Source organism: Glycine max, chromosome 9, assembly GCF_000004515.6.
Source record: "Glycine max cultivar Williams 82 chromosome 9, Glycine_max_v4.0, whole genome shotgun sequence".
NCBI lineage: Eukaryota > Viridiplantae > Streptophyta > Magnoliopsida > Fabales > Fabaceae > Glycine > Glycine max.
Window position 1 is genome coordinate 41,157,155 of NC_038245.2, and position 59,679 is coordinate 41,216,833.

Consider the following 59,679-nt stretch of genomic DNA (forward strand, 5'->3'; position numbering starts at 1 on the left):
CATCCATTCAAAATGTTGACGATGCAGTTTCCCAATTCAATCGCATGTTGTGTATGCGTCATACCCCACCAATCATCGAATTTAACAAGATTTTAGATTCCTTTGCAAAGATGAAGCAGTATCCCCTTTCTCACCGATTGGAACTCAAGGGAATTGTTCCAAGCCTCGTTACTTTGATCATTCTCATTAATTGTTTCTGTCATATGGGTCAAATCACTTTCGACTTCTTTGTATGGCCAAGATTCTCAAGAGTGGTTACCAGCCAGACACCATAACGTTCACAACACTCGTCATAGGTCTCTGTCTTAAGGACAAGTCAACAAAGCACTGCACTTTCATGACAGGCTATTAGGACAAAGATTCAGCTTAATCAAGTTAGTTACAAGACTTTGATCAATGGAGTATGTAAGATAGGAGACACAAGAGCTGCCATCCAGTTGTTGAGAAAGATTTATGGACGATTGACTAAGCCTAACGAGCTAATGTTCAACGATATTATTGATGCCATGTGCAAAGATCAACTTGTAAATGAGGCTTATGGTTTATTTTCTGAAATGGCTGTCAAGGGTGCTACTGTTGTCACTTATAATTCTCTAACATAGGGCTTCTGCATTGTGGGTAAGTTGAAAGAAGCAACTGGTTTGTTAAATGAAATGGTATCGAAAACCATCAACCCAAATGTTTATACACTGGTTGATGCATGATGTAAAAGAAAAAGAAGGAAAGGTGAAAGAAGCAAAAAATGTGTAAGCTGTGATGCTGAAAGCATGCGTGGGAACTGATGTTATTTACTTTAATGGATGAGTATGTCTTAGTTTATGAAGTGAAGAAGGCAAAATATGTATTCAATGCTATGTCCCTAGTGGGAGTGACTCCTAATGTTCAAAGTTCACAGTCACAATATCATGATTAACGGATTTTGCAAGATTAAAAGGGTGGATGAGGTATTGAATCTCTTTAAGGAAATGCATCAGAAAAATATGGTTCCTTGACATAGTAACTTGCAATTCTCTCGTTGATGGTTTGTGCAAATCAGAATCTCTTATGTTTGGGATCTTATTGATGAGATGCATGATAGAGGTCAATTGGCAAATGTAATCACCTACATTTCCTTAGTAGATGCATTATTCAACAAAATGAAAGATTAGGGAATTCGACCGAATGTGTAAACATTCATTATACTTCTTGATGGACTGTGCAAAGGAAAAAAGACTTAAGAATGCACAAGAGGTTTTTCAAAATCTTTTGGTTCATGGCTATCATCTAAATGTGTACACATATAATATTATGATCAATGGGCATTGTAAACAGGGCTTGCTCGAGGAAGCATTGACCATGCGATAAAAAATTGATGACAATGGTTGCATCCCTATTGCTATAACTTTTGAAACAGTTGATTTGTGCTTTCTTTGAAGAAGATGAGAATGATAAGAGAAACATCTCCGTGGCATATTGTAAGAATAAACCAAGTGAAAGGGTTTCCAGTTTTACATTAGATTATTTTTGAATTTTGATGACAACAAGCAAATATTTTAAACTTTTGATTGCATCAGAAAGAAGATGGACCGTGTTATGGGCTCACTGCCACTTAATTTTCGTTAACAGTGGTATTGTTGTTAGTTTCATTTTGATATTGTTAAGATTAGTGTTGGATTGTTTTCAGGCTTGAGAATATAACTGTTCTTTTTCTTACCATTGTACTGTCGATCTACTTCTTCTACTTTGTATGATTTTAAGTTGTTGTTCATTGTTTGTGTTTCACTTTGCAGACCATGCTGAAACTAACATAATTATTTTGAAGTCCTAAAATCTTATAGTTGATTCCATTAACCTTAAGTACTATGGTCTGCGTTTGTTGAAACTAACATAATTATTTGTTTTTGCTGATATTTTTATGGAGATCATTGTTGAGGCATAATTAATTGAAGCTTTTTCAAAGACTATGGTTTATTTTGGTGGTAATTTTTAAGGAACGAGTGTTCTAATGAAAAAAAAGAGATATAAGGAATGAGATTCTTTAGAAGGCTCACATTTTATTTTATAGTTAATATTTGCGGTACTGGTTAGCTTTCTGGAGTTGTAGAGCTTATCAGTTTTGTATATAAAGCTGTCTAAATTTTTTTATAGAAACAGATGAAGGTTTTTAAATTATGTTAGATTGATTTGACTAATTTCTTTCCCTTTATTTTTAAATTGGAAGGAACCAATTTAACCTCTTGTTGACGGCATCACCTTTTTCACTAACCTATATTTCTAAGGTATTCTCAAATCTATTTTGGGGTTCACTTGTTGCTATCATAGCTTGTGGTGGCACTTTTTGTATATTCACATGATATATTTTTCCCTTGTAAACTCTTGACCATGTAGTGGCACTTTTTCAATGGTGTATAAAGGCAATCATGAGGAGTTTTTAGTTAGTCTCCGGATTGAAAGTTGACTTTTTCAAGAGTTTCTTGGGAGGGATTGGTGTGAAAGAGTCCAATATACATATGTATGCTCATATTTTGAACTATAATGTGATGCACTTACCTTTTGTCTATCTTGGTATCCCAATTGGGACAATTGGGGCTAATCCAATGAAGGAGGGGGTCAATTTTGGAAAAGTGTAAAAAAAAATTTGTAAATGGAGGGAAAAAACACTCTCATTTGGTGGAAGGGTAATGTTGATCAACTTTGTTATCTCTTCTCTCCCTTTTTTCTATTTATCTTTTTCCAAGATTCTGGTGGGGGTAGCAAGGAAGACAACGAGGTTACAGAGGGAATTTCTTTGGCGTGGGGAAGATGGGGTAAGGAAGCTAACTTGGGTTAAGTGGGATGTTGTGTGTAGATCGAGAGAGTAAGGATGTTTGGGAGTTGAAAATATTGAGTTGTTTAATAAAACACTGGCCTCTAAACAATTGAATCTGGAGTCTTGTTCTAAAATCAAAACATGAGGAGTTGGTTGAGATGCTTATGAAGAGGGTTTCTAATTTAGATTCAATTTGGTAGAAGGGTTTGGTAGAGACATGTGGTGAAAGGAGGGAGGAGTCATGGTTTGATAATAACCTTACTTGGAAGTTGGGAGGAGATTAAAGTTTTGGCTACAACATATGAGTTATCAATCAAACATTGGCCTCTAAGTTTAACAGACTCTTTTTGAATTCTATGCATAAAAAAGGACTTAGTGGTGGATGACGTAGGTAATGTAGGATTGTGGGAGGATGGATCTTGGTGTTGGAAGTTGGAATGGAAGAGGTATTGGTTCATATGGGAATTACCTATGGTCAGACAAGTGTTGTGGAAAAGTGTCTCAAGAGGGGTTTATTCACATAAAGTGACATGTCAATCTATCTCTTTTAATTTTTCTCATGTTGAAAACTTTTTCTATAAGCATCTTTGGAAATATTTTGTTTAAAAAAAAGTGATGATTTTTATGTGGAGGCTTTTATTAAATAGACTAACAACTCTAGATAATTTATATATAATTTTAAATATATTATAAAAACGGGGAAGTAGAATAAATTATTGAAAAATAGTAAAAGTTAGTAGTGAAAAAAATTAACTAAAAAGTTATCTAACCAAAAAATTAACTAAAGGCTATGATTGTTTCAACCTAAAAAAATTTTAGACAATTATAGCTAACGGTAAATATATTAAAAAAACAAACTTGTAATAAAAAAAAAAAAATCACTTTTGTTGATGTTCTGTTATCCCAGAGAACAAAACACAAGAGACAACCACAAGGTGGGGCCTCATGAAGGAGATGAACAGGGTGGTACTACTTTGTCGACAAGTCCACTTGAGAAGGTGGAAGCCTTTAGAGTGGCGTCTCCCATAAAAGAACAAAAGTTTACCTGAAAGTAGGTTTTTTATTGACGCCACCCAAATCTTATGTATCAAAATCACTCATAGGTAAATTTTTTTGAAACCCACCCAAAGTGGTATTTTGTTTAAAAAATTCCACTATTTTTGGTGAAAAAGCAGCACAGTACTAGAGAGATTGAGAGTTGTGATATCAACACCTGGGGTCCATGGCCTCTTGCGCTTGTGAGGAGCAACCAGGTGCCCAAAACCAAAGGCACGTTGCAATTCAAAATTAACTTCATTGGCCTCATCCCATCCCCACCAGCAGGTAAATGTATCATCACCCACCGATTTCAGATCTAGCGTTAGATTTGGGAGATGCTGTAAGTAAATACTACTAGAAGAATGAAAAAGACTGAATAAAAAAAGAGAGATAATGAAATCAGATGGACTAATAATGAATCATTTAGGGTGTATTTTGGTTTAAAGAATGGAAATAGAATATTTTTTTAAATTAAAGTAAAATATAAAAGTTGTGTGGATTCCACCAAAAAATATATAATTTATCTTTAAATATATAAATAGGTTTAGCATATGAATTAAAGTTTGTCAATTTTAGTAAAATGAAATTTATTTAAATAATACTAATAAAACATAATAAATATTGCTAATTAATGAAAAATGAATTTTCAAAAAACAACCCATATGAACTAAAACTTAGCACATTGGACTCTCAAAAATTGAAATAGAAGCTTATTGCAAAATATGCAAATAATTGATCGTGGTACATTGTTGCTTCAACACCAATGCATATACTTAGCGTGTGTTTAATTTGACATTTCACCATCTTAGCAGGGGTTTAATCCTCATAAAAAGTTATGTGCATGTATGTTTGATAAATTGTTTTTATAGTTGATTTGAACATGATTTTCATCTATATTGATGTTGAGTCCATAATCCTATCAATGGTCTTGTACGTGTCTTATACCCAAATGTCATCCATAAATTTTATTAATTGTTTTAGATATTCACAACTATCCATGAATATTTCTTACAATATAAAATTTTAAAAAACTATTATTTTTGGTTCTTATTATAATATTCAATTTGAAATATCTTTTGTATTAATTGTTCTTTCACAAAAATATTTTTATTAAAGTTGGTTTTAGAATTTTCTGATGGCAAAAAAAATATAATTCATTAATGTTTATTAATTTTGTTCATATGGTAATTTTATAAAGAAAAAAGATCTTTAAGTTAAAACAAATTGAATGTTTTCAATTGAATAAAACAAAATTCTTAATTTTGATAAATTAATTAATTGGATCTTATAACAAAGAAGAAAGAAAGTAAAGGAAGATGATGGAACAAAAAGACATATTTATATAAATAATAAGTAATTTTGAAACTTGTAATAATTATACTAAACATTTATACAGAAAATAAATTAGAGCAGCTTATTTCATTATATAGTTAGGTACTTTTAGGTAACTACAAGCTACAAATATTCGTAGACACCAGCATCTTACTACATGCCTCCACCTCAACATGAGATGATCCATTCTCTTTGACAATAGATGCATATGCATTGTCATCTAACACGTCATTTCTTAATCTCCTATGTATATTCTATCATTCCTTTTTTTTTTTTTTTTAAGTTTACATTCTTTTATTACCAATTGTTTTGTCCCAATAATTAAAATATGCACAAATTTTTATATTATCTTGTATCTAGATTGATGACTCACTTTTTATAAGTAATGAAAAAAGAAGATCGAAATATATTAGTGAAAGACTTTCTTAAAATAAAGATGGATTACACAGTTGATTAAATATAATACGTAGCATGTATTATATAGTTAGAATTTGAGACTCTCCTAAAAAATTTTCATTTGAGATCCATAACAAAAGATTCAAGCTCATCCTTGTGAATAACTTGATGCATTATCTCTCCACTTTGAGAGAAATATGACAGGAAAAAATAATCCACAATCTAACAAGAGAAAGATAGATACAATTTTTTCACTCATAAGAAAGTTTAGCATGAAAAGGTCATTGACACATTGGGGACTCCATATGAACCATCTAAATACTCAATGCACTATTTCATAGTCTCCAATATATACTGTTTTCGATCATATATATATATATAAAGAAACAATACCTAATTCTTTAAGATCAATAAAAATAATTAAATTGATTAAATTATCATAAATTTTAATTTTATTTCAAGATTATACTCATGACATTAAATAATTTAAGATGTGATTATTTTTTAAAAAATATTTTTTCAATAAAATGAGTATATCTTGTTGTTGAGAGCTCAATAAATACATTCACTTTCATAAAAAATAAGCATATATGATTAATAGATTTCATAATTAATTAGAGATTAAAAAATTTAACAATAAAATTATCATAGATTTCTTATAATTAAGATAATAAAATATTATCTTTTGTTTCTTATAAATTTTATTTTTGTTTTAATTCTTATAAAAAATGTTAAATCATTTTAATCACTCATTTATTTTTATTCATTAACATTATTTTTCGAGAGATTAAAAATAGATAAAAATTAATCCCTAAAAACGATACTATGATTAATGAATAGCATTCAAACTCACATCTTTATCAATTGAACCAATCAATCAACCTTTGTTACTCTTATAAATAATTTATTAAATTTTATTATTTTTATCACATTATATTACCTATAAATTGTAATATTTATGTTTTTTTTTATACTTTTTTTTGCTTTATTTAGTAGAATAGAAATAAGAAAGAAGGGAAGAGTTAAAAATGGTTTAGTTGTTTAGTAAAGAATATTTAAAGTAAAAATAAAATCTAATTTATTATTTTTTTATATCTCTCTTTTCATTTATAATAATCAACCAAATATTTTTATTTTTTATTACATTTTCGCCTATTTTTACTTTCTTTATTTTTGTCTATTCTGTTTCTCTTTCTCTTTATCAAACGGAACGTTTTTATGTGTCTATAAAGTTTAATATTCGCTTTCGTGACATTTTTTGTTGTTGTAGTTGTTGATTTTCGCCTATTTTCCTAATTTTTGTAGGTGTTACTGTAAGAAGAGAACGTGAAACAGTGCATCAACTGTAGACTATAAATAATGAAAAAAAAAAAAAAAGAAGAAATGTTGTAGAGTTTAATAAAGAGATGAATAAATGTGGGCATATATCGAGGATTTAGCAGAAGGGCAGGGCACGTGATGACCTAACCTAACAGTCACAGAGGGAATCTAACGAAGCCGGTTCCCGAGACATATGGCCATAAAGCATCCAGCAAAAGCAAAAGCAAAACAGCTAGCAACTGGTCCACCACGTTACCATCATCATTTACATTTCACACAACACCACATATTTTATTTATTTATTTATCTATTATTATTATTATTATTATTATTTTATGAGTCATGTTAATTGAGTGTTGATTAACGAATTATAATTTTTTATTGTAAAAATCATATAAAAAATTATAAATAAAATAATTTTATATATTTTAATAAAATATATATTTTTAATTTCTTAACCAAATACTTAACCTTTGTTTAAATTTATTATTTTCCGCAGCTTAAAAGGATAAAAAAGCTCAAGTGTGGTTGTGAAAATCCCATGCGCTCCCGTCCATTTGCCTTATTTATGGAAGCCAACGAGGGTGGCTAGGAATAGCTAGGATAGGTAGGGTTTTCATCATGGTCAAGGGTCATTGATGCACCCTTTTAACTCTGAGGTCATGAATATATATATATATATATATATATATATATATATATATATATATATATAGAACGTCTTGTCTTCAATCTTGTGGAGTATTCTAGATCTCAGATCTAGTTTGCTTTGTGTTGTGTTGTTAGTTTGCCTTGGAGTTTCATGTTCTTATCCAGATGATGAGAGCTTCAGATCAGGTTTCTAGTTCCTATTTGGGTGTGGTTATGTAGATATGAGTCTTTGTGATGAGGTTCATGGTCTTGGTGCTTTGGTGTTTTTCTTTGTGGGGTGGTTCTAGCTAGCTAGGGTTTGGGTAGTGAGTGTAATAAAGTTGCAAAGTTTTTGGTTAGGTTACGTTTTGACCTTATTATTATAGTTCAAAGGGAAACATTAATTAAAGGGGATTATGAAGTGGAGCTCCTTGAAGTCCAATTGAGGATCTTACTGGGTGAATTGAGCTGCTTAGCTATGGATCCCACAGTTCTACCCATCAATAAGTGCTTTTGTGGTAGTCTTGTGGCTTCCATATCTGGGGAGCTTCATTTGCCTTTATAGTATTAACCTTCTTTGGATTGAAGGGAGCTCTACACCCTTCTCTTCTTTTCTCTCATAATAATTTAAATTTGTTATAGACTCTAAACTTTAAATGTTTTTTTTGAAGTTTTTCCGTTTTTCTCTTTTGCCATGATCCCGTTCTTGCTGTGGAGTAACCTTGTCCGAGGTATGTGCATGATTAGATCCATACTTAATTTGTGTGCATCACGAAGGTGAGGTTGAAATGAACTTTGCTTTTTTGACCTTTTAGGAAAGTTCTTTTGTTGCAGTAATCAATTTTAATTAGTTTTAATTGACACTATTACTTTTATTGTCATCTTTGTTAGTTTTATTGTTGAATTGAGTGCATATTTCCTAGGAAATTCTCTTACCTAACATTTTTTATACAGATCTATGCTCTTGGCTCTTGCCCTTACTCTTGGCCTTGTGTTGGTTATTTGTCTACATATTTATTGACTGGTCGATGAGACATGTCACAATTCTTGGGCTTATTTGTTGGTCTAATAAAAGGAGTGCTTATTGAAAGATCAAGACGGAGATTCGGTTTTATATAAATAAACTAAAGATGACATATTAGTGTGTTGATGTCTCTTCAGGATAATTTTTGTTTGAAATAATATGGTAATGTCTTGTCTAAATTTGTGTACATAATTCTTACTGATTTTTTGGATTGTTGGATTTTTATAAACAAATCTTCAATTCGTTGGCAATTGTAAAATCGTTCAAGTTTTTTTGTTTTTTGAATGTTTATTATAGGGTGTATAGTTCTACAGGAAGGACTTCTGAAAATACTTTATTTTTCTGTATGGGAGATTGATTTTTGCGAAACATTATAGTCGATAGCATTTTTGTATTCCTAAAATTGCAGACTGGGATATATTCTCATGCCCTAAATCGATTTGTGAAGAATATTATCGTGTTTTACACTCAATTGTATGTGTATACAAATAAATTTTCCTTTCAAGGCTATTAAAAAAACTCGTGACGTATAATAGAAGAGGTTAAAATTGTTAATCTGCGAAAGTTTAGATGATAAAGCAATCTTTCAATAGTCGCCAAAACAAGGATAGGAATTAAATTCACCGTAATTGGTATATAAAGGACGATGCTGTAAGGTACTGGCCTGAAATTTGGACCATGTAAATAACCCAACTAAGATACAAAATGTCTTTACATAGCAATTTAGTTTAGATATTTGCCAGATTTTGAGCCAAACCAAGGTGATTGAATTCAAATACGGTTGATGGACTCTGGTTAAATTTTGGTTTAATTGTAACGTTGTCTGTCACGTTATATCTCTGTTAGTTTTTGTATATCATTTTAAGGTTCAATAGGTTTATAGAATTGAGTTCATAGAATGATGACACGTGGTAATTATATTATTTATTAATAGTTAATATTTAATTTTAGGGATGGAGACTCAAATAATCATATTAAAAAATAAAAAGTTAAATTGGTGAATTAAATAACTAGACCAATTTAATAAATAGGGATGAATATTTTTTTTTTTTGCAATTAAGCCTAAATTTTTGTAAGTTTTGTTTGGTTTATTGTTTACACTTTACGAGGCAAGTCAGACGTCAATGTCAATCTCAGCATCAGCATTTAACGTCGTACCCGTTGAGTTTGTTTGGAATTATTTTCTCTTTAATTAAGAAAAAAAAGAACATGACACATTAAGATAAGTTAATTAATCACTTTTTAATTTTATTATTTAATTGAAAGTGATATTTTTAACATCACTTGGAATCAAGGTTATGAAAATTTCATCATCATTAAAATTCAAAATTAGTATGAAGAATATTTTAATGATAAAGTTAGTTGAATTTTCTTGTATTTAAGATAAAAAAACAGTTTTTTTTCTTCTTAAAATTAAGATTAAAGGAAGTATCTTTTATGAAAATTGATTAAAATAATTAGCAGTATTAAAATTGTTAATTTATAATATTTTGTCAAAATTATACTTAAAGTTACTCAGATTAATCTCTTTTTTACTTCCATGGCTTATTTACCTAATTAATAAATGTTATTCTTTTTATTTTATTTTTTTAATCAATGTTATATATTATAAAATAATTTAATTTTTTAATATATAAAAAAATAATATTTGAGTAAAAAAATAATTAATAAAAAAACTTACTAAATTTTTTTTAAAAAAGAGAAGATTAATTATATACTAACTGTCTAAAAACTTTTATATCATTATTCAATTATAACTTATTATTTATGATAAAATTTATGATTTTTTTATTTTAAAAGTTATATTAATAATAATTTGTAATTGAATAAGAGTAAATTTATTATATATCGTCAATATAATTATTAAAGTCAACAAAATAATTTAAAAAATTATATTTAAGAAGGAATAACTTAGTTGATGAGAAATAATGTTTTTTTTATGGTGAAAGTAAAATATTTTTTCTTATATTTAGAAGGAATAACTTGATGAAAATTAATGATTTTTTGATGGTGAAAGTAAAATATTTTTTAATAATATTATAATGATATTTTATTTTACTCTCATTTTTTTAAAATGTAGTATTTTTTTAGAATTAAATAATGTTTTGGTCTTTCAACTATTAATTAGCCTTACGAATAAGGATATCTGATGACGATTGTGCTTATACGGACTAAATTAAAAATTTACCACATATATGAACTAAATTACGAATGCGTAAGAAGATTAATAACGGAAAAGTAGGATCTTAATTGAAAATTATGTACAAGGACTAAATTATATGTTTAATTTTTAATTGTATTATTAATTTATAATTTTCTTTCCTCATACACACTAAGTCGAGTTTTTTTTTTGTTGCTTTCCATACGTAGTTAAATTGAATTAAGGATAAGTAATAATTACATACATATTTTAATACTAAGTACTACTTCCTAATAATTAGTAGTAACGTTTAAGGTTTATATGTATGAATTAAAGAGTATTTATTAGATGTAAAATATTATATTTAAACTAAAATATTCTTATTTAATATCTTAATTTTTTATTCTTAGATTACAAAAAAGCAAAGGATAAAAATAGAGAATATCTCTTAAAATTACTCTCTATATATGTGAACTAATATTTTTTTTTTACTTATCGTCATTATATATTATAGATAAATATTAAAAATTAACAAACATTTTACATACATAAATCCAAATGACAAACTACTCCATTAAAAAAAAGGTATGATAACATAGTTAAGCACAACTACCATCTCTTCATAGAACTAGCTTAAAGTAAACAAATCCATATCAACTTATTTGCATAAAACAAATTTTCACGATATAAACCATATATCAAATTGAAACACTTTTTTCGCTCAAAGCAAGTTATTCTCTACAAGTACAATTAAGAAATTCTATCCCATTAAGGAATTGTATCCTCTCTATCAATATGTTTAAAGAATCCAAACAATTGTGTAGAATGTTATTGGTGTCAAATTGAAAAAATTTAATAATCACCCATAACAAAAGTGGATACTGTTTGAAGTAAATGAAAACCTCCTATACAAACAAAGAAGAGAAAAAAAAACTTGAGAAAAATCCAGCGATGGAAACAAACACGGAGGACATTCATTTTCTTTCAAACAGTTCTTCAAAACAGAAACCAAAAAAATTGCTAATAGAAGCCATAATCTTCTCTTCTCTTTTTCCCCCCCTTTTGCTTAGTGAAGCCATAATCTTCAACAAAAATGGAAAAAGAAAAATAAACCTAAGAAAAATCCAACGATCAAACCTGGAGGATATTTTTTTAAACAGTTTCACCAAAGAAAAACAACCAAATTTGACAAAAATAAAATCAAAACTAATAAGCAACTGAAAAATCACTTAGAAGATTAGCAAATGCCGTCGAGCTCTCATATTCTGATCCCATCAGTGAAACCACCGAACAATGTGTTCCCATCAGCACTCCAATTCAAACTCGTGCAATAAATAACATCCTCTGAAATAATGTGAAAGTAAATATATATCAAGTTAACATGCATATTTGTTGAAAGTCTCATGCGAATCCAAAAAAAAAAATATATTAAAGTCTCACATAGACTAAAATAATGTCGGGGCAAATAAATTATATAAGTATAATTTTTATCTTAAAATTCAATTTTATAAGATTAAATTAAACTTAAACTCATTTTTTTAAAATATTAATTCGAAATATCTGTTTTTTAAAGTGAAAATATCTTCCTATATCAGACAGCATGAATCATCACATCCCTATTATAATCCATAAAACGACACCCTTTATCTCCCAAACACAATATCACTGTCTACTCTAATTGAATATCATTAACCTGAAAAAATAGACCCATCAACCCATCATGTCTCAAAAAGACTATTTGCCTTCCAAAACCTCAAGAGTCATCGCTAACGTAAAAAACAAAAAAAAAAGAAAAGAAATAGTAACCGAAAAAGAACGCATGCATAGATTTAATTGGAAATTAAACGAAATGAGTTATCAATTTAGTGCTTTAAAGAGGTAATATACGTTAGTTTTATCCTTGTGAAAGATTTCATCTATACAAATTAATCCATTGACAGTTTAGAGTGTGTTTTGGATTATTAGTTTTTTTATGGGATTTTGAATTATAGTCAATAAACCATGGTTTGGCTAAAAACATTTTACATTCTCATTCAACAAATTTATCATATAATATTTTCTTCATATTTTCTATCATATTACATATCTCATAATTAATTATCACTTCTCTCTCTGTTTTTACATTCGTCTCTCTATTTCTTTCTTCCCTCCACTATAGGATGGTGTCAAAGTTTATAATTTTTCTTATTTTACTTCTTTATCTTCATTTTTTTAGGCTTTTATTATTTTACTTCTTTCATCTCATGCATGCAAAGAAATTTTAAACAAATTATTTTTTTAGTTTCCCATGCATATTTTAGAAGTAATGATTTTAAAACAAGATCAGACTCTAAATACATATTTAAAAGGGTGCGAGGAGATCACAACCAATATAAAAGTGACATCAAATATACTAAAATGATGCACAAGCTAAAACAATATGCATCCAAAAAATGTGGATCCTTGGAACACAATGTGAAAGCAAACATACTAAGTGTTAAAACAAGATAATCACTAAGGTTGACTTAATAGTAAGAAATGAGTAATAAAAAAATATTTATTTATTCTCTTACAATTTGCTTCTATTTTATTTTTTCCCTCTCTAATCTCTATCTTTTTAGACATCACATGTCATATATATCATTTCCTCTTTACTTTTTTCCTTTTCTCTCTATCTTGGATAAATAGTTTAGTCTCCCAACTATACATTTGCAAACAATTCAGCCCATGCATTTTTAAATGACTATTTTAATTCATAAATATATAAATGTTGTGATAGATTATTCGAATGTTAAACATATTGATAATTTGATTCATAAAATATGACAGTTACTTTTCGATTAATCTTGAAATTATTCTATTTACTAACAAATTAGTTCACGTATGACATACATAACTTATGATGAAAGATTGGATTAATTTATCATAATATTTACACATTTATGTACTAAATTGATAATTTAAAAAATATAAAGGCCAAATTGTGAGGCAATGAATAATTCAGGAACTAAATAGACTGCTTACCACTCTATCTCTCTCCTTTGTCCAGCTCAATAATTCATCCCAAAATGAGATGGCCGGATGTTTAACATTTCTAGTAAAAAAAATTAGGTAATGTGCATGAAATCATAAAATCTAACCTCTAACTACACTTAGTACAACCATTGTAAAAAAAAAAAAAAAACACGCCTATCCCTTTCCATTGGAACAACTTCAGTCAATAATCTCAAACTAATTAGTCATTACTACCACCAAAGAAAATAAATAGAAAAACACCAACCTTGTTATCAGTAGTGCTGCCATTCCAATCGTCATCAGTGTTGAGAGAAACCTTTAAATCTTTGACAATCTCCTTAGTCTCCAAATACCAAATCCTTATACTCTCATGTGTGGCAGCACACAACCAAAACTCATTGCGACAAAAAACACAACGCATGAACAACATAACAAGTCTCAAACTCACAAAGCTTCTTCCCATTATCCATACCCCACACCAACACCAACCCATCTTTTCCACCACTAGCGATCAACGTGGCGTCCGGCACCACCGCCACCGCCACCACTTCCACGTGGCCCTCGTGCCCAGAGATAAAATAATGATATATAATATAAGATAAATATAGTAGGATAATGCATAAATTAAAATTTAAAATTTATAACAAATTGATTGATTAAACAATTAAATACTTCATGTGTGTTCATTGGAGAGGGATTAAATTAATGATATCAGTGTACCTCTCTAAAGAAGTTACACCAAATTCAAATCATTAATATATAATTATCTTACTGTTTATAATATTTTAATAAATAGAATAATTTTATCAGACATTCAATTAATCAATTAACTTTAATAAATTTATTAAATCATTTAATTTTATTTAATTGATTGTTTGGCTGATTAACTTTCTACTTAGTTTAATTTATTGTTTGATTGGTACTATAAAAGAAAATTTCTTTGACTATTTTAAATAACATTTTCAAAATGCTTTTTTTTATAAAAGATTTTTACAACAATGTTAGTGAATTTTTTTTGTTTGGTTTTGCTATATAATTTTGTGCATCAACCTTTTTGTTGCATATAATTAAATTCGTTTTTAGTTTTTTTTTTAGAATATACATGTTTGTGTAATCAGTTAAATATTAACATAATAATAATAATTAAATGACAGTTAAATATTTTTAATAAATTATTCGGTACAAAATTGATCAAAAAAACGAAAACCAAATGAATTATTAATTATCTGCCTATAAATTTATTTTTAATTAAATATGTTTTAGATATTATTATTTAAATTTGTTGTACGACTTTAAGATGTTATTTGATCTCTCTCCATTTTCATTCATTTAATTAAAAAAAACAGATTACAATAGATATAATAGATGAAAATATAAAATTTAATCCCTAAAAATATAAAAAAGTATAATAAATTTATGTGATTATCAACTCGCGTTCGTTATCATTAAACAGTTACATACATGACATAGAGGATCAAATTTATCATAAAATTAATTGTTAACGTGGTGATACTCACTATATTATACAAAAATATTAGTAATTAAACCTAAATGTCAATAGCTTCGGAAGAGAGATTTTTTAAGGAAATAATAATACTAATAATTAAGAGCTGAAATTTATCTTGAAAGAAAATTGCATGTGAAAGATCTTTACACAATTTCAGTATCTATTGGATAAAAGAAAATTGCATGTGAAAGAGATCTTTACATAATTTCAGTATCTATTGGATACTTGCATTCGTGGTGTCAGAGATTAATGGCGAGATCAAAATATCTTCAACGCAATTATCTTGTTTTGTGATCAGATGAGCCAAAGAGGCTGACATAGTTTCACATTCACATGCTACGCAAGTAGGATGACAAGGAACTCACATTGCTAGGTCTTGTCTAACACAGCAATGTATAAATAAAATTCAAATGAAAAAAAGGAGAGGAGTATACTCACACATGTTATAGATATTTTGGTTAACTATCATATTAGTATAAAATATTTATTGTTTTTTAATGATTAATTTCTGTTAAAAAATTATTAATCATCTTTAGTAAAATATTTATATTTAATCACATATTTTTCAAGCATAAAATTCCAGCTTGATATCTTATTAAAGACTTAAAGAGTTACATTACTACTTACAATTAAAAAATGTTTATAAATGTTCTAGAGTATGAAGCACAGACAACAAAACAAAAGGTCAAAAGATGATGAACAAACATGATAAGGTTCACCTTAAAGGTAAAATACACAGATGGCTAATCCAGTGCTAACTTTACCATTGCATAGAATGATATATGCATGTCAAGATGTTTCAGCTGTAGATATACCTCTAATTTACAAACTACAACACATGTAAGTCTGCATGATATTTTGAAGGGAATGTGAACTTTCATATGACTTTGGCCTTTCTATAATTCAAGTCAGGAACCTTGCTAGCATGAAGCCTTTGGTACCAAGACAACAAAGCTTCATTCAGATACATCTGCAGGTTAGGCCTCAAAGCCACAATCTGCAACAAACCCGACCCCAACAAGCACCACTTCCTAAAACTACCAAAATCAGAAGGCAAGAACCCCACATTCTCCACCAATTTCTCGGCATTACCGAATCCACTCTTTGCCACACCATTTCCCTTATTTACAAATATCTCAGCCAAAAGGGGTGGTCCACAACAAAGCAACAAATATAACAAGCATCTGGTTTGCATAAAGAATCGCACGAGTAAACCACCCACAAGTTATCATCGACAAATTGCAACGAATTTGATCATTCCCAAGCCAAAAGCAACGTGCACTTCTAGAAGCAGGGATGAACAAAATCCCAGAAAGGCAACCCATCAATGCAGCAACGAAAACCCTCCAAAACCCATCAAACTGAACCCCAAAACGAAACTCCAAAACCAAAGCCACACCCTCAGGAACAAACAAAAGCCCTAAAAAAAGAAGCAACGGAAGTGTGCAAGAAGAAGAACAAGAGCCAACATTCGGTGTGGTGGTCATCGTCGTTCACTGTGATGATCGTTGTCGGGAACACAAAGCGTTAAAAAAGAAAGCACCTTGGGGAAGGAAGCACAAAATGAAAGTGTGCGAGAAGAAGAACAAGAGCCAACGCTGGAGAAGAAACACTAGAAGAAGAACAAGAGGCGTAAGGTGCTCAAGGATGAATTTTTATTTGAAATTATAAATATCGCAAATATCTCTATTTTATGAATGTTGAAGGATCAAGAGTAAAATATTACATGACAAATATATATGTTCCTATGTACGATTAGTGATACTTATTTTTAATGATAAATTCGTCTTATGTAGGCAACTCATTTGTCACACATTTAATACTTTTTTGACTAAATTTTTGTATTTCCATTTGTAGGAACATTTTTGTTAACAAATTACAAAAATGGAAAATGGTTTTTTACACTTTTTTGTTTCTTTTATTCCCTCACGTTCAATATTCATTGACTTGTGGTACCACTTACCTAGTAGCACAGAAGAAGGTAACTTACGAAGACAGGTGCAGAGGTCTTCGTCTTCCGAGGAACACTGCGTGGCCACACCGACACTGTCACCGCAATAGCCACCCCGACGACGACGGCATCATCGTGAGTTCCTCACGCGACAATTCCTTAATCGTGTGGCGCCTCACTAAGGGGGACTCAAACTCTTACGGTGTTCTCCACCGCAGGCTAACCGGCCACTCTCACTTTGTCAGCGACGTCGCTTTATCCTCCGACGCCGATTTCGCTGTCTCCGGCTCTGGGACATCTCCACCGGTGCCACCATGCGCCGTTTAATCGGACATGCCAAGGACGTTCTCTCCGTCGCGCTCGTGAACGACAGTGTTATCGTTTCTGGCTCACGTGACCACACCATCAAGGTGTGGAACACGTGCGGCACGTGCATGTCGATGGTGGATAACGGTGGCGGTGACAGTCCCACGGATTGGGTTTCATGCGTGCGGTTCATCCCGGACGCGGCGGCGGCACTGAGGGTGATGTCAGCGTCGTGGGACGGAAGCGTTAGGGTTTGGGACGTGGACGAGACGAGGACGTGGATGTGGACGGCGGCGGTGGCACCGGGCGCGTCGTTGGCGGCGAGTGGGGGGAAGGATGGGGTGGTGCAGCTGTGGGACATGGCGGGTGGGGTGAAGATTTATGAGTTTGAGGTTTGTTCGGTTGTGCATGCATATGGGCTGTGTATTTGTCCCAACAGGTATTGGATGTGTATTGTCACAGATGAGAGAATTAGGGTTTGGGATTTGGAGAGCAAGGACATTATAAAGGATTTGAATGTCATTCATAACAACAAGGACAACAATTATATTAATGGTGGGACTGAGATTACTACCGACAAACAGGTTGGTCTTTAACTTTTCGTCTTTATAAAAAAAATTAATAACCCTCTCTTACATGTCATGTAGAAGTTACAAGAATAATTATCAAACTGCTTAATTTCTTATGTATTTTTTTGGCTAGACAGTAATGATTCCATATCTAATGTAAATTTTATAAATTTTTTTTATTAGTTGAAAAATTTGTTTAACCGTTTGATAAATAATTTTTTTATAATAATTTTTTAGCAGCTTTAATATTTTGGTTAAAATATTATTTTAAGTAGTATTTTTTAAAATGCTAGTTTCTAGATTTTTTATATTTTTTTATTTATGATATATTTATTTATTTTTCTTATTACTTTTAAAAAAATTATGATTTTATTATTTTTTTATCATTTTATATTTTTTAGCTACTTTAACATTACCAAACACTTTTAATTTAATTAGCTACCTTTTTAACTTTCAAAGTTCCCGTTATCAACTAGCTTTTTAGTTTCTAGTTAATTTTTTAACTAATTTTATTAAACGTAACCCTAATATGTTATCCGACACTTAAATAGAAAAAATATAATTATAATAGAGTTTATAATGAGATATAAGAGAAAAATGGAGAGAAATGAGAGTTATTGGTAGAGTATGTAAAATAAACAATGATGTGTATATCATTTCTTAAGAAAAAAATAAAAAAGAAGACAGAGCAAAATATTTTTAGAAAATAATTTATTTTTCTCTCCCCTTTTACCGAAACCAAGTATATTGTTGGCCTTTTGAGTTTTAAGTGGCAATTTGTATTAATTATTTTCATTCCTGTTAGTTGCAATTAGTGTAAACCTGGTAACTAGTTTTTGCGAACAATTAAGGGCATTTTAGGAGTTAAGACTGTTGTTTGTACTTCGCAAATCATAGATTGAAGAGTGAAAACTTTAAGTTGAAGCTTCTTTTACTAATAACATATTTGGTAAAATCACGTTTGTGTTGTATTTAAACATGATTTTGAGTTCTAAACCACTGGCTTGTGTAGAAGCGGAAAAACCAAAGTTTTTTTTTTCATAGTTTTTTAACTATAAGCCAAAACACGAGTAAAATGTCGTCAAAGGATAAACGAAAACTTTCGAAGATAAAAGTAAACATGTATTACCACTTTAAACCACTAAATTGACAGCTCATTTTGTTTCTAATTAAATCTTTTTGTGTGTGCTTTTTTGGTTGCTGCTACTTTTATGTTTCTTGAGTTAACGATGACTGAGTTATTAGGCAAATTAGTCTTTTTGGGACATAATGGGTTCTTTCTAAATCCTTATTATTAGGCAAATTAGTCTTTTTGCTGCCATTTAAGTCTAAATTTTAATTTTGATTCTCTATATTTTGCAACTTTAGAACTTATTTTTTTCTGTAATTTTAATTTTTCATTATAAAAATTTTACAATTTTGATCCAATTATCAAATTTACATATATTTTATTTTTTATTTTGATCCCATTGATACCATACAAACATAATTAATTAAAATGTCAAAATAAAAAACAAACTTATGTAAAATTTAAGAATTATACCATATTTACAAAAAAAAAAGGAAACAAAAAATTATGGGTTAATTAAATGAGGGTGAAAATTTTAATTTATTTTACGTATAAATTATGCTTTAAGGATAAATACATTCATTTGTTACGGTATTCATTAAAAAAAACTTTTTAATAAGGTTAAAATGATTCATGAGTTCCATACCTCTACCAAATTTTCAATTTTTTCCTCAATTGGATCCTCCGGTCTAATTATTGTTATGGAAAATTTACGCCAAAAATCTTATTCTAGAGTGTTTGATTCTGCATCAACAACACTATAACGCGCGTAACTCTGAAGTTGTCAAGACCTGCTTATGTGTATTTGAGGGGTGAGACCTGGAGAGAGAGTATGCGATTCGCGTTGGTTAATTGTTTCCAATTATGTACTTAGAGGTGCATAAGGTACCGATCAAGCTAAAGGGAAAATTTTATCGGATTGCGGTAAGATCGGCGATTTTGTACGGAACAGAATGTTGGGCGGTCAAGAGCCAACATGAGACTAAAGTAGGTGTAGCGGAGATGAGGATGTTGCGGTGGATGTGTGGTAAGACTCGACAGGATAAAATTAGAAACGGAGCTATTAGAGAGAGGGTTGGAGTAGCGCCTATTGTAGAGAAGATGATGGAAAATAGACTTAGGTGGTTTGGGCATGTAGAGAGAAGACCGGTAGACTCTGTAGTGAGGAGAGTAGACCAGATGGAGAGAAGGCAAACAATTCGAGACAGAGGAAGACCCAAAAAGACTATAAGAGAGGTTATCAAGAAGGATCTCGAACTTAATAATTTGTATAGAAGTATGGTACTTGATAAAATATTATGGCGGAAGTTGATCCATGTAGCCGACCCCACCTAGTGGGATAAGGCGTTGTTGTTGTTGTTATGTACTTAGAGGTGCAAATAATGAATTGGTACTTTTGAAATGTGTTATACAAGTGAGTCAATTGTGAAATAGAATTTTAACTATTTGCAAAGTCAAACAGAAGTTTGTGAAACTTTCTAAAAATCTCTCATAATTAACCCATTTATGCGAGAGATTTTTAGAAAATAGGATGTTTAGTAAAACTCAATAATAGTAATTAATTAGATAAATTTAAAAACTGCAAAAATAACAGTTCAAAGTCCAAACCCGTACTCTATCAACGGTTTTGGAATAACTTGGATTATTATTCTGTAATCAATCAGTTTTTAAAGAAACTTGACAGCAGATAAAAATCAAGCCAAAATCCAAACATTTCACATTGACGCCTGAGATCTTTAAGAATAGAAACAATATAAAATGGGAACAGAATTATGGCAATCGGTTAGTTTACAAAATGTGCCAGGCCGAAAATCTGTATGCAGGCCCAAGCTCAGCATAATGAACTCGAAACTCACTGTACCTATACCAACTTCAAATTCATGATCATGGCAAAGTTGGCTTTCAATTACTCAAACAATCTTGTATATGGATTATCCACTACCCAATTTCACGGCACAGGTTTTAATCATCAATTGTTTTCTATTCATACATAGGAATGGGAAAAAAAAAGTATACCAGCCCACATAATTTGGATAATTAGCATCACCTTCATAAAAACCTACTGGGTCGTTTTCGCTGCCTTGTTGGCCTGTTTTGCAAGGAAGTAAGAAGCTCATCATCCTTTTTTTCCACAACGATGTCCATTGGCTCAGCAACACCACCATGCAAAACAGTCTCCTCTTCAACATGCTTTGACCTTGACAGTCCACTGCCATCGGGTATGATGATGGTTGAAGAGCATGCACTACGCCTGTTAGCAGCTTGACTCCCTTTCTTTGGTTTGTTTCCCAGAAAACACGCAAGGGTCATATCATCATCATTGCCTGTCAAAGTGTTCGCATCCTCTGGTGTTCCCACTAGTGTATCAGAAGCAGCCTTCTGCTGCACGAACAAATTTTTAGTTCCAACAGTATCACATGACTGAGACAAGCTGATGATTTGATCATCAAATGGGTCTTGACTTTCAACCTGCCTAGAAACATCTGTAATCCTGGCGGAGAAGGAAGCCTGACACAAGTCTTTGGTAAATCTAGATAGCATCTCCTTTGATTTATCGCGTAAAAAGCATACAATAGTTATGTTGTCTGAATCTTGATTTCCAGAACTTGCAATAAAGGTAGATTGACTTTCTGAACTCTCAATACAAGTCTTGACCTTGTCACTACAAGATATATCCACTACCTCCTTGGGACAATTTTGGGTGTTTTTTGTATGTCTTTTGGACCTCATCTTCTTGGAAACATTTCTGCATGCAGAGACGACTTCACCACAAGTCTTGATCCCATCATCACTATATACCTCTGTATCTTGTACTTCCTTGGTACGAAGTCGAGTTCTTTTTATGCATTTCTTACTCGTTTCCTTGGGAACATTGCTGCATGCAATGAATGAGGATTAGAAAACAAAGGTATACTTGGAGCAACATTCAATTTCAAACATTATATAGCCAGCAGCATATTGTACTGAAACAATAATCCTAACAAAGATGGCATCATATCTGTAAGTTGTTAAGAATCAAGGGGAAAATGAAATGGAGATTAAAGGGGGAGTACCTTGACTTGCGCTTCTTGCAGAGATTTGAAGCACCAACATCAGATTTTGGAGCTAACGCGGGTGAAGGTAGAAAATCATTCAGTGTAATGGCTGGGCGTTCAGATTCTCGGTCAACGAAGTTACTACCAATAATAGACCTTCGCTTCTTTCTTGCTTCTTGAAGCAAAGGAACACATTCAGGACATAACACCTTCCATCTCCTGTTCAATGAAAAGAATACATACAAGATCATAGAAATTTAAGATTTTTAGATTTTTCGTCAATGAAATTAAGTTTGAACTCATACTTCCGGCATTGAGAATCAGTACGAGGTGGCACTTCTTCAGCAATCTTAGACCAGCAGTATCCATGCTTGACAATTGCAGCTTCTAATCTTAAATCCTCTTCCTCAGTCCATCCACCCCATTTCAAAGAAGGATCCAAACTATTGAGGTATCTGCCATAAGAATGTTCTAGAACGTTAACGAGAGCCTTGGGCCATAAGAAAATCATGTCACCAAAGTTTTAAAATAAAGTGCATTACCTGTCCCTACACTGAGATTGGATCCGGCCAGGAACATAGTTAGCTATCTGGTTCCATTTCCGTCCAAAAAGCATAACTGCTACTGTTAAGCGTATATCCTCCTCTTGTGTAAAGCTCCCTTTCTTCTCAGGACAAATGGATTTTTTCCATCTGCATCAGCAGACAAAATGCAACCCCCTTAAAAAAAGATGATTTCCAATCACCAGCAAATCAGCAAATTATGAACTAGACATAAAATGAACCATTAAACATTATTTGATTTCAGATAATGGGCTTGCAAGCATATGCAAAATGAAATTACAAATATATGACAAAATTGCTAACCAACCTATTTGAGCACTGGGTTCCTGTCCGCCGTTCTAAAACAGAAGCCACGGATTGCCAATCCCTAGCACCAAAACATGCCACAGCAGAACAGAGTTGAGAATCTTCTTCCTCAGTCCATTCACTATTTAGCATGGCAGGATTTAAGCTCCTTTGGAATCGTGCCAAGCATTGAAATGGAGTCCTGCTTGTGCCCAATGATGCAGCAATATCAAACCAGTTCCTGATGCCCATATCTTGGACAATAAGTAAAAGAGACTTGTCCTCTTCATTTGTCCATGCACCTTGGTTGATCAAAGGATCTTCACAATTCAACCACCTGTGGTTGCAAACAATTAAAATACAGTGAATCATAAGTATGGAATGCATCCATTCATACATATAGGCATTAATCTACGGTTCGCATAACAGACATCTGTGATGATGACAACCATCACAGACATATTAAGTACCACCATGTTAAAAATCATGTCATGTACAGCCCCACCTGCACGATATGTGTTGATCTTGAACTCTTATTGAAATCCAAAAATGGTAAACTGTCTGTGATGGTGATCGTCATAGATGTCTGCGATGCAGTGGAAAAATATTTTTCATGGAAAAGCAATAAATGTGAAAAAATAGTCAAAGAACTGTATGGACAAGACTAAGAATACAACAAAGAGTTATAATGAAGCAGCTAAACACTTCTACAATGCAAATAAGAGACAAGTTGATCATCCCCCCAATGATTGATTGAGAGAGCATTTTAATATCCAACCTGAATAAATCGGTTTAAGTATGGAAACAACATTATTTCATCATAAGCGAGCCCTATTTTAAGAGATTGCCATTTGTTAATTTGTTTTCAATTAGAACCTCAGGTGAAGTGAAGAAACCCCACCCCCACCCCCAACACACACAAAAGCATGGCTCTATTAAGTCATAAACTACCTTAATCTTTTCTTTCACCAACTCTAAGCTCAATGGTAGCACCTCTTATTTATGAGTATTAAAATAACATTGCAAAATGTTCAATCCACAGTATATCAAAAACACATCATCAATGTAGCTCTCCTATGACAAATATGATATGTAGCATGAGTCACAATATCAGAAACATAAAACACTTCATTATTACCAAGAACCATCTACAAACACAAAAGAAAAATTGACCAATTTGGAAATATATATCTTGATTCTTCAGCATTAGTTCACCATATCAGAAACATAGAACATCATCATAACCAAGAACCATCTTTTCATGCATGGAAACATGAAAGAGAAGTTCACCAATTAGGACATATATACCTTGATTCACATTCAGCACCATTACGGCCACCAACATACATTGAAGCTATGAGATCCCAATTAACTTTAGGTAAAAATTGTCTAATCCTCTCTGGTGTGATTTCAAGATCTTTCACAGATGCAATTACATTATCCATGTCATTTGCATCTCCAAGCAAGCCCTCTGAACTGTAAAGGAAGTATGTCAAAAGGAAAAATTAAAACACAACAGGGGAAGGGTCACATAGGTCAAACGGCAGTTAGTAATTTAGTAATATATGACAAAACAGAATTGATATTACCTATCAACTGAAAGTGAAAGTTGAAGCACCATTTCTTGGAATTGTTGCTTAATTCCCTTCAAAAGACTTTCCCTTTCTACACTAGACCATTTTTTCCGATCCAATGAAAGTGGAAATCTTTCCAATACCATCCTATAATTAGCAACATGAGAATTCTCTTCCGGGCCATAACACATTGCAGAGGCTTTTTTATGTTTCTGCTAGAAAAGAAAAAGGCAAATCAAGGATTACAAATATTAATCATTGACAACTGAGAATACTAAGAAAGTGACAAATGCTATGCTACCAGCCAGTACATTAGAAAACAACTAAATTACCTAAATCTTTGCACTCGTTTATTAGGTTGAACTGTTAAAGTAACTACTAAGCAATAGATTCAAACCCCTCAATCCCCATTCACCCAAAACAGGCATAACACTAGAATCAATAATCAAATTCAAATAACAAAGCCTGTAAATTTCACACTTCTATAGCATGGCACATTGCATTTTGTTAGTATTTATATGTGTACTATAAATTATTTAGTGTATTATAATATTTAAAATAGCCGCCACCCTGTTTCCTGCTATAGCATCTACAAAGATGACTGCTACATGCCACTATTTGAGATGGGTAACTATGATGTAAAGTAATTTAGTTATTTAACATATATAGGTGGTATATATCTTGAATTTTTAAGAACCCTTCCTCTCCATACCTATTGGATATTATCCATGTTTAATAGGAAAGAGAACCCTTCCTCTCCATACCTATTTAATATTACCCATTCAAATCCATTAACTGTATGAAACAGATTACAACCATAGTTCTTGTAATATAAAAATTTATGTTTCAAGTGAAGGGGAATATTAAATAATATCTAGTACCATGAATTCACAATGAAATAGTACAAATAATAATTCAGATTTCAGCGAATTATAAAATCATCACACGACTAACCTTAGAGTTCTTTGGAGCAAATGGCTTTTTTGAAGATATTAACTGAACACGTGGATCTTTTTTCATTGATAACGCATTCCCTGTTCTTCTAGTGCATGAAGCCTGGAAGTCCTTGAGAATTTTAATTTTGTTCCTTATCTTTTTGTTTTCCTCAATTTTAGCCTCAAGCTCAATCAACTTGCTTCTAATAAATCTCTGCAAATCCCTATTTTTATTAATGGCATCAACAAAACACCGAACTACAGGAGGACAGCTCAATCTTTTCTGTGGTAATTTGGATGACTCATAGGCATCAGGTTCAGAACTCTCAACAAAATCACTAAGCTTCATTTCAACGTTCTCAATCAACTCCTCGGTGGCAGCCTCGTTGGGATCTTGAGAAACAGGACATAATTCACCAGCGTCTGATTCGTAATGGATTGAGCCGTTAGCGATGTCACCCTCATAGCCTGGGCTGGAGGTCTGATCCCCCTCAACCAACATTTGCATTCCACCTTCATGAGAACCTTATATTTTCAAAGCTTTTGTTAAAAGATAAACAGATAACAGAAGCCAAAAAAGATAACTGGCAGCAAAACAACTAGGAGAATAGATAAACCTTAATAGGAAAAACCCAAGTCCCTAGAGATAGTATCAGATAAGAGCTTATAAAGCTTAGGAACCCCTCACATTAGAAGCCATTGTAATGAATAATAATAATGATACTAATAATTAAGCCCCAAATCTAAGAAACATACATCCAAAGTAAAGCTAAATAAGAAAGAGTATTACAAAAAGCAAAAATTCACAATCACTTCAAAGAGACATTTGTGTAATATAAAGCTCATTCGAATGCATAAAAAGAAAAAATAAGCTGCAATATAACACCTCACAGCACGCATTAACAGCAAACAAATTAAACCAAAAATAAAAACCCGCGCAAGTTTGCATCATTTCCATTCAACTAAAAAACTATGATCGAAATTCGAAATAAAAATTCAAAATTTAACGCACAGAGAAACTCAAACATACCTTCGCCGTAGGTACTAAACCTTTTCATAATCGCGCGCACCGTCTCGAGGTCGTCCACGCCGTCATCGTCGTCGTCGGACACGGCAGCCGGCGGCGTCAGCGGCGGAAGAACGGACAGAGGCTGGTAGAGGCTCTGCACTCTCTTGAGACACTCGAGGTCGTCCTGGTCGTCGTCGGAGTCGGTGGCGGCGGGAACGATCGAGTCTCCGGCGTGGAGGAGCGGGTCCTCCGCCGGAACATCATCTTCGGCGGTGGAATTATCGTCGGGGCACGGGACGGCGATCGTGCAGGCTCGGGCGAGCGCGGCCATGTCCTCCTTGAGGCCGTCGTCATCATCGTCATCGTCGTCGTCGGAGGCGGAGAGATCGTCCTTTTCGAAATCGTCGACGCGAGGAGTCATTGAATTGGGATTGTTAGGGTTTCTTTTGAGTATCACGGAAAGAGTGTAAGAGTGTCTGTTTTTGTGTATTTGAAAGTTGCGGTGGTGATTGGTTTAAGTTGCCGCGTGTTTTTGTGGTAACGGGAACAGAACAATTCGAGGCTCCAGACGACGGCGTTCTGGTTTTCTTTCTTTCGTTGCCGACTTCGAACGAACTTCGACTTTGGGCTTCGCTAGGCCCGCCAGATATGTTCCGTTTCGGCCCATGTTTTTTCATTTTAAAAAAAGTAGGCAAAAGGATTTTGCAGTGGTTGTAGTTAATGTCACTGCTCATAACTTGAAGAGATATTTTTCTCACTAATGAGTGTGATTTATATTGTTAATAAATACTAAATAGTATATTCACTTACATGGAGAATGAATGATTACATGTTTCATTAATAGAATTTATAATGAATTAAAATTAAAGGTATGAAATAAAAATTAGTAATTAATGTATTTGAAACTTGAAAGTGATTTTTTTTATAATTAAGAAAAAAAATACACATTTATTTTTATATAAAAAAATTGGAGAAAGTATTAAGTTAGGTTATGGCATCATTTTTTTAATAGTCACAGCAATAGCTGAAGGAAACTTGAATCCGTCTACTAAGAAAGCCTTTGGTAAGTCTGAATGTTCTGGATTTCCTCTACAGCCCATTGATCAAGTCTGGAAAGCTGAAGTTCCTGCACCATCTAGACACGAGAGTAGCTTTTCAATCATCACCTCTCATAACACCAGAGAAAATAGTACAGGCATGTGATATAAATTGGAGATGTTTACAGTTACAACTTTTGTAAATACATGCTTAGTATATGCATATTTTTGCTAGCAAGGTTCATACTTTTAATTATTAGCATTTAGCATGTCTTAAACACTTTCTTTCTCTGCAGTGACAAGGCTTTCGGATAAAGATAAGTATTCCAATGAAGCATTAGCACTTCATAAACTAATCATGCCATTGGGAAAAAATGGAACAGAGGAAAAGACTATCATATCTGATCTCCCTCCTTTGAAGTTTCCTGACAAACAATCCATTCAGGATAAGAAAAAACGAGGGAACATATCAGACAAAGGATACTGTACAAAAAGTTTCTGTTGCCAGCAACATGGAATATACCGACTTATGCATGTCTCCTGATGACTTTGAAGAAAAGGTGTCTGAGAATCTCTCAAAGAAAAGGAAATTTCAAAACATTTGCTCGGATAAAGTTAAAGCCACTGATGAACTGGTTTCAGGAGTGACTGAAGTAGAAAAATCTGATATTCTATGCATGGCTGTGGAATCCCCAGAGAGTATAAATTCTGATCAGACTAAGAAAATTGCTGATTTGAAAGGAAGAAGTGAAAGTAATAAGAAATCCAAGAGAAGCAACAGCAAGAAAACGGGGAGTAACAACAGAACTCTTTTGAATTTCTTTTCTAGAGTGTAATCATTCAAATATGTACATGCCTATATTTTTTGTGGCGGCACTTTTGAGTTTATTTCTTAGAGATTAGTTTTGATAATATTGTTAATTAGAAATTACATTAGATATACTTTTTTTAAATTAATTACAATCTTTTTTAAGCAAATAGCATCAAACAGACGCTTACACTGAGATTAATGACATTGGTGGGTGTGTTTGAATTAGCGTTAAAACCACGTTAAATGGAGAAATTGTGTGTTTCAATGCAAAAATTTGAAAACAACTATAGTGTAGTTTTCATTTGAAAGTCTGTTAAACATACACATTGTAGTGTGTTTGTTTTAGGAGAATCCCACTTTCTAAGGTATGTTGAACGGAAACATTTCCCACTTTCTAAGGGGATTAATCCTATATGGATTCACGTTTAACGTGCTCTAACGTAATATAAAAAACAGTTGTACTCTACTTATTTATCTGGATGGTTAGTAAAAAAAAAAAAAAAATCATCTGGAAGGAGTAAAAGCTTTTAATTATTTCAGGTGAATAGAATATTTCAGATGATCTTAGTAAAATATTTAAACACCAAATTAATTATTTTACATTCAATTTCAAAATATCATATTCATAGATACATTTTTTTATAGATTATTTCTTTCGTGATAAGGAGTATGTTTGAAAATCTATTGTAAAATTAGGTTTGAAGCAAGTCATTTTGCCATCAGGATCTTTACTTTTGTAAATCACAACATTTCTAACTATAAACCAAACATGCACAGCTTCTTTGGTCAGCAATTCCAAGATGAAACCAACTGTTCGTCATTGTCCCGACCACAAGTGATACAGGTTATCAACTGAATACTGCTTAGTATGGATAGACATCACATGAATAGAGTTAAAAGTTTATCAAGTTTAGTTTTCATCTATTTTCTTTACCCAAAATAAGAAATTGGTGTGCTTTTTAATCGGAGCCTTATTTTAATTCTTCTAATTTTCTAATTGGCATATCCAGGCATATTTTAAAGAAAAACTATATTAATAAGCAAAACATTGAACAATAGTTTGCTATAAGAGAAAACAAGTTATTGCCATGAAAGATCATTTTATTCTAAGACTTGCATTAAGCAAGTCACATAATTACAGTTACAGAAGCACGTTAAACTCAACCAAAACCATTAAAACATGATTCTCTGAAGCAACTAGAAGCTTAGAAAATAGATGTTCAGCCCAGCTATTAATACTTCTTTTTGGTAATGAGTTGCTTGAACCAGTATGCCGACATCTTGGGGTATCTCTTGAGGGTTTTGAAATCAACATAGACAATGCCAAACCTTGATGTGTAACCCAACCTCCATTCAAAGTTATCCAGCAATGACCATGCAAAGTACCCAACCACATTTGCTCCATCATCAACTGCTTTCTTTAGTTGAGTCAAATAGCCTTTGTAATAGTTTATCCTTGTGGTGTCATGCAAACCCTTGGGAAGAGTCACATTACCCGGATCATCCATGCCTACATGCCATAAAATATGTCACATGACATTGAAACAACAGAACACTAATGTCACCAAGCCAAAAAAAGAACAAAGCAAGAAATTGATATATAACGTTACCATTTTCAGATAAGATAACAGTTGGGTTTCCATAACGTTCCTTTATGTACATCAATGATTTGTACATGCCCCATGGTACATTGTAAAGCCAATAAGAATTAGCCTGTAAAAATTGAACTTACAAATTAGTCAATGCATGGTTGTTGCACTTGTATCTATATATAATGAATATCTGTGACTAAGTTTAAACTTACTCTAGGACCAATAGGCACTCCATTCTTTGCATCTTCAATGTTCATATAAGCCAAAAAAACAAAAGAGAGCAAGTTATGGAAATGCATAGAAAATATTTTTATCAATGGTTAAAGGAAGCATTGTCTTACAAGCAAATCCTGCATTCCAGTCCATTTGATAGCCTGGGACTTTAGGTTTTGATTGATGAGGATCATAAATGAAGAACGTAGTATACTGGTTGATTCCAACAAAATCAATCGAACCCTTCACGATTTTAACTTCTTCACTAGTGAATTTGGGGAGTCTATTCCCAACAATATTTTGAATGGTTTTTGGATACTCTCCATAAACAAGGGGATGAATGAACCTGGTGAATTTAAGCATTATTATTGTTATCAAGCGTGTGAAAGTCTTTGCAGGGGAAAATTCACATTCATAACTAAAGACTTGTACTTGCAATATAGGATCCTCAGTTAACAAATGCTAAAGATTTTTACCATCCAATATGAAAGTCTCTGGCTCTTTGAGCTGCAAAATTGTCAGCCTTTGATCTTGTAAGAGGCTCATACCAAACAAAATCCAAGAGGATCCCAATCCTTCCCTTTTGCTTTTCCTAAAAGAAGCACATTCATAACCTCATAAGAACATTTTAGTAGTTTAAGTGAGTCCATTAAACAAAAGAGTAAACCATAATTTGATCCTCGAAATATTAGTCTCTCTCAAACAATTCTTAAAATCTGCTTAAGTAGTTCTTAAAATCCTTGAAATATTGAAAAATTCTTGAAATTAGTCTCCATTCTCTAAACTTAACTAAAGCACATCAATTTAGGGACTAACTCGTGGATATTCAATATTTCAGATATTACTTAAACAATTTTATTACTTTAGGGACTATTTAACTTAAAGCTAATAGTTTAAGACAAAATGGGTTATTTATTCTTAATAAAAAAGACTAGATATACTAATATTACTTGGTACTTCGCTCGGTATCTTTGAACAGCTGCTGCATGCGACAATATCAAATTGTGGGCAACAATGTAAGGCTCAGTGCCTGAGTTGCCAGCAGTACAATTCCCATATTCTTTTGAGCATCTTCCAGGGGCAAAGAAACCATTATCATAGCCAAGAGCAGCCACCACACGAGGTTCGTTAAACGTCATCCAATTCTTAACTCTATCTCCAAAAGTCTTGAAACAAAATTCTGCATAATCTGCAAAATCTTTCCTGTACAATTCAAGCATTCATGTTAGTTACACATAGTTGCATTATAAGCATGTTAAGATATACTTTTTATCAAACAAACTTCAAATATTAATCTGAGAAAACATGTATTTAGAAGATCAATAATTCATTTTTGTTCTTGTATATATATATATATATATATATATATATATATATATATATATATATATATATATATATATATATATATATATTGGTACTTACACAACTTGGCGACTCAATAATCCGTTGTACCTCTCCTCAAGTGCTAAAGGAAGATCATAATGGTAGAGATTTGCATATGGAGTAATACCTACAATAGTTTGAGACAATCAATGAGGGAACATATGAACAATAACAATAAGGTATTAACACTACAATTCAAATAGTATGTATGCTACAACGGAAGTTACCTTTCTCTAGCAAGTAATTGATCAACCTATTGTAGTATGCTACACCTTTCCAATTTACTTGGCCAGTTCCATCTGTAGGAGTGGTGAAACTCAGTTATTAAGGGAGTTTAGCAATTTGATTAAGTTATTATGGCCAAATGTGTAAAACAAATATTGTTAAATTACTTGGAAAAATTCTGGACCACGAGATTGAGAACCGGTAGGCATCAAAATTCAGGCTGGCCATGAGATCTATATCTTCCTGTCAAATTACAGAGTTTATTCCAGCAGAGAAGAACAACAAGAGGGACAACTCAATCACAATACATAATGAACATTTACAATATAATCAAATGTACTTCATCTGACTTTAATTGGCACTCTTAATTTTCAGTCTAAAACTTTACAAAAATGATTTTTTTACAGAAAAAGAAAATAATAAACGTGACAATAATGTATGTAGATGAAAAATATAAGAGTGCAAGGAAAACAATAACAGGCATGATGGGTAAGACAAAAAAAGAGAAAAATAGAAAAATGTGAGAAGTTTTCACTGAAAGTAAGTTGTAAAAAAATTAAAATGTAAAAATTTTAAGGTGCAAGATATTCATTGTAGGTACTTTTTTGTGGGGACAAAAGAAGCCCATATAGTTCTGAGAAAAACTAGTGACTGGTAAGTAAGACAAGTTAACTTGGTCCGACAATGTTTAAAGCTGTAAGATACAAGATATTTTCATAGAATTGAAAAAGAACTATATACTAGCTTTTGAATCTATTAAAATTTATGAATATAATAGACAAAAATTGAGATATATTGGGAATGTGAAATTTTTCAAAAATCAAAGTCACTTACTTTGTAGCGATGGTACTGATCAACAGAAACTTCTCCCGTGCCATTATTTGCGACAATCCCTGTTTTGTATTGAAACAAACAATAATTAATAATAATAAAAAAATCCTTTCTAATTTGAGCTCAACATTAAGCCATGGGTATAACAAAAATGGCTTTTTTTTTTGTTTATCAAAACTTTTATGGTACGTGAGAGAGATCTGTTATAATGAATAATTATTTAATTACATGTTTATAGTTTGTATAACATTTTTTTATACAAGTAAATAATGCATGCACAGATAGGATTTTTACGTTATATATATATATATATATATATATATATATATATATATATATATATATATATATATATATATATAATAAGTATATTGAAATTTATAATAATCAGTTTAAAATTATATTTAGTATAAATTGATTGATAAAACAAGATTTTTTACATTGACAATACATTAAAATTAAACTCGTTGTATATCACATCAATTGTTTAATTTCATTTTTTTCTTTGAATCTTGTTATTATATAAAAAAAGTATGAATTTAGTATGCAAACTTTACCAATGCAATTATTCAACAATTAATCTCTTTCAACAACCAGAAAAAGGTATTTTATGGAGAACTAACTAGTTTGGGAAGTACTGAAAGTGTCTCATCTCATGGCAGTAATTCGCATCTTGCTTTTCGCCAGAAAAGCCGTACGTGTAGGATGTGTGAATGCTCCAACACAACACAACACAACACGGCATCATCGCCAAATAAATTAACGTCTTTTCTCACAACCACGACAACGCACCAAACCCCAATAAAATATACTTATCAGAAGTAAATAAAATATTTTCATAATCCTCATAATCATTTTTTCTTCCAAAAACCCCCCGTAAACGAAATTTTTTTATCAGTTTTACTCGCACTTACTTCTTTTTACGTTAAATTTTTTTTATCCGATAAATGTTAATTTTGTTTTGTTTTTTCACATTAAATATTAATTTTGTTAAAAATATCATAAAGACATTTGAATCTATTACCTTTTGTTTATCTTTTCTCTATTCAGACTACTAATTCAATCTTATATTTTTTTATGTTAAACAATATAAAATAATTTAATTAGAAAGTTGTTTTTTGACCAGAATATCCTGATGAAAAATCAAAGAATAATCTGAAATTTATTAAAAGATTAAAATAACATTAAAAACTTAAAATTAACCAAAACCATGAGGCGAGACTTTTCAGGAAGAAAAAAAACAAAAACAAAATCGTTATCTGTCACGACACGAAACGCATTATTTTGATATGGTTTGAAGTTTGAAGATGAATGATGAAAGAAGATGAAAGAGAAGAATTGAAATGAGAATGTTGACGAACCGGGTTTTTTGATGAAGACGTCCCAAATGCTTGGGCCGCGACCGTCTTTGTGGGCCATACCCTCCACTTGGTACGCAGACGTGGCCGTTCCGAATAAGAATCCTTTGGGAAAGGTGTCTCTGCTCAACCCCCCGGTGTCAAAACGCACCGTTTGGGGCTCCGCCGCTGCGTCTGCACCAGCGATCAACAAGGTAATAAAGAAACATAACGGAGTCAGAGACACCATTGTTGGTTGGTGCTCACACACAACTCACAACACAGTGAGAGTGAGTGAACTCTTACTTTGTTTTTGTTTTTGTGAAGAGAAAAGATAATGTCACTCATCACATCAATGAGCTCCATTTATAGGCCACGTTTGTGGACAATGGCGGTTTTGAATTCCCATAACAAGATAAAATGGGAAATAAAATTGTATGTCTCCTTGGCAATTTATCAATATCTATGGGGCCATGGATGGGGCATGCACATGTACCTCTATCACTATGCACCATGGTGCTCTGTTCATTTGTTCCCTTTTTCAACCATGCCAAAAGTTTAAAATGTGAAAGTGGAATTTATGTATTTTTTTTTTTATCCCTAAGTCACTAAGTCATATATTAATCATACTTGTGACTTGTGATTTTCATTGATTCATTTTTTTTTTAAGTTAAATACAAAATTTTTAAATTTCTGAATACAAGATTTTACACCACTATACCAAAGACGAACCCGACATAAGAACTAGAACTAAGGGAAAAATATAACTTATATGATTATGTAATAAAAAAATTAACTATTTATTTTATAAAAAAAAACTCCAAATTTATTAAAGTAAATTTTGACAAATGTTTGATATGATTTAATATTTTAGTTTGTTTTTCAGAGTTTATATAATGATGTTTAGTTTCATGAATTTGAAATTATACTCTGCACCCAAAGTTAAAATTAAATTGGAGCTAGCAATAACAACAAAAATAATGAGATAAGAGAAAAAAATAATTATTAGTATGTCTTAAAATTAAATTTATCAATTTCTTATTTATTGTAATTATAAATAAAATTTAATTTTTAAATCAATTATAACAAAATAAATATAAAAGAAAGATAATAAGGTCATTTGGTTAGAAATGTAAACGTTTATAACCTTTAAAACAAAGATAATACAATATAAAAAGAAAAGATAATAACAAATGAAATAATAACATCAAATATTTTGTTTTAAAAAAGGAAAAGTATAATTATTTCAATGATGAATACTATAAAAGAAAAAATAGTATCTTTAAAAATATAGTATATTTGTCTAAAAAGAAGAAATAATGTTATTATTTTTGTAATGAATACTATAAAAAGGAAATAAAATATTTTGTCAAGAAATATAATAAAATAGATAATTAATACTTAAATATTACTCCCTTAGTTTCTAATTATAAGATCATTTTTTAAAAAAAAAATTATAAAAAGATTTTCTAATTTCTAAATGCATTAGTTATTATTTTTCTTACATATTATTATTTAATTATTTTTTCTCTAAACATTCATGAGAAACAATTAAATGAATAAAGAGATAAGAAAAAGAGTAATTTTTAAATGATAATATAAATAATTAACAAATTTAATGTAATTAACTAAACTAATTACTTTTAAGGACAAAAAGAATATTATTTTTATAATCAAAATATTTAAATAAAAAAATTGATTTAATATTAAAATATTATATTATATATTATAAATAAATAAAAAACAGAAGGGGGACCCCTCCCTTACACGTACGTCCGCCCTCCCCTTTGCACGAGTCCTATGGGTTAATGGAATTTATGAATCACACATTTTTTACATAAACTTTTTTATCACTCAATATTAATTTGTTATTTGTTAATTTTTATTAGTGGGAGATATTTAAACCAACAAAATCTCCTTTGGTCCTTCTCCCTTCAATTATCCTCTTTCTTCTTCATCTTTTGTCAACTTTAATCCTCATTTTCTTACATCTTCACCTTCATTGTTATTAAAATCATCTTTTTTTCTTTCAAATTCATAACATATTAAAGGTTAGTAAACTAATATATTATCATTATTAATATGGATGGAACAACATCTTACACCTGCACCTCAATTACCATTAAAAGCTTCACCTCTGTTTTTAAATTTGGCATTAACAGCAGATAACAATAGATATTATATATAAAGTTAATGTACCAACTTTAGAGAAAATATACAAAGAACTATTGCAATTATTGGAAATATTTAGCATGGTTTTAAAAGTTTAGTGCTACATTATATATAAAAGGACTTTGTTTATATAAAAGTTAAGAGGTTTGTGTAATTCATCCTTGGAGAGTGTCTAGAGAAAAAAAAAAAGATTTTGTTGTTAAAGTAGCTGCACAAACTATAATATTAATCTCTTCCACTTTTTTTTAAAAAAAATTGTAAAATGGATATCATCAAACATGTGAAATTTACGTATTGATTTGAAAGCTTTGTTGTCAAGTTGAACCCAAGACATGTTAAATATGTTATTATTAAATTTCATATTGGTTTTTTTTCCTGAATTTTTGTTAATTTTATATTATATGTGATTTTTTGTTTGTTGTAATTTATATTCTTCTACTCATTTTTTATTCTAAATCTCTGTTGATTTTATATTTATATGTGTTTTTTCCATTATTTATATTCTTCTACACATTTTAATTATGGTTCTCAAATTTTGTCCAATTAGGAACAAATAAGCTTTTCTACCAATTTCTTGGATTGGTATGGAGACGATCTAAAAGATATGTTAATTTAAATAACTCATACGAAAATACAAGGGAGATGAAAATTGGTATTGGACACACTCAATTTGTTATCACTAAAGATGACAACATCTTTTTATTACTTGATAGGCAATCGATTGTGATGTTTTATTACTTGGGAGAAAATGATTTTCATACTAGGATATTTGATATGAAATTATGTGAAATTATTTATCTCTTTGGATTTCTAGAAGTTTTGCCACCTGTGAACAATTTTATGGAGGACCTCTAGCGAACACTTAAGCTAGATTTGGTTCCTAGAGAGGTATTGATTTCTTTTTTTTATATACTCTACTTTTTTTTTTGTTCCTCTAATTAGGTTTATTCAATGTCTTTCATTAATATTTTTATTAGGAAATGTTATGTCTGGGTATATTTTTCTCTCATTTTTTTGTCAAAAATTGACCTTGATGACACACAATTGAAGGATTCCGAATTTTTTTTTTTTTTATAGAAGTTGAAGTCATAAAAACATTTGATATCAACGTTTACTTTTCTGGAGCTTTGGCAAAAAAATTATGGATTTTACAAGCTTAATGGAAACATAAAGTCCATGTCTATTATATTGGACAAAACAAGTTCGAAATGAGCCTTCATGACCAACAAGGTATTGAAATTCAATATTTCATGCCCATGATGGATCTAACTCTCAATTCAAAATTAAATTTCATATTCAGTATCTGTGATGGATTTTGACTCTCATTCTTAAAGTGGGTGTGATGATATATATTTTGCAAGTGAACATAGTAAGAAAATTTGGGTAGGTTATTGATATATATTTTGTTAGATGTTAAAAGACATATTTAAAGTTATTTTTACATTTCAATTTATTTTAAATAATTTTCAGGCATATTTAGAGTTATATAATTTTTTTAATTAAAATTAATTCAACAATTTTATTAGTAGAAATTTATATTTATGATTTTATATAGTTATTAAAGATATTAAATTTAAATTTATGAACTTGTCGCTATACTAAGGGATATATATTCAAATCACTAACTACACACACGATATTCTCCCACTCCTAAGTTACTAATTATAATTTTTGTAAAACAAAAAAAAAATATTATTTAAACATACAGATCATACAAATACAAAGGTTAAGGATATTCATATTCAAATCTTCTCCATAAATATACAAAAATGTTTATTCGTTGCATAAAACATAAAATCTCAAACTTTTACTGTGATTAATATTAATAATTATTACTATTATTGATTATTTATATACTATGTTAAATTTTATGATTAAATTGCCTAAAAAATTTATTTAAGAGGACAGGTAATATGTACAATTATTATTATTACTATTGTATTGTTGTTGTTTGTAACTTGCGAAACCTTTTTAGTAACACTTTAGTCCTTGTAAAATGAGTAGCATATTATCAAATAAAACAATATTTAGATTTATTTTTCTTTTGACTATTAATTTCTCCAATGCTTTTATAATTTTCTAGCACATTGTTAAACTTTTTAATTTAATACCTAGCGAAAAAATTGAAAAATGAAAATAACATTTTTCTATACTCTTTTAAATCAATTTTATACCAAATTTTAATTACTAAGTCATAACTAATTATGTTAAACTTTTTTAATTCCCAAAGGAAAAATTGAAAATAACATTTTTTATACTCTTTTAAATCAATCTTACACAAAATTATAATAACATTTCTTAACTAACACAAAAATGAAAAGTCTATATATTTTTTAATTTAAACATTAGTTGATTTTTTTATAAAAAAAATACTGACTTCAGTATCCAATCTTTAAAATTGTGTCATTTTTTTTTTCATATTCACCGTAAGTTTTGTAGTGATTTTATTAATGGCCAAAATTTGTTATGATCATTAAATTTTATTAAATCTTTACATTCATAATATGTATCTTTGCTTGCAATAATTAAATAAAATTAATCATGTGTAGGAGATGTGATATAAATCATTAGCGAGAAAATATTTCTTCCAACATGCTACAAAATTTAAGTATGGCAAAAAAATGTTAGCCACACTTTCATAGATCAGTTAATTATGCTTGGTGTGCAGAAAAAGATGAGTGAAAGCATCAAACACAACCAAACCAATGGATGTTGCACACTTAGGATTTATGGTATGTGCTTTCTTTCATGTTGTCATTACTGTCGCGGGAAGAAAACATAAATTTAAGTTTGGATATTCTTTTTTTTTTCAAATTATAGTAAAATAAATAGACCTCGTGATGTTCACATCCCTTAATTCTTTAATATAATTACTACTTTAAGTTTATCTAATTATCAATTGAAATTTAAAGTAGAAATATCAGTTATATCATTAAGGTACATTGATCAAACATTGATCAATCTCTTAAACTGTGCAATGGTACTAGATTTATCATTACAAAAATAAATAAATATATTCTTAAAGAAAAAGTTATATCCAAAAGTAAATTTTTAATCACTTTATTCAATAATACTTAACCATTTTTTTTAGAACATACAATTTAATTAAATAATTAAATTTAATATTAAAAAACTCTTATCCCTTATATCACACGGTAACTTAACTAGTTTTTTCGATAAAGAAAGAAAAAAATGTATTAATTGTTTTTTCTGTATTTATTCTACATTAACATGTTTATATGACCATATCTATATTATAAAGGCATAAAGTCATACCTCAAGCTTTACGTGTGTTATAAATAAATTACGTGAAAACTAATACGAGCACAAATTTATATATATATATATATATATATATATATATATATATATATATATATATATCAATATATATTAATATGCGCCAAGCTTATAGTTACAAGAGAGCTTTTCAAGCAAATTGATTATACTTCCCGATCCATTAAATCGTAGATGGCTTCTCAGTTCTAGCTCACTGACTTAATTAAAAGTATTTGTTTTTTAATAAATGAAATCAAAGTATATAATAAAAAAGAATCAATCAGGATTCAGGAGAAGACCTTATCTCACGCAAGACACAATCATTATAGTCTTATAGACTGATACTTCATATAGAAACATGAAAGATAAAAAGGGTTTGCTTATAATTTATAAGAATATCTTTTGTCCACCGGTGCATCAAAAAACTAAAATTCTGAATATATTATAGCCTATATTACGTATCTAAAACAATGATCGCGCAAGATTGCAGAGTAAAGATGCTTTTGAAAATTATATTTCAGTCTCTCTTTATTCCCCAGTCCCCACCATCAGCTCACAACCAATCCCTTTGCAAATCTCAATTTATTTGTATCTATACATCTCAATATGAAGTGGATTTAGTTTTCACCCAATGTTTCTTTGGTTTGAAGGATGTGAAGCACTTTCGAACTCTCACACTAACACAATTGATGGGCTAGATTTGAGTATTTTGATTACTAAGACCAATAGATCGAGAGCATTTTGATCAACAAGGGCTTCTAACAAAGTATTATTATCTTATCACTCTATCAGGGATACGGATTAATTTTCAAATAAAAATAATAAGTGTGTGCTTGTTTTAGCTTTCAATCACTTTCCAATACAGTTGAACGTGAATGAAACAAATGGTTTGATTGACAATTATCATAGCTTTAAACCAAAAAATAAACACAACTTAAGTAACTGGGTCTTTTAAATATATTGGTAGGAGACATTCGCATATTAGAACAGTTTAATTCCGAAGATAGAAAGTATCTCATCTAATCACATGTTTTTTTCTAAAAAAAATTATCATGAAATTAGTTTAGTTCTACATTTATTGCATTCAATTTAGGGATATATAATTGCGTTGAGATGAGTTTATTTGTATCTCTACTACCAAAATTTAGATTGAATCATTTACTTGAAAGTGAACCTAGCTAACACAACTATGACTTGGTAACAGATAAAACTAGATCAGCCTGACTTGCTGACATAAGATATCAATCTTAACAATATGAAGATGCTTCTATATCTTCCTAACAATTTGATGTGAAAATGGTTACTTATGCACGATCAAAACATCATACCAGCTGAGTTATAATTAACTATTTACTTTATTTTAAAAAAATATAATATCATAAGGCCCCATAATAATAATGTTCACCGAAATTTAACCAAGAAAAGTCTAACGATAAAATTTGAATTCAAAACTTATATTATATATAAAACAGATTGATCTTATCATTACAGTTTACACAAGTCGACAACTATCGTTGTCAGCGTCGACTTTGTTTGAACAAATGGACCAGTTTTTCGGGCAAAGAACAGTCACGAGGTTTGTCATTTTGTAATAATTGAAGGGTAAATTCGTCATGTAGCGGGGGTAGTGGTATCTATGTTTCAGTTCCACCTCCGCCACTACAAAACTATACTTGCCGTTAAATGTCGGTGAACGGCGTCGTGGTCCTCGTCTCTTCCATGCAACTTTATTTCCTACACTAGAAAGTTATCAAAATAAATAATAAAATCTTTAGATTAGAAAAATGTTGCCAGATGCCAAGTCTTAGCAAAAGTGCTAGTTTATTGAAGGATTTTTTCATTCTTTATCTAATAACAAATCATTATTGCGATAAGTTTTTGTTCGTTTAGAATTATAGAAAGAGCAAAAAATAAATTTTAAAACAAATCATTCCACCGTTTCACAAAGTGTCAAGAAGAAAGAAACCCAAAAAACGTATATGGAGCCCACTATTTTTATAATCCATCAATTTTGAACACAACGAAGAGAAAGTTGCTTTTATAGTTTATTTTATTAAAAATATTTATTCCTTTTGTTTTTTTACACAATTAAATAAGATGAAAGAAAAATTTTATCTTTTCTTTTCCCTACTAAACAACTTTAAAGTCACATCTCTTTCTGCTCATTTTCTTTCCTTATTTATTTATTTTCCTATACTAAATAAAGCATAAAAATTATACTGATGCTAATTTTTAATTGATGATAATGTAAATTATTTATACTAAGGACTCGTAGAAATAAAATTATGTTGAATAATTTAATTCTTTTTATTATACGTCGAAAAAATGATAACAAAAATATGATTACACAACTTCAGTAAAATAAACATGTTAACACATATATCTATATTTTTAAGAATATTATTTAGTTGTATATGCATGTACTTTTTTTTATTGAAGAAAAGTTGTATATGTGCTAGTACATGCCTTTATCTTCTAATTTGATTCTTTATTTAATTAGCTAATTATTTATATACTTGTTAGTCAAGACTCGTCACTCAAATGAGTCCATCCTTTGAAGGAAATAAAGAATAAGGGAATATAATATGAGACATGTTTATCACAACGCTTAGTATGATGTTTTTCTTTTCAATACTCAATTAAAGGTAGAATTTGGTTTACGGATACAAAACAACAAAATATGAAGTGGTTTATTTTATTTTAAAATATAGTTTTTTAAAATTTTAATTTCATGTTATTTTTTATTTTTAAATGTATCAAATATAAAAAAAAAATCACATGTATAAGATACAGGGGAAATGTACTATTTTTCATACAATACTTCTCTATTTCACTCCTATTTATATATGAGAATAATATAGGGTTTTCTTTTTACATGGAGTATTGATTGCATTTTTTTTTTCTTATTTCTTTTCCATTTCTCTCAAATCAAATACCCATCCAATTCATTCTATCTCTCACTTATTTTCATTCATTCTATTTTTTTTAGTTCTTATTTTCATCCACCTTATTACCCTTCTCTTCTCCTAAAATAGATCCCTTAAACTTGCCACTTGCTAGCTAGGTAATGTGATCACGTAACCCAAATTTGATGAAAGAGACTAAAAACAATGAGGAATATAGTTGTTGAGGAACAAGATTTGTCAAAAGAATTGTTAAAGAGACTAAAATTAAATTTTATAAAAATATAATGGACTAAGATGGTGAAGGAATAAAATAAAAGTAAATTTCATAAAAATAATTAAGACTAAAAATATAATGTATCTAAAAACTACATGTGGATGCCACATTAGAATTCAAGTGGTTTTATAAAAAAAAATATTTTTAATTACCAAGCACGTGAAACAACTAACAATATTTTTAACTTATTTAATAATTGTGAGTTTAAGTATGTAATTATATTATATGAAAGTTTTATTGTATATAATAGTTTTAGTCCATTCAAACAAAATAATTTCCCATTGAAGACATATACTTTTAATGTGTTATATAATCATGCTTGAAGTTTATATGTTAAGAGTCAATGGACAAATTTAGAAGAATAAAACGTTGATTGATAATAAACATTTGTTGAAGGTTCATACAGAAAATAGTTGCAAAATGCAAATAATTAAAAATAAACGGTAAATCAACATAACACAATATTGAATAACTTAAAAAATTAATAAGATTATAATAAAATAATTTATTAGTATGAAATATTAAGATAGTAATTAAGAACTTGAAAAATAAGAACTTTATACATAAACTGAAAGCAAACAAATAAAGGGAAGTGTTTTCGTTATCGAAAAAAAATTATCCATGAATTATGGCTATAAATAATGTGCTTCCTAGAATTTTTTTTTTACATGAATTCAAATATGCATATTATTAAGGTCATGGGTCAAGGATACAAAAGGAGGCAAGGACCAATGCAATGCGGAGTTTCTTTAATCTAGCAGAATACGTATAATCATTTTAGTTAGTAAAACAAACAATATCTTTTCCAACATTTAACAATGAGCCCGTCTAGCTCAGTTGGTAGAGCGCAAGGCTCTTAACCTTGTGGTCGTGGGTTCGAGCCCCACGGTGGGCGTTTTGTTTTTCATAGTTATTTTATTATACTTACTTTAATTAGCTGCGAGAAACGATTTAGTTAACATCTGGTTTTTGACTTATTATTTTGTCCACTAATGACCCAAAGTGGGTTCCAACGGCCCAAAATTCTAGAGTAAAATATTCTTACTTAACTTTAGACACAAGTTCAGATTTTCTTAACGCCATTTAAATTTTGAAGTAAGAAAAAAAAACTGGATTTATATTTAATAAAAACTTACAAAAATAAAAATTAATTGAAAGTTGAAAAGTTATCTTATTAAATTCTAGTTAACAAGTGTAAAATGACATAAGAGAAATAAAATCATGATTTAGTTAAAAAAGATAATAAAAAAATTTCATAAATATATTAAGGATAAAAGGAAAGAAAATCTAAAATGCTAAAATTAATGTCTTAACAAATGTTATTTTAAGTAGTATTTCAAGAAGAAACATTAGAAATTATATTCAGCAAAATAAGGTGAAGAAGTGACCGAAGCTAAAAAGCTAATTTATTAAAATATAAGTGTAACCGTTTAAGTAACTAAAAAAATATAAAATGACACAAAAATAATAAAATTATGATTTATTTAAAAAGATAATAAGAAAAATGAATAAAAATATTCACAATAAAGAGAAAAAATATAAGACCAAGTAAACATAATCTAACAAATTACTAAAAAATTATTTAACAAAAATTTAAACAAGTTCTTCATTTAATAAAAAAAAGTAAAAATTAACTTAAATGATTGAACATAATCACGAAGAGAAGAAAAATGAACCCCTAAAATGACGCTGACTATACATATTTATTTGTGAAAACTTGATGAGTATATATATGGGCACATGAGTATCATTCCACACCAAACCTTTGAGAACAAAAGTATATAAAATAATTTTAAGGATATGATAACTAAAATTCAAGCTTCGGACTAACAATTTTTTTTTTTATAATTAGTTTATTCAAGGTTTGGACTCACCAACAAAAAATTATCTATTATTAGTTTTTTCCAAGTAAAAAAGGTCACATGTATTAAAAAAACATGATATAAAACTTTTTTTTCATTTAAAGTAAAAAAAATGCCTCTTTCAAAATATATTCTTTGTTGAACTAAATTATTATACCTTAAAAGCAAGACAAAAAAACTTAAGTGAACAACATATATCATAAAATCAATAAGCACGTGAATGGTAATAAGCTAAACTATTTTTTTTGGTCTTTTTAACTTTTAATTGATTTAATTTAATCTTTTACTAATACAAAATTTATTTTGGTTCATTAATTTTCAAAACCATGTCAATAGTCCTTTTCGACTAATTGACATGACAATATTTGCGAAATTAGACATGCCACTTTCACTTGGGGCAAAAATTCTTTCTCTTGTTTATAAGTGACTCAATTTATTGCACCATTTGCCCTTTTTTCACACTGTGCCTTTTAAATTTTAATCAATGTTTTTCTTTTTGAGAATGAATTTTAATCAATGTTGTTAAACTAGATTTTAATCAGTGTTCCATTCTTTTATCCTTACCTAGTAGGGTAAGACTTTTGCCAAAAAAAAAAATAGTAGGATAAGATCATAAGACTTGTGTTGTTAAACTAGATTCAAACTTCAAGCTGATCCAGCCTCTGAGTATTAAAACCAATGTATAATTGTAGTTTAATTTTGTTTTTTACCAGTAGCTTAATTTTGTTTAAAATAATTACCAGCTCTCAAGTTTAATTCTCATGTCCTTAAAAAAATGTTTAATTCTATGCATAAAATTTATACTTAACATTTAACAAAATCAATGCAAGTCATTAAACTGGTGGTATCGGTTCATTTGTTTAACCAAACCTTGCTTTGACTTTTGTTCTTAATTATCATAAAGAACAACGCCTTGTTGATAGTGTTATCTATGGACCTAGGACTTGCTTCCAACAATGATATTTTCACGTCATAATATTTCTACACATTATCCTTACTCCTCTTTATACAAATAAAAAAGGGATATAAAGGTAGGTGTAAAAAAATTATGGCACGATGGGAACATTACTCTTTTCACCTTCAACAGGTGAAAGTATTAACTGCTTTTTGAATTGTTTTCTTTTATCACTACAAAAATTTTCCCGTTTGCTGAGTTATAATTTCTTCATGCCGAACTTGTGACAAGTCATTGTCCTTGGAATATTTCAGCTAGCAACAACCTCACCACATTAAGTGTAGACAACAGAAAAATCCAGTGTTCTAGTGAGGAAGTTGAAGTTCCATAATGCATAATTTGCCCGTGAAGCACATAACTGTCTCATGAAAAATGCCACCCTAATAAGTGAACACTGAACACTACTTCCAAATGTTGTCCCTCGAAAACAATCCACTAGTCCCAATTATGGTGGTCCACCAAAACAAAAAATGTGACAAATATCAAACACCTCATCCTATTGCAATTAGTGGGCGTATCAAATGAGATGAGTGTTTGCATGAGGCAGGAGGAGAAAATCTAATCCATATAACCATACATGCATAGTTAGAAGTAAACTGCAAAATCATGTAATTTTGTGATCATTAAATAATTTGTAATCCTAATTATTCATGTATGATTGTGTGGTCATGATTTACTCTCCTCTTATATACCCTCTCATTATAAACACTCTTCTCACTTGATACACATCCTAGAATTAATAACTGAGAAGGATTACATTCCTAAGCAAAACCATAAAGATTCAAATCTACAAAATGTTAAGTTTGAGATCCTCTTTTGGCTCAGGTTATAGCTATGAGGATAACATTGTAAAATGCATGGGCAGTAGTAACAAACAAAGCAATAACAAAGAAAGAGAGATGGGCGGTAGGAGGTTGGTTGATGAAGAGTGATCAGAGATTTCTGATGAATCCACAGCAAGAGGCATTCCGTCACTATTTAGAGAGCAGGATTGAGGGTAAGAGCCATCAGTGTTTAACATCAAAGCGCGGAGAACCGCAGAAACCGTGTGCATATAAGCTGTCCTATTTTTAGCCAGAAGCCATGTCAAGCCCATAAGCTCACAATCTTTGTTGTGGATCTTGGTGGTCCTGTCTTCTGCTTTGCTTGAATTTGAAGTCTTCTTGTTAAGCTGCGTACAAGTAATATTTCAATGAGAATATCAAAAGAGGTTGCATATGATACGAGTGATTACACAAGGGGGTTTGGTGCATCAAAGCTTCTTAAATAGTAGTATCTTGGTTGGTGTAACATCCACGCATAGATAAATGGTTTCAGATGCACATCAAGGCTAATACACTACCTAATCAAGGTTTTTAATAACTGTGGCAATATGCAACTATTAAATTATTTTTAATGAAGCAGCAAATCCTGAATAATATGTTTAAAAGCAACAAAAAAAAAACAGTTGTGACACCTCGCTTAAGACTTCAGATGATAATTTAAGATTCTGAAACAATTGCAAGGGCGACAAGGGACAACATTTTTGCAAACTGCTAATTATAAAATCAGAAACAACAAGAATGACAAATCCAAAAGAAGCCACAAATGATGTTGTCATCTTAATCCTCAAAACTGTATGTTACACATCAATGCAAATGAGAGAAAGAAAAAGAATAAAATTAAAATTCTCTGTTAAGGAACCATCATTTAAGACTGGGATAGGCTAATAATAATAACAGTCAATTTGACAAATAGTATGGGGTCTTTTAAGTTTTAACAATTAGCAAAATGACAATATCTGTCATAATAAGACCATATTATTTGAGTCGTTTTCATACTTAATCCAAAATAGAATAAGCAAAAAGGACTGTTTCTATGTTCTAACTAAACTGTCCTCTTAATACCATGAATCCAAAACTACAACTTAATTTGAAGTACCAAGATAGCGACATTGCACTTGCTTAATATTTATATTAAGTTTGTGTAATAACTTCAACACATTATTAGAGTTAATACTGTTTTCCTCCCTAAATTCTCACATGGAAAAGAAAAGAAAAAAAGGTTAATGTGCTACAAAAGTGTACCACTAAATCACTAATCCAGTCCACTATTGGTTCTGTTCTATCCATGTTCGTGAACCACACAAGCTCCAATGGCGCGTGAGGAATTGTGCAAAAGCTTAGAAAGCAACCAACATCACAAGTAAACAAAAGCAAGACACAACTTTACCAAGTACCAAGCATGAGCGAAGAAGTCAAGAAGATGAAGATGAAACCCAAACCATCTTGATCTTCTTCAATTTTTCAACAAGATCCATCAAATTCCAAGTCACAATAATGAACTAAGCAAAATGGCACCAAAACATGAAAACACGCCCTAGACAAAAAAGATAGTCTTTTTTTAATATATATAGAAAAATAAGGAAAACTCACCCAATAGAGGGTATTTAGGCACTTAGAGCAGCCTCCAAGACCTGGTAAGCCATTAGCATCTGTGGTGCTACTTAAGCAATTCTTCTCCAACCTTGTCACACTTGCATCCCCAACAAGTTCCCCACTTTGGCCAACAGAAAATGAATCAGGACATGTCAAGTGGTGCAGCCTAATGCCACAGAAGCAATACACGACATCACAAGTCTCATTAGGCTTTGTCAGCTCAACACCCCTCAGTTCCAAGGCCTTTCCCAGCTCATTCACACATGTTTCTGAATCATCTGGGAGCAAAGGCATAATCATGTCATATGCTGATGTGGCATGGCCATCATGACCATGACCATTATTGCTATGGCTATGGCTATGACCTGCCATGCTGCCTAGTGCAGTGGCAGAATATGCAGAATACAGCCATGCTGCAAGCACTGGACAGCACCTGCTGTGGTGGAGCTCCATGTCAGCACCACTTTTGGCACCACCACATGCACTCTTGATCCCATCAAAGAGCTCATCTGAGAGGGTGAGAGGGCACCCTGAGACTTCAGATTGTTCAGGGAATGCAGGGATTGTTGTTGCAGGTTTGGATGGGGTTAGCAAAATGGGGTTAAGGGTTGTTGTTGTTTCTGAGTCAGGGAGGCACAAGTAGCAAGGGAAGAAGAGGAAAAGGGTCTTCAGGAAAAGTGTCAATGACATGGTGTTAAACTTGAGAGATTGAAAGGAGAAGGGAATGGAAGAAGAAAGGTTATGTCTTGTTTCTCTCACCAAAAAAAGAAGAGGATGTGATGATGTTGGTGTAGGTTATATGGGTAGGAACCAAAGGGAAAGGCAAAGAAAAATAAAGGGTAAAAGATGGTGGAGGTTCTTGTGTATAATATATAATATATAAAGATTAAAAGAAAAGGAAAAAAGAGTGGTGGGTTGTGGAAAGTTTGGCAGTATGCTACCTCTTTTAGTTATAAAGTACTCACCCTCAGCTAAGTTTAGAGAAGGGTTTAGAACAATATAGTATCATGACCAAATCATTCATGGAAGAACTACATTTGATTTAGGTTGTGGTCTTGTAGCTTGTTTCAAATCATGTTATATAATCTAGAATTACTTCAGTCAGTGTTCCGGAATAGGATTTTTCAGGATTAGGTAGGAATAGTATAAAATTGGTAATCTATTAGACTCGTGACTTATTCATTGAATTCAATTCAATGGAGATCGGAAGATACACGGTCTCTCAAGCTTAAATACGAGATAGAAAAAGTCTAAAATGTAAAATCAGATAACTCATTCAATTCCTTCAATCACTTAGTCCAATAGAGTTAGCATAATTTTAGAGAAATATTTAAATGAATTAAGTTTGTAAAAATAATTCAGATCTTATTTTTTTAAAATTGAGTTTTCAAGATAAAATTTCACTTTCAATTATATTTTTAGGTAGTCTCAAACATTTTTTAAACACTTCTGCTAGAAATGCAAACCCAAAATTAATCTTGTTAAGTTATAATTTTATGGTTATTTTCTCTAAAATTATTAGTATTTCGTTTGGTTGTTGTGTGATGTTTGGATTTGAGAGTACGAAGATCAGTAAGTAAAATGTATTTAATACATGGCATCGAGAGTGCAGATCCGGTTAGAGTTTTCACATTTTTGGGAGGGTTCTTATTCAATGAGTAACGCAGAAGTGCCCATATCTTAATTGTTCCACCAGCAGTTGTTGCAACCTTTATTCTTCTCTTACTCTTCGGCTCGTCGCTCATAAATCCTAATCATGGAAATGAATTATGTGCTATTTTCGCTTTTTAATTTCTTGTGGGGTATGTATATATATATATATATATATATATATATTATAAGTGAATAACTGTGATATATTTTCCAAGACTTGATTTTACTTGATCAGTTGTATTATTATTATAAGGATAAAGTTAAATATTATATAATTTTCACATGAAGAATTTATGCTTTTATGCATCATATGAATAAATTCTATCACTAATTACATGCATCAACTAACATAAAATTATTCTAATTGACTTAATCTATGATTTTTAGTTTGAGTCCTAGACATATAATTGTTAAAAAAATTGAAATACCAAAAAATTGACGTTATTATGTTACAAAAGGAAAACTAAATGAAAAATATCCTACTTATAATAATTATATAAGCACATCATTTGAGTTTGGATTTAAAGAGTTTGAATTTAATCTCATTCTAAGATTTGAAAAATTATCCTCTTATCTCAAATTTTTATCTATAAAAAACATTTGAAGGAAGTGATTTCAAAACCTAACCTAACTGAATTCTAATGCTAGGATGATATCATTGTGAGATTTATTCAATAACATTTCTATCTGTATTTCACTCTATTTCTAAGTTGATTGATAGTAAAGGGATTTGCAAAAAGCAGTACACATTCCTGGTTCAAAAGCCGAAGCAAATAGTTTATTTTAGAAGAAAAAGCAATTAGTTTTTTTTTCTTGTTTAATTAACTTGAGAATTTCAGTTTTCTTTATTCTCTTCTTTTTCCTTATGTGCTTTCAACAAAGTTGTGGGTTCAGAAGCCTGTCAAGGCCTGTTGTAATTTTCATTTATTCGTTAAATTTTGCACAATCCATTATCTATATATAATAACTTTTGAAAAATTTTAAAATAATTATTTTAAAGTAATTTAAATAATAATCTATGATTAAATGAATTTTAATATATAGATATTAAATTCTTTTAATTTTTTTAAAAAAGACTAATAATTAATATTTTTTTGTTTAAATAGTCAGGGTTGTGACTGTTTCCTCTTTCACTTTCCTCAAACTTTCATTTTCTCTAGACAGATAATGGGACACCTCTAATCATATTTATCGAAAGTATAACAAGAAGATTCTAGTTGTGAATTTCCATATATTCTTTATAAATTTTGTAAGGTCGATCTCTTATGTTATAGTTTTTATTTGTCTTTACGGTCATTATTTGAAACATCTTATGATAATTTTTCACCCATTACTTGAAAAGGGTAAAGAAATTGTTGACCAGCGACAGACAAGAAGTTCAGAAACTCCAAGGGACTTTAAAAAATATTACTTGCTTCTAATAATCCCTCATTATATAACCTAGTATAAAATACATATAATAATTCTTTGAATTGTGTTGCATTGATACTTATAAGTCATTGCTACATTAAAATTATTGCCATATTTGTATTTGATATATTTATTCAATATTTTTAGATAAAGAAAATATTTTAAGCATATGTAAATATGTTTAAATTTGATTTTCATTCTCTAATATTTTTATTTAATCTTGATCTTTATAAATTTTAGAAGTGTCACATGCAACTATATATATATATATATATATATATATATATAGACAGGGAAGGATCCACTTGAGACACAATGGAGATAATTACCCCTACAAATTTTTAAAAGCCTCTTAATATAATACATAAGTATAATTATAAATTGTTCTTGGAATTCAATATAACAAATTAATTTATAATATAAGTATTGTTTTCACAAAATTTTATATATGAGTATTGTCCCGATCGATAACATAATATTTCTGGATCCGTCTAAACACATAGGAATCATTTTAAAATTCCTTAATATTTTATGCTTGATCGAGTTTTTTTTATGCATAACTGTGTCTAGAGTTCCCAAAAGCTGTAAAATATATAAGCTCTGAAACTTTATATAGGAAAGTGTTTTTGACCCAACTGCATATTTTTATGTTTTGACCCTTCTGAATGTTGTCCATGATTTTTAAATTTTTCTACTTCGAAAGGATGCAATAGTAGGCTATATGAGAATTGAAAATTTAGTGTATAATCTTTTATTCTAAGGATCTCTATGCAATAACCTAAACCTACATAGTACATAACATTCTAATTAAGGATCTTTATGCAAAAATAAATTTACCAATACATACTGTTTGTTTTCTAATTCTCTCTCTCTTGGTCATAAACAACTAGTTTTTCTTTAGCAGGCTTTGAGCTCCGAGCTGTTGGAAGAGTAGCACGCTTTGCAGTCTAAAGCTGCTAAGGAAACGAATGGTAGCAAAGCAAAAGGCTTCAGACTCTCTTTCTCATAATGAAATTTTTCTTTCATCAACCAGCTAGTGGTTATGTCATGTGAAACCCTTTACTGCATATTCAATAAAAAAAAAGGGACACCTTTTATTGCATATTGGATCAAGGTGTCGCAATTAATAGTAGATAATACACTCTTTTTTTCCCCTTCTTCTTCTTTTATATATATATTTTTTTGTGTGGGTTTATTTTTTCATGACAAAAAGCATGGGATTAAGCACTAGTATGTTATGTTTTAAACTACAATTTTAATTTTTTCATTTTAGGCTAAATAGTCAAATTCGTCTCTAAAAATGTAAAATATTAATAAATTGATCCCTAATAAATAAATAAATTTAATATCTAAATATACAAAAAATGCGATAAATTAATTTTGCAAATAATGTAATGATTAGGTATGACAACGGGGCGGGTCGGGGCCGGATTTTGTTTACCCCACCCCCGCCCCCGACTCTCCATCCCCCCCCCCTCCCACGCCCCTGAAATTAATGGAGGTGTATATTTACCCCATCCCCATCTCTAACGGGGTCGAGTTTTCCCCTCCTCGCTCCGCCCCCGACATTTTTATAAAATTTTATTAAAAAAATATAATTTTTCATAAAATGAAAATATAATTTTAAATAAAACATAAAATTTAATCTAATAGTTTCATATTTCAATGTGTTATATATTAATTATTAGTGGGGCGGGTTTGGGGACAAGTTCGGGGCGGATATTGATAATCCCATCCCCGATCCCAAACCCGACTTTGGCTATCGGGGAAAATTCGACCCCGACCCTGGTCAACTCGGATTTTTTCCGTCAAAATCGGGGTGGGTCCCACGGGTTCGGGTTTCGTTGCCATGCCTAGTAATGATAAATAGGTTCCTAAAATTTACAACTTAATATTAAATGGGTCCATGAAAAATATAACTTATTATTAAATTAGTCCTTCAACATTATAATTTAATGATAAAATGATTTCACAAATTTAAGACAAGACTAATTTGTTACACTTTTTGCACATTTATGAACTAAAATGTTTACAAACTTCTCCACCGGTGCACCACTTGGTTGGTGGTTCACCCTAGATTTTGTTGTAATTTTAATAATTATTTCAAAAAAAATTTCTTAAAAAATATTTAATTAAATAGACAAGTTATGACATTTAAATTCAAATTTTGAAAATCAAACTTCTTATTAATATCAATAAAAGTAGAAATTAAGAGGGGGACAATGTCGATTATACGCTCATAATTGGTGATAAAGGAAAAAAAAGTTGGTTGGAGATTTTTTTTTAAATGATTTTAAAAGGAAATGAGGTCATTTGCTTTTCTTGGCTTGCTTCTCTTTGTTTCTCTTTCCTTCTATTAAGTTTTCTCCCATTTTTACTCCTGGGTCAATTTTATTTTTTCTTTGCGAGTTTCGTAACCTTAGTTCTGCTAAGACATTCCTGTTGTATTATAGGAGGTTTGTGTAGAATGTCGTAGGTAAACCTTTTAGGTTAGTGATTGTCACGTCTCAGGAAGTTCAACCACGTTCCTAATTTTCGATTTCAACAATAACAATCTAAAATGTTTATATCATGATTGAAGCAGGAAAACCTGTAAACAATGCTAACGCTTCTGACCCCACATTATCATTGAAGATATAAATAGGAAGGAGTGTTGCTGTAAGGACCAAAGCAATGTTTGTCAAGGCAAATACAATACAAGATGTTAGATTTCCCCTGCAGTTACTTTTCGGTGTCCAAATATGTTCAAGGGAAATCCTGGTTTGTCGAAAGCGCACCGGATCGTCAAGTATTTAAAATTAAAATGGATGAATCCGAGTATCGAACTCAGGGAACTAATGTTAAATAGGATTAAATTCAGAAATAAGGCATTGTTGAAAGAAACATTAATGATTGATGGTTGAAAATAGAATTTAAACTAAAATCTAGGCTAAGAATAGTAAAAAGGCAAGTAAAATTGACAACAGTAGGTAAAAGTGTTGGGTCTTTCTAACAAACAAGCTGATGTATATAAAAATGTTTCTCTAATCAATCATGCTTTTGTGTTCTATGTTGTAGCCTAAATTACTAAACCTCGATCCCTTGTTAGGTTGAATCAATCCAAGTTTCATCCTCAGATCCCTCTTGTTAGACTAGGCTTAATTTAGACAACCCTCTTAGGTTTAGACTAATTTCAACTGAGCTTCGCCCACAGATTCCTCTTGTAAGACTAGACTCAACTTAAATAGCTTACGAAAGTGTAGTCTAATTTAAACTAAGCTTCGTCCGCAGATCCCTCTTGTAAGACTAGGCTTAGATCAAACATCATTATTGTAACAATATAATTAAAACCAAAACTTAATCCGTAAATTCCTCTTGTAAGACTAAGTTTCAATCCTGCTTCAATCAAGTTCTAAGACAACAGTACATTTCCAAATGCTAAAGTCACCTAACTATGCACACAAATGGATGATCAGACCAATAACATACAAAATTTAAGCATTGAAAGAAGCATTGAACACAGAAAACATAATCAATTAGATATTAAGTATTTACATCAGTTGTTCTTTAGAAATCCCCAACAAGGATGTTTAGCCAGCCATTACAGAGAAACCCTAACAATAATGAGATTAAGAGTAGAGAATGTCAGCTCCTTACACAAGAAGGGGGACCTCTCCTCCTCTTCTCAACATCTCACAATCACTCTGCAACTCACTAATCTCTCTCTAATTACAAAACCTAGGTATCCTTGCAAAATTTGCTCCTCTTGCTGCCTCCAGAGCTCTTTTCCCAAAATAGGCACTCTGCAAAAGATTTGAAAGGTGTGTGTCAAAATCTGTACCCTAATTCTGCACAAAACAGGATTTAAATAGGCTCTGAATCCATGATGTTGCGCTTAGCACCACCCTCGTGCTTAGCGTGAGCAAGTGGAATTGAGCTTAGTGTCAGTCGTGCGCTGAGCCTGGCTGAAGACACCTGCTGCGCTTAGCACAGTGATCTCGCGCTTAGCGCACAACCCTAATGTTGATGCTCTGTCAGATTTTTCTACCGTGCTAAGAGCGCTGAAGATGTGCTTAGCAATGGATGCGCGCTTAACCCAAATGTTGAGCTGAACCCAACTGTCACTTTCAGCACTTCATAACTTAGCCTATTTTTCACCTGAAATTGCACAGATTTCATCATTAAATCCAATGGAGATATTCTGGAGACAATTTTAACAATAAAACAAGATTTATTTACAAACTACTAAAAAATAACCATAAATTGGGGAACTATACAAGTTTTGGAAAATATTTTCTATACAAAAGTTAGTTGTATAAGATGACTAACATAAGACAAACCAGTTCATAAGAGGTATGTCGACAAAATTGATCACAATAACAAGAATATGTACAAATATAATAACTCACGTGTTGCTCCTTCTAATCCCATCCCACATGCTCCTGCTTCTAATCCTTTTTTCAAGAAAAAAGGATCCTATTTTGTTTGTGGGAAGCCTGGACATTTTCCTCCTCAGTGCAGGTACAAAGTTGTGAGAAATGAAAATTCTCCTAAGCCTAGGGTTAACCTAGTTGAAGGAGATGACATTATTGTTGTGGTCATTTCTCAGGTAAATGTTGTCACAAATGTTAACAAATGGGTGGTAGACTCTAGGGCTATCAAGCACATATGTGCTAATAAGAGTATGTTTACCTCCTATACTACTGTTGGAGATGGAGAAGAACAAGCTTATCTTGGTGATTCGAGAACTACTCCGATTCAAGGAAAGGGGAAAGTTCTTCTCAAACTCACATATGGAAAACACTGGCTTTGAATGATGTGTTACATGTTCCCTCTATCAAAGTTAACCTTGTTTCTGTAGCATTGTTGGGAAAGGTTGGGATAAAGATATCCTTTGAGTCTGATATGACAATTATGACTAAGAATAATGTATTTGTGGGGAAGGGCTATTGTGATCAGGGTCTCTTTGTGCTCAATGTTTCTTAAGTGATTAATGAGAATACATCTTCTTCTTCTTGGTTGATTGATTCTTATGATATATGGCATGCTAGATTAATACATGTTAATCCAATGTATGTTATGAAATTGCGACGACTAGGTTTAATTAATATGCATGATAAACAAATTAAGAAATTTGAAACACGTGTTGAATCAAAATTAACTAAGAAAACATGTCCTTTTGTACAACGTGAAACTGATGTTGTTGATTTAAAACAAACTATGATGGATGAGGTACTAAATTTCTACAGAGGTAATTGATCGAATATTGTATATTTCAATTATGCTATTGCTATTGAAAAAAATGGATATTTTGTAATGTTTCATCATAGCACTTGAAATGTGGGTACTCTGATTTGTGATCATTTGCCATTGTATAGTTCATCATAAATATCAAAATACAAAAAGTAAAATGAATGTAGCGATAGGCACCACTGAAGATTACCAACCCAATTATCTTGCTTTTATGGAATAATGCCTAATGCTATCATCATTTTGTCTTTACAAACTTTTAGGGTTTTGTCTTCATATTCTATTACTTTACTACTTAGCCCAACGAAATGAAATATATATATTCTGGTATAGTAAATCTGGCTTTGGTTTGGACATAAAAAAATTGGTGTACGAGAAAAGTAGGTGTTGTGTTGCAACTTATTGCAGGATTGTTTGTTTTGCCCCACCATTATTACTCTTTTGCATGACTAGTTTTATTCTTTCAGCTGATTACTTAATCAATTGGGTTTAACATGTAGATTTAAAGACTGATTATTAAAGTATAAATTATTAGGGAGAACATGTAGAGTGATATGATTTGATGCCTTGTTGATTGATTGGTTCTATGTCAATTAATTCAAAATTGGATGTGTATTTAATTAAAACTAAATTTGACTATTATATCAACTCATTCATTTCGAATATTATATTTGAACATTTTTGTTATTTAATTATTTACAATTATCATTCAATTGTTACTTTTAATTGTTATATATTTATTTATGTTAATATTCGTTTGTGACATGAAATCATGTGTTTGAATTTCAATTATTTTTAGATTGAATTTCAATTGTTAATGTAACTTGAATTGTGTTACATTGTGATTTGTTATATCGATTGGTATTAGTGATGTTGATTACACGTTACCTGATACTAATAACAAAATTTTAATTGATATTGTTACGTGAATTTTCCTAATTGGTTGCCAAATTCAATTGATAGAATAAATGTTGATTGGTTACACTATTATGAAATGATTTTGCTTTCAAGTGACAAGATTAAGAATTATAAACATACTATCTTCTGAAAGTAGAAGTGCGAGTGTTTTAAAAGTATAATGTGGTAGTGTTAGGTACAGTATTAAGAATTAAATCCATCGTACTTTCATAACTTATCTTTGTGGTTTTTAAATTTGTTAGATAAGTTATTAAATTTTTTTTAAGATAATGAGTGAACCTTTGATGTGTTCTAATTAGCTAGGATTGATCAATGTGGGGGGTTATAAGTGATTTTTGATTGACTTTCCATTGACAATAAAATAATTGATTGTAAGAAAAATATTTACATGGAATATTTGAGTATGTAATTTTTTTTCCTCTTTAAAGTAACTATCTTTTGTGACATGAGACATGGGTGAAACAAGTGTTATTTTGGGAGTTAAAATGATAAGGAAGAGAGATAATATATTACTATCCAAAGAGCATTATGTTGAGAAACTTCTTAGGAAGTATCATGATTATCAAACTCTTGAGTTAACTAGCTAACTCTTACGAGTTTACGAGTCCACTTATCCTCTGTGAGTTTACTCTTGTGTACACTCTCTTTTTAGTAGACTTTATAAACTCTAACTAAACTCGGTAGATCAACAATGAAGTCAAAGTTTGTTGCTCGAGAAATGGTTGATAATGAGGCTAAGTGGTTGAAAAACTTCTTAGCTAACATTCCTTTGGGAATGAAACTGAACCCATCAATATCTATGCATTGTGATTCCCAGTCAGTGAGAGTTGTGACTAAGAATAAAACATTCAATGGAAAAAATAGACATATATAACATATACATAATGTGGTTAAGCAGCTGTTAAAAAATGGAACAATTTTCATAGATTATGTGAAGTCAGAAGAAAACTTAGCAAATCCTTTGACAAAACCCTTAGGGAGGAATATGATATTAGAAACATCGATGGGAATGAGACTTAAGCCAATTGAAAGCAAATAGTAACCCAACCTTTGTGATTAGAGATCCTATGAAGAAGGTTCATATGGGTAAAAACAAGTCACTTGTCAGTTCTGCTAACACTTAAATTGATTTCTATCAATTTTCTTTTAGTCTCTTCCTATGGTGTGGGAAAGTGTTAGAGTTGCATTAATGAGAGGATAAACTTTATAGTAAACTTTACAAGTTAGAGAAAGCTTTACATTTTATAAATTTTTTAATGATTTTCATATCCCTTATAGGTGGTGTATGATTTGCAGCATGCACGTGATGAAATCACTTATATGAGTGTCAAGTGGGGCAACTTGCACGAGATCTTGACGAGATCTCTAGAGCACCCATGTATATCATGCATGTGCATGGCGTAGCAGTGCAACACAACGATGAAATCACCTATAGTTGATATGAGATCTTAACACATTTTTCTCATGCCAAAGATTGTACATGTGAAGCATGAAAATTATATGATTAATATTTTTTGGCTTAAATATGTTTATCATATATGAAAAATAAGTCATTTTCAATTTATTACCTAAAATCCAGTTTAGTAATTTACGTACCTAGAAAAATTTTATGTTTCAATGTAATATTTGTCGTTAGTCTCATTCTGTTAAGTGACGATGTAACAAATAGAATGACATACCATCAAGCCTAATTACTAAAACATCAGTGTCACATCATTTTTATTATTTAAATCATTTTAAAAAATTTCTTCTCCTTCTTTCCTACAACTGATATGTTAGTGATTAGACTTGATGACGTGACACTTCGTCTATCACATCATCGCTTAATAGAATGAGACTAACAGCATGTACCACATTGAAACATAAAAGATTTTCAGGTACGTAGATGACCAAAAGTGAATTTTAGGTAATAAATTGAAAATGATCTTTTTTTTAGGTATGAAAAACATATTTAAGCTATATTTTTTTAATGTACTAGGAAAGTCAAGAGGTTGAGTAGATTTTTAAACAACTTAAGGTGACCCGATATCATATCTACAATAAGCTCTAATACTATCTTCAATTAGAGCTAAACCTAATTCAACTTCGAAAGCTAACTCATGAGATGAAAATATCCCACTTTTTACAAGCTTTACTTTGACTATATCTATTCTTGATGTGGGATCTCAACATCTCCCTTTAACTTTTCAGTAACAGCTTTTTTGACTAATTTTCCTAACAGCAATAAGGATGCCACAAGCTGTGCTTGCTAGCTGTTATCAAAGGTCAATCCCATACCTCAACAAGAAATAGTGAAAAAAGACGATGGAAAGAAGAGGAGGGTAAGTGAATTTGTTAATAATAATAATAATAATAATGTTAAGCAATTTAGTTAGTCAATCTAACACAAAAATAAGAATCTTCCTAAGCTTCTATACAAATAAAGTGACAACTGATTATACTAGGAGATCTATTACATTTAGTAAGCTAATTAGTAGCAAAAGTCTTTTTTTTTTGCACTATAGCAAAGTAACTGCAGGAGACTCAACAGAAAGAAAAATCTTCTTGGGGAGGCAGCAGCATACCAAAAGCCATGGCAAGAGCTCAAGATGGAAATGCATAAACCACTCTCCATTTCTCTCTGAAGGATCAACACGGTTTTAATTTCATTTGGTCCTTGTTAAGGTAGCGAGTCATTGACGAGCTGAGTATTCAGAAGCTTTTACCT

The 59,679-nt window shown here is 30.8% G+C and overlaps 4 protein-coding genes, 2 non-coding genes and 1 pseudogene across 7 annotated transcripts; 3 read left to right on the plus strand and 4 right to left on the minus strand.

The window, feature by feature from the left end:
* Nucleotides 1-7,960: 7,960 nt before the first annotated feature.
* On the plus strand, nucleotides 7,961-8,063 carry MIR159D (microRNA MIR159d). Its single transcript, NR_048760.1, has one exon. It is a non-coding gene; the product is annotated as a microRNA MIR159d (primary transcript).
* A 7,865-nt stretch (nucleotides 8,064-15,928) lies between these two features.
* Nucleotides 15,929-16,760, minus strand: LOC112997785 (uncharacterized; annotated as a pseudogene).
* An 800-nt stretch (nucleotides 16,761-17,560) lies between these two features.
* LOC100791022 (receptor for activated C kinase 1A-like) lies at nucleotides 17,561-18,022 on the plus strand. Its single transcript, XM_026123935.1, has one exon. The coding sequence runs from the start codon at nucleotides 17,561-17,563 to the stop codon at nucleotides 18,020-18,022; it is 462 nt and encodes a 153-aa protein (XP_025979720.1).
* Nucleotides 18,023-20,818: 2,796 nt separating this feature from the next.
* On the minus strand, nucleotides 20,819-27,112 carry LOC778073 (uncharacterized). Of its 2 annotated transcripts, none has more exons than XM_003533296.5 (9): nucleotides 26,487-27,112; nucleotides 25,476-25,981; nucleotides 24,537-24,736; nucleotides 24,256-24,423; nucleotides 22,970-23,284; nucleotides 22,642-22,791; nucleotides 22,405-22,554; nucleotides 22,118-22,318; nucleotides 20,819-21,939 (listed from the first exon to the last, which is right to left on the minus strand). In XM_003533296.5, the coding sequence occupies exons 1-9, from the start codon at nucleotides 26,884-26,886 to the stop codon at nucleotides 21,114-21,116; spliced, it is 2,916 nt and encodes a 971-aa protein (XP_003533344.1). In that variant the 5' UTR covers nucleotides 26,887-27,112; the 3' UTR covers nucleotides 20,819-21,113. The 2 variants fall into 2 exon arrangements, with proteins under 2 accessions (XP_003533344.1, XP_006587481.1); XM_006587418.4 differs by having other exon boundaries at nucleotides 24,537-24,733; nucleotides 26,487-27,111.
* Nucleotides 27,113-29,396: 2,284 nt separating this feature from the next.
* Nucleotides 29,397-34,317, minus strand: LOC100813194 (beta-glucosidase 44). The gene is made up of 11 exons (XM_003534098.4): nucleotides 33,922-34,317; nucleotides 32,564-32,622; nucleotides 31,897-31,972; nucleotides 31,732-31,803; nucleotides 31,544-31,631; nucleotides 31,069-31,321; nucleotides 30,595-30,710; nucleotides 30,247-30,464; nucleotides 30,118-30,149; nucleotides 29,924-30,026; nucleotides 29,397-29,823 (listed from the first exon to the last, which is right to left on the minus strand). The coding sequence occupies exons 1-11, from the start codon at nucleotides 34,145-34,147 to the stop codon at nucleotides 29,546-29,548; spliced, it is 1,521 nt and encodes a 506-aa protein (XP_003534146.1). The 5' UTR covers nucleotides 34,148-34,317; the 3' UTR covers nucleotides 29,397-29,545.
* Nucleotides 34,318-43,350: 9,033 nt separating this feature from the next.
* TRNAK-CUU (transfer RNA lysine (anticodon CUU)) lies at nucleotides 43,351-43,423 on the plus strand. The gene has a single exon. It is a non-coding gene; the product is annotated as a tRNA-Lys (tRNA).
* A 2,336-nt stretch (nucleotides 43,424-45,759) lies between these two features.
* On the minus strand, nucleotides 45,760-48,768 carry LOC100813726 (uncharacterized GPI-anchored protein At4g28100). The gene is made up of 2 exons (XM_003534099.5): nucleotides 47,760-48,768; nucleotides 45,760-46,516 (listed from the first exon to the last, which is right to left on the minus strand). Exons 1-2 carry the CDS (start codon nucleotides 48,450-48,452, stop codon nucleotides 46,178-46,180), a joined length of 1,032 nt encoding a protein of 343 aa, XP_003534147.1. The 5' UTR covers nucleotides 48,453-48,768; the 3' UTR covers nucleotides 45,760-46,177.
* Nucleotides 48,769-59,679: the final 10,911 nt, after the last annotated feature.

Coding starts and splice junctions, on each gene's coding strand:
- LOC100813194 (XM_003534098.4), bottom strand. CDS start 34,147: ATGGTGTCTCTGACTCCGTTATGTTTCTTTATTACCTTGTTGATCGCT. Junction 30,465..30,594: donor AGAGACTTTCATATTGGATG/GTAAAAATCTTT, acceptor TAAATTCACCAG/GTTCATTCATCCCCTTGTTT. Junction 30,027..30,117: donor GAGTGCCTATTGGTCCTAGA/GTAAGTTTAAAC, acceptor CAATTTTTACAG/GCTAATTCTTATTGGCTTTA.
- LOC100813726 (XM_003534099.5), bottom strand. CDS start 48,452: ATGTCATTGACACTTTTCCTGAAGACCCTTTTCCTCTTCTTCCCTTGC. Junction 46,517..47,759: donor GCCTAAATACCCTCTATTGG/GTGAGTTTTCCT, acceptor ACTTGTACGCAG/CTTAACAAGAAGACTTCAAA.
- LOC100791022 (XM_026123935.1), top strand. CDS start 17,561: ATGGTGGATAACGGTGGCGGTGACAGTCCCACGGATTGGGTTTCATGC.
- LOC778073 (XM_003533296.5), bottom strand. CDS start 26,886: ATGACTCCTCGCGTCGACGATTTCGAAAAGGACGATCTCTCCGCCTCC. Junction 24,737..25,475: donor TTGCTCCAAAGAACTCTAAG/GTTAGTCGTGTG, acceptor TTTCTTTTCTAG/CAGAAACATAAAAAAGCCTC. Junction 23,285..24,255: donor GGTGCTGAATGTGAATCAAG/GTATATATGTCC, acceptor TTGCAACCACAG/GTGGTTGAATTGTGAAGATC.